The sequence below is a fragment of the Sardina pilchardus genome, chromosome 17 (genome assembly GCF_963854185.1).
Source record: "Sardina pilchardus chromosome 17, fSarPil1.1, whole genome shotgun sequence".
Taxonomy (NCBI): domain Eukaryota; kingdom Metazoa; phylum Chordata; class Actinopteri; order Clupeiformes; family Clupeidae; genus Sardina; species Sardina pilchardus.
This window is the reverse complement of record NC_085010.1, coordinates 3,112,974-3,185,062: the sequence shown is the minus strand read 5'-3', so window position 1 is coordinate 3,185,062 and position 72,089 is coordinate 3,112,974. Positions and strand designations below refer to the sequence as shown.

The window sequence follows — 72,089 nt, the reverse complement described above, 5'->3', positions numbered from 1 at the left end:
AGGGCTAGACTATCCCATTGTTGCCGCTCCATCATTCTTTATGTAGATCAGTGAGGAGCGAGAGAGGACGCGTAAACGCTATATGAGAGGCACCTTCTGTCTCAGGCTTTAAGCATACAATCTCATTAAGACTACAGATCCTGTTAAATGTTTCCTCTGTCCACAACTGTTTCAAAATAAAAGTCCTCACTGCAATAATACACTATTAAATCATTTGACCATTGAAACTACTCAACTATTTAACTGTTCAACCATTCCAACTGTCAGTTATCATCAACTATGCCTCCAGTCAACTACATGAAACCTCCATGTACCTAGCAACCAACATAGCAACCATTAAAATTAAGCGTTTATGACCGTTTCCATAGCAACCAACATGATTATACTGCAGTAACTTCTTGTTTCCTGATAGTGGCCACCATGGATACCCTAGCAACAAATGTTTCAAAATAAAAGTCCTCACTAGCAAGTTATCTAGTTAGCATGGTTAGCTTTGTTAGCATAGCTAGCATTTTTAGCATAACTGCAAAAAATCATCAACTAAGTTAGCTAATCAACCTGGTTAGCATTGTTAGCAAATCTAGCATTGTTAGCATAGTTAGCATTTTTAGCATTACTGCTAGAAATCATCGGTTAAGTTAGCTAATCAACCTGGTTAGCATTGTTAGTAAAGTTAGCATTGCTAACATAATTAGCATTTTTAGCACAACTGCTAGAAATCATTAGCTAAGTTAGCTAATCAACATTTTAACATGAATAGAAATCATTAGTTAACTTAGAACTGGAACGTTTCAGCTATAAACTGTCTACCTTCACACTATCAACTCTCTGTAAATGATGCAACCACCATGTTTACCCTAGCTACACCTTAGTAACCATATCTACATTATCTATCTTTTTTTTGCATTTTCATGCACTGGTAATTCCTTGGAATTGCATTTCTAGTTAAACTTCTTCTTCTAACGCTCGCAATTCAGCTTCAACCGTTTAACGTAGAAACTTCATTCAAACTTTGTTGCGTAGGTCTTGCTTATGCCATATGTGCTTTGTATTTTTCAACTTTGTAACTTTTATACTTTTTAAACTATTAGTTAAAAACTATCACCATTTCCCCCATAGACTTAACATTGCTCATTATGACATCACGGCAGCAATTAGAATGTTACCCCAGCTGGTCAGCCACCTGGGCACCAACTGTCAGTTTCTCTCAGGCTCCTCTCTGAAGACTACATATTCTGTTCCCCTGTATCCTCTGTGCACAACAGTATCAAAATAAGTCCTCCTAATTCCATCCAACTTTATATCCATTCATCTTCTTCAAACCATTCACTCATCCACCCATTCTAAACAGTCTGCCTATCAACAACATCAATTAGACGCTCTACATTGAACTTTTAAACAATCTACTCTGTCTCAGGCTGGCTCTCTTAAGACTAGCCAGTTAAATTGATTACACCTGTATCTGTATCCACTACTCTCAGTAGAGAGCTGTGTCTCTCCATTCTACAAGAATATAAGGCACATTCCATCCAACATTCTATCCATTCATCTTCTTCAGACCATTCACTCATCCACCCATTAAACTGTCTATCAACATCTATTAAACAATCTGTCTATCAACATCCATTAAACTCTCTGTCTATCAACATTAATTAGACTATCTACATTCAACTTTTAAATTATTTACTCTGTCTCAGGCTTTAAGAGTACTCTGGCTCTCTCAAGACTAGCCAGTTAAATTGATTACACCTGTGTCAACTACTCTCAGAGAGCTGTATCAGTGTCTCTCTTAACAAGAATATAAGGCACATTCCATCCAACCTTCTATCCATTCATCCTCCTCAGACCATTCACTCATCCACCCATTAAACTGTCAATCAATATAAAACAATCTGCCTATCAACATCCATTAAACATTCTATCTATCAACATTAATTAGACTATCTACATACAACTTTTAAAGTATTTACTGTGGGTCCCTCTCAAGCAGCGTTTATATGTCCTCCCTCGCTCCTCGATCCTCAATGATCTACATAAAGAAAGATAGAAGAAGGGCTAGACTATCCCATTGTTGCCGCTCCATCATTCTTTATGTAGATCAGTGAGGAGCGAGAGAGGACGCGTAAACGCTATGAGAGGCACCTTCTGTCTCAGGCTTTAAGCATACAATCTCATTAAGACTACAGATCCTGTTTCACTACTTCCTCTGTCCACAACTGTTTCAAAATAAAGGTCCTCACTGCAATAATACACTATTAAATCATTTAACCATTGAAACTACTCAACTATTGAACTGTTCAACCATTCCAACTGTCAGTTATCATCCACTATGCCTCCAGTCAACTACATGAAACCTCCATGTACCTAGCAACCAACATAGCAACCATTAAAATTAAGCGTTTATGACCGTTTCCATAGCAACCAACATGATTATACTGCAGTAACTTCTTGTTTCCTGATAGTGGCCACCATTGATACCCTAGCAACAAATGTTTCAAAATAAAAGTCCTCACTAGCAAGTTAGCTAGTTAGCATAGTTAGCATTGTTAACATAGTTAGCATTTTTAGCATAACTGCTAGAAATCATCGGTTAAGTTAGCTAATCAACCTGGTTAGCATTGTTAGTAAAGTTAGCATTGCTAGCATAATAAGCATTTTTAGCGTAACTGCTAGAAATCATTAGCTAAGTTAGCTAATCAACATTTTAACATGAATAGAAATCATTAGTTAAGTTAGAACTGGAATGTTTCATCTTTAAACTGTCTACCTTCACACTATCAACTCTCTGTAAACTATGCAACCACCATGTTTACCCTAGCTACACCTTAGTAACCATATCTACATTATCTATCTATTTTTGCATTTTCATGCACTGGTAATTCCTTGGAATTGCATTTCTAGTTATTATTAAACTTCTTCTTCTAACGCAGCCAATTCAGCTTCAACCGTTTAACGTAGAAACTTCATTCAAACGTTGTTGCGTAGCTCTTGCTTATGCCATGCCTGCTTTGTATTTTTTAACTTTGTAACTTTTATACTTTTTAAACTATTACTTAAAAACTATTACCATTTCCCCCATAGACTTAACATTGCTCATTATGACATCACGGCAGCAATTAGAATCTTACGCCAGGTGGCCGGCCACCTGGGCACCAACTGTCAGTTTCTCTGGCTTTAAGCATACAGTCTCTCAGAAGACTACATATCCTGTTAACTGTTTCCTCTGTCCACAACTGTTTCAAAATAAAAGTCCTCACTGCAATAATACACTATTAAATCATTTAACCATTGAAACTACTCAACTATTGAACTGTTCAACCATTCCAACTGTCAGTTATCATCCACTATGCCTCCAGTCAACTACATGAAACCTCATGTACCTAGCAACCAACATAGCAACCATTCAAATTAAGTGTTTATGACCGTTTCCATAGCAACCAACATGATTATACTGCAGTAACTTCTTGTTTCCTGATAGTGGCCACCATGGAAACCCTAGCAACAATTGTTTCAAAATAAAAGTCCTCACTAGCAAGTTAGCTAGTTAGCATGGTTAGCATAGTTAGCATTGTTAGCATTTTTAGCATAACTGCAAAAAATCATCAACTAAGTTAGCTAATCAACCTGGTTAGCATTGTTAGCAAATTTAGCATTGTTAGCATATTTAGCAATTTTAGCATTACTGCTAGAAATCATCGGTTAAGTTAGCTAATCAACCTGGTTAGCATTGTTAATAAAGTTAGCATTGCTAACATTATTAGCATTTTTAACGTAACTGCTAGAAATCATTAGCTAAGTTAGCTAATCAACATTTTAACATGAATAGAAATCATTAGTTAAGTTAGAACTGGAATGTTTCATCTTTTAACTGTCTACCTTCACACTATCAACTCTCTGTAAACTATGCAACCACCATGGTTACCCTAGCTACACATTAGTAACCATATCTACATTATCTATCTATTTTTGCATTTTCATGCACTGGTAATTCCTTGGAATTGCATTTCTAGTTATTATTATTCTCCTAACCAGGTCCTATTCAGCTTCAACCGTTTAACGTAGAAACTTGGTTCAAACTTTGTTACGTAGGTCTTGAAAATAAGACTAAGTCTATGTATATTTCAGTTCTGTAAACTTGATACTTTTTGAAATATTAGCAAAATATTTTTCCCCATTGACTTTTCATAGACCTCTGAAGCTGCCATGTTGGCCATATAAGGAGATCCGGGAGTTAATTGAAGCCAACTGCCCATATATGGCAAGCTTTTTTGTAGGCGAACTTCAGACGTCTATCACGCTGCACTGCTGATTAAGCTGATTTGCACCTGTGTCAAGAGCCAGCGGCTCAAGGCCCTATCAAGTTTAATTGACAGCCAGTTAAATTGAACCTACATTATCAGCTCTCTCTCTACCCATTCACTCATATACACACACACACACACACACACACACACACCTGACTGCAGCACTTCATATATACCACACTTCTCCATGCACTCCACAACATTCTCACCTTAACCTAACTCTCCCATTTCACTGCATCATAGAAAGCCATGCTCCTTACATCCACTTACATCCACTCACACACACACACGCACGCACGCACGCACACTCACACGCACTCACACTCAGAGGTGGAAAAGTCAAGCTTCAGAGAGTAAAAGTCCAATCACGTATTGGTTCTATCTGTGCACTTAAACACAGGTGATCTCACCAATTAGCTGCTCTGCCTGGCTGAAGAGTTACTACTGAGAATCAGCTGGTTGGTTGGACTTTTCCACCTCTGCCCCTAAGCCACATACATACAACACACTGCCCCCCCCCCCCCCCCTTCCCTCACCTTCCTCTGTCCACAACTGTTTGTAAATTTAAGTTTGTTTCACATTTTATCTTATGTCTTGCTTTTGCATGCACTGGTAATTTCCTCGAAATTACGTTTTCTAATTACAGTGCATGCAAATGCACTGTACTGTTCTTCCTAGACTTCTTCTTATTACAGTGCATATGCAAATGCACTGTACTGTTCTTCCTAGACTTCTTCTTATTACAGTGCATGCAAATGCACTGTACTGTTCTTCCTAGGCTTCTTATAGTTACAGTGCATGAAAATGCACTGTACTGTTCTTCCTAGTCTTCTTATTACAGTGCATGAAAATGCACTGTACTGTTCTTCCTAGTCTTCTTATTATTTTCTTTATTATTATTCCGCTGACAGCTTTTTCTAACCGCAATTTCTCTTCAACCGTTTAACTTAGAAACTTCATTCAAACTTTGTAACGTAGGTATTCTAATGGATCGGGTTGCTATGATTTTTCAACTTTGTAACTTTTATACTTTTTGAACTAAAAATTAAAAACTATTAAAAATTTCCCCATAGACTTAACATTGGCCTCTATGACATCACAATCAGGTCGTTGAGCAATTAGAATCTTATGCCAGGTGGCCAGCCCCACCTGCAGCAGCCCTCTCTCTCTCAGGCTTTAAGCATACAATCTCTCTGTGAAGACTACATATCCTGTTAACTGTTTCCTCTGTCCACAACTGTTTCAAAATAAAAGTCCTCACTGCAATAATACACTATTAAATCATTTAACCACTGAAACTACTCAACTATTTAACTGTTCAACCATTCCAACTGTCAGTTATCATCAACTATGCCTCCAGTCAACTAAATGAAACCTCCATGTACCTAGCAACCAACATAGCAACCATTTAAATTAAGTGTTTTTGACAGTTTCCATAGCAACCAACATGATAATACTACAGTAACTTCTTTATTCCTGATAGTGGGCACCATGGATACCCTAGCAACTACTGTTTCAAAATAAAAGTCCTCACTAGCAAGTTAGCATTGTTAGCATGGTTAGCATTGTTAACATAGTTAGCATTTTTAGCATAACTGCTAAAAATGATTAGCTAAGTTAGCTAATCAACCTGGTTAGCATTGTTAGCATAGTTAGCATTGTTAGCATTTTTAGCACAACTGCTAAAATGATTAGCTAAGTTAGCTAATCAACGTGGTTAGCATTGTTAACATAGTTAGCAATGTTAGCATAGTTAGCTGATGATTTCTAGCAGTAATGCTAAAAATGCTAAGTTAACTTATCAACCTGGTTAGCATTGTTAACATAGTTAACATTTTAGAATACCTGTTAGAAATTATTAGTTAAGTTAGAACAGGAATGTTTAAGCTTTAAAATGTCTACCTTAACACTATCAACTCTCTTTAAACTATGCAACCACCATGTTTACCCTAGCTACACCTTAGTAGCCATATCTAATTTTTTTTGCATTTTCATGCACTGGTAATTCCTTGGAATTGCATTTCTAGTTATTTTCTTTATTATTATTCCGCTGACAGCTTTTTCTAACCGCAATTTCTCTTCAACCGTTTAACTTAGAAACTTCATTCAAACTTTGTAACGTAGGTATTCTAATGGATCGGGTTGCTATGACTTTTCAACTTTGTAACTTTTATACTTTTTGAACTATAAATTAAAAACTATTAAAAATTTCCCCATAGACTTAACATTGGCCTCTATGACATCACAATCGGGTCGTTAAGCAATTAGAATCTTATGCCAGGTGGCCAGCCCCACCTGCAGCAGCCCTCTCTCTCTCAGGCTTTAAGCATACAATCTCTCTGTGAAGACTACATATCCTGTTAACTGTTTCCTCTGTCCACAACTGTTTCAAAATAAAAGTCCTCACTGCAATAATACACTATTAAATCATTTAACCACTGAAACTACTCAACTATTTAACTGTTCAACCATTCCAACTGTCATTTATCATCAACTATGCCTCCAGTCAACTAAATGAATCCTCCATGTACCTAGCAACCAACATAGCAACCATTAAAATTAAGCGTTTTTGACAGTTTCCATAGCAACCAACATGATTATACTACAGTAACTTCTTTATTCTTGATAGTGGGCACCATGGATACCCTAGCAACTACTGTTTCAAAATAAAAGTCCTCACTAGCAAGTTAGCATTGTTAGCATGGTTAGCACAGTTAGCATTGTTAACATAGTTAGCATTTTTAGCATAACTGCTAAAAATGATTAGCTAAGTTAGCTCATCAACCTGGTTAGCATTGTTAGCATAGTTAGCATTGTTAACATAGTTAGCATTTTTAGCACAACTGCTAAAATGATTAGCTAAGTTAGCTAATCAACGTGGTTAGCATAGTTAACATAGTTAGCAATGTTAGCATAGTTAACATTTTTTAGCATTACTGCTAGAAATCATCAGCTAAGTTAACTTATCAACCTGGTTAGCATTGTTAGCATAGTTAACATTTTAGAATACCTGTTAGAAATTATTAGTTAAGTTAGAACAGGAATGTTTAAGCTTTAAAATGTCTACCTTAACACTATCAACTCTCTTTAAACTATGCAACCACCATGTTTACCCTAGCTACACCTTAGTAGCCATATCTACATTTTTTTGCATTTTCATGCACTGGTAATTCCTTGGAATTGCATTTCTAGTTATTATTATTCCGCTGACCGATTTTTCTAACCGCAATTTCTCTTCAACCGTTTAACTTAGCAACTTCATTCAAACTTCGTAACGTAGGTATTCTAATGGATCGGGTTGCTATGACTTTTCAACTTTGTAACTTTTATACTTTTTGAACTATTAAATAAAAACTATTAAAAATTTCCCCATAGACTTAACATTGGCCTCTATGACATCACATTCGGGTCGTTGAGCAATTAGAATCTTATGCCAGGTGGCCAGCCCCACCTGCAGCAGCCCTCTCTCTCTCAGGCTTTAAGCATACAATCTCTCTTTGAAGACTACATATCCTGTTTCCTCTGTCCACAACTGTTTCAAAATAAAAGTCCTCACTGCAATAATACACTATTAAATCATTTAACCACTGAAACTACTCAACTATTTAACTGTTCAACCATTCCAACTGTCAGTTATCATCAACTATGCCTCCAGTCAACTAAATGAAACCTCCATGTACCTAGCAACTAACATAGCAAACATTAAAATTAAGCGTTTTTGACAGTTTCCATAGCAACCAACATGATTCTACTTCAGTAACTTCTTTATTCTTGATAGTGGGCACCATGGATACCCTAGCAACTACTGTTTCAAAATAAAACTAGCAAGTTAGCATTGTTAGCATGGTTAGCATAGTTAGCATTTTTAGCATAACTGCTAAAAATGTTTAGCTAAGTTAGCTAATCAACCTGGTTAGCATTGTTAGCATAGTTAGCATTGTTAGCATAGTAAGCATTTTTAACACAACTGCTAAAAATGATTAGCTAAGTTAGCTAATCAACGTGGTTAGCATTGTTAACATAGTTAGCATTGTTAGCATAGTTAGCATTTTTAGCATTACTGCTAGAAATCATTAGCCAAGTAAACCAGTCAACCTGGTTATCATTGTTAGCATAGTTAACATTTTAGAATACCTGTTAGAAATCATTAGTTAAGTTAGAACAGGAATGTTTAAGCTTTAAAATGTCTACCTTAACACTATCAACTCTCTTTAAACTATGTAACCACCATGTTTAAACCTAGCTACACCTTAATAACCATATCTACATTATCTATCTATAATTTTTTTTGCATTTTCATGCACTGGTAATTCCTTGGAATTGCATTTCTAGTTATTATTATTCCGCTGATCGATTTTTCTAACCGCAATTTCTCTTCAACCGTTTAACTTAGAAACTTCATTCAAACTCTGTAACGTAGGTCTTCTAATGGATCGGGTTGGTATGACTTTTCAACTTTGTAACTTTTATACTTTTTGAACTATTAAATAAAAACTATTAAAATTTCCCCATAGACTTAACATTGGCCTCTATGACATCACAATCGGGTCGTTGAGCAATTAGAATCTTATGCCAGGTGGCCAGCCCCACCTGCAGCAGCCCTCTCTCTCTCAGGCTTTAAGCATACAATCTCTCTGTGAAGACTACATATCCTGTTTACTGTTTCCTCTGTCCACAACTGTTTCAAAATAAAAGTCATCACTGCAATAATACACTATTAAATCATTTAACCACTGAAACTACTCAACTATTTAACTGTTCAACCATTCCAACTGTCAGTTATCATCAACTATGCCTCCAGTCAACTAAATGAAACCTCCATGTACCTAGCAACCAACATAGCAACCATTAAAATTAAGCGTTTTTGACAGTTTCCATAGCAACCAACATGATTATACTACAGTAACTTCTTCATTCCTGATAGTGGGCACCATGGATACCCTAGCAACTACTGTTTCAAAATAAAAGTCCTCACTAGCAAGTTAGCATTGTTAACATGGTTAGCATAGTTAACATTGTTAGCATAGTTAGCATTTTTAGCATAACTGCTAAAATAATTAGCCAAGTTAGCTAATCAACCTGGTTAGCATTGTTAGCATAGTTAGCATTTTTAACACAACTGCTAAAATGATTAGCTAAGTTAGCTAATCAATGTGGTTAGCATTGTTAGCATAGTTAGCAATGTTAACATAGTTAGCATTTTTAGTATTACTGCTAGAAATCATCAGCTAATCCATGTACCTAGCAACCAACATAGCAACCATTAAAATTAAGCGTTTTTGACAGTTTCCATAGCAACCAACATGATTATACTACAGTAACTTCTTCATTCCTGATAGTGGGCACCATGGATACCCTAGCAACTACTGTTTCAAAATAAAAGTCCTCACTAGCAAGTTAGCATTGTTAACATGGTTAGCATAGTTAGCATTGTTAGCATAGTTAGCATTTTTAGCATAACTGCTAAAATAATTAGCTAAGTTAGCTAATCAACCTGGTTAGCATTGTTAGCATAGTTAGCATTTTTAACACAACTGCTAAAATGATAAGCTAAGTTAGCTAATCAATGTGGTTAGCATTGTTAACATAGTTAGCAATGTTAGCATAGTTAGCATTTTTAGCATTACTGCTAGAAATCATCAGCTAAGTTAACTTATCAACCTGGTTAGCATTGTTAGCATAGTTAACATTTTAGAATACCTGTTAGAAAGTATTAGTTAAGTTAGAACAGGAATGTTTAAGCTTTAAAATGTCTACCTTAACACTATCAACTCTCTTTAACCCTCTAACCGCCCGGGTTTTTTTGGATTTTTGCATTAAAAAATTCAAAAGGCCATGGCTTGAAAGTGGTCAGAGATAAAGTCCTACTGTAAATGTGAAAATCATTGAGTATGAACTAAAGTTTATAAAGGTAGTACATTTACTCATCTAATTTGCATATTATGACGTCACAGGATGGCAATAGCGTCAAATTATGCACATTTCAGTAAATACTGATTGTTGAACACATTTGAGTAGTTTTACTTTGATTTTTGTAATTTCTCCGACATAACAACCAAACAGGACCACAGCCACATGTAAACCAACAATAGTAAACTATTAGTATTATCACAATCCCTATGTTAGTATATAATAAAGTAGCCTGATCAAATCAGTTCCTATCGCGGATGACTTTGTAGTTCTTCAGAGCCCTATTTTTACTAGACCTGCTGTCTGTACCATGTCAATTACAGACACTATCATCATGATTATCACTGGCACCAAGCACACCATGCTTATTTGAACCCTTTGGTCAACATTGCTGCAAGTAAACATTGACGTACACACGCAAAGACCCACCTCCATTCACAGACGCATCTTGACTGTCACTGCCAATGAACGACCGATCATAATCTCCAAAAGGCAGATATTCTCCTTCAGAATCAGAGTAGGTGAATGGCAGACCCAGGACTTCATAACACACGACTTTGTTTTTTAACATTTGCCGTTTTTCTGCTTCAATTTGTGCATAGCGATCGCGCATTTCACTTCCGCGTTATGAACAGGAAATGCGTCTTTTTTTTTTGCTTCTCGCGAGTAATACAGGCACTTCCTGAAAACTTTTTTACTCGAATTTGGGCTTGAATCGAAGCTCTGGATGTCTGCCAACTAGTGGTGGAGAGTACAAAGGCGATTTGTCACCCTACTCGGATCTACCGTCTGTTTTAATCAGTGATGTTGCTTGTCGCCGTACGGCGCCTTGGGCGGTTAGCAGAGGTGGAAAAAGTACTAAAATATTGTACTCAAGTAAAAGTACCAATACTTTGCTGAAATATTACTCAAGTACAAGTTACAATACCCATCTGAAAATATACTCAAGTAAAAGTAAAAAGTAGTTAACTAAAAATGTACTTTAAGTAAAAGTTACTTAGTTACTTTTTTTGTTTAGGGAGGCAGCTAAGGCAGATTCGAGTCCGGCCTGCGGTCATTTCCCAATCCCACCCCATCTCTCTCTCCCACTTGCTTCCTGTCTCACCCTTCGCTGTCCTATACAAATAAAGGCAAAAAAGCCAAACAAATATTTTTTTAAAAAACTAGAACGGTCACGCACATGAGGGTTAATACTAATTTGTTGTGAGAAAGTAGGTGCTATTTCTGCGTTTATATGCTTTCAACTGTATATTTTACCTGAATATTTCAATGTCCAAATTACAGTAAATGTCAAAATGAATGTCAGACAAAATGTAAAGTTTGCCTTTTTGTATATAAGTGGTATATAAAGCAAAATGGTAGGCCTATAGTCCACCTGCACAACAATTGATAAAGTAGGCTATCTTTTGTTGAATTTAGTTGAACATCCCTAGTGGACAGCTTCACGCCTTATTGGCTGACCATGACCATTGTCACCTTAGTAGTTCCGACGATTCACTTTTTTCCTCTTTTTTTTTTACTCAAGTAACTGATTGGATTTGTGATGTATCAAAGTACAATACTTCACTCAAAATGTAATCAAGTAAAATTTAAATACCGATTTTTAAAACTACTCAAAAAATCCAAAATACACAAAAAAGCTACTCAATACAGTATTTTGAGTAAATGTATTTAGTTACTTTCCACCTCTGGCGGTTAGAGGGTTAAACTATGCAACCACCATGTTTACCCTAGCTACACCTTAGTAGCCATATCTACATTTTTTTGCATTTTCATGCACTGGTAATTCCTTGGAATTGCATTTCTAGTTACAGTGCATGAAAATGCACTGTACTGTTCTTCCTAGTCTTCTTATTACAGTGCATGAAAATGCACTGTACTGTTCTTCCTAGGCTTCTTCTTCTTATTATTATTCTTCTTCTAACGCACGCAAATCAGCTAGAACCGTTTAACGTAGAAACTTCATTCAAACTGCGTTACGTAGGTCTTACTTAGGACATGTGTGCTATGACTTTTCAACTTTGTAACTTTTATACTTTTTAAACTATTAGTTAAAAACTATTACAATTTCCCCCATAGACTTAACATTGCTCATTATGACATCACGGCAGCAATTAGAATCTTACTCCAGCTGGCCAGCCACCTGGGCACCAACTGTCAGTTTCTCTCAGGCAATCTTTCTGAAGACTACATATTCTGTTCCCCTGTATCCTCTGTGCACAACAGTATCAAAATAAGTCCTCCTAATTCCATCCAACTTTATATCCATTCATCTTCTTCAAACCATTCACTCATCCACCCATTCTAAACAGTCTGCCTATCAACATCAATTAGACGTTCTACATTCAACTTTTAAACAATCTACTCTGTCTCAGGCTGGCTCTCTTAAGACTAGCCAGTTAAATTGATTACACCTGTATCTGTATCCACTACTCTCAGTAGAGAGCTGTGTCTCTCCATTCTACAAGAATATAAGGCACATTCCATCCAACATTCTATCCATTCATCTTCTTCAGACCATTCACTCATCCACCCATTAAACTGTCTATCAACATCTATTAAACAATCTGTCTATCAACATCCATTAAACTCTCTGTCTATCAACATTAATTAGACTATCTACATTCAACTTTTTAATTATTTACTCTGTCTCAGGCTTTAAGAGTACACTCTGGCTCTCTTAAGACTAGCCAGTTAAATTGATTACACCTGTGTCAACTACTCTCAGAGAGCTGTATCAGTGTCTCTCTTAACAAGAATATAAGGCACATTCCATCCAACCTTCTATCCATTCATCTTCTTCAGACCATTCACTCATCCACCATTAAACTGTCAATCAATATCTATTAAACAATCTGCCTATCAACATCCATTAAACATTCTGTCTATCAACATTAATTAGACTATCTACATACAACTTTTAAAGTATTTACTGTGGGTCCCTCTCAAGCAGCGTTTATATGTCCTCCCTCGCTCCTCGATCCTCAATGATCTACATAAAGAAAGATAGAAGAAGGGCTAGACTATCCCATTGTTGCCGCTCCATCATTCTTTATGTAGATCAGTGAGGAGCGAGAGAGGACGCGTAAACGCTATATGAGAGGCACCTTCTGTCTCAGGCTTTAAGCATACAATCTCATTAAGACTACAGATCCTGTTAACTGTTTCCTCTGTCCACAACTGTTTCAAAATAAAAGTCCTCACTGCAATAATACACTATTAAATCATTTGACCATTGAAACTACTCAACTATTTAACTGTTCAACCATTCCAACTGTCAGTTATCATCAACTATGCCTCCAGTCAACTACATGAAACCTCCATGTACCTAGCAACCAACATAGCAACCATTAAAATTAAGTGTTTATGACCGTTTCCATAGCAACCAACATGATTATACTGCAGTAACTTCTTGTTTCCTGATAGTGGCCACCATGGATACCCTAGCAACAAATGTTTCAAAATAAAAGTCCTCACTAGCAAGTTATCTAGTTAGCATGGTTAGCTTTGTTAGCATAGCTAGCATTTTTAGCATAACTGCAAAAAATCATCAACTAAGTTAGCTAATCAACCTGGTTAGCATTGTTAGCAAATCTAGCATTGTTAGCATAGTTAGCATTTTTAGCATTACTGCTAGAAATCATCGGTTAAGTTAGCTAATCAACCTGGTTAGCATTGTTAGTAAAGTTAGCATTGCTAACATAATTAGCATTTTTAGCACAACTGCTAGAAATCATTAGCTAAGTTAGCTAATCAACATTTTAACATGAATAGAAATCATTAGTTAAGTTAGAACTGGAATGTTTCAGCTTTAAACTGTCTACCTTCACACTATCAACTCTCTGTAAACGATGCAACCACCATGTTTACCCTAGCTACACCTTAGTAACCATATCTACATTATCTATCTTTTTTTGCATTTTCATGCACTGGTAATTCCTTGGAATTGCATTTCTAGTTATTACAGTGCATGAAAATGCACTGTACTGTTCTTCCTAGTCTTCTTATTATTATTTTCTTTATTATTATTCCGCTGACAGCTTTTTCTAACCGCAATTTCTCTTCAACCGTTTAACTTAGAAACTTCATTCAAACTTTGTAACGTAGGTATTCTAATGGATCGGGTTGCTATGACTTTTCAACTTTGTAACTTTTATACTTTTTGAACTATAAATTAAAAACTATTAAAAATTTCCCCATAGACTTAACATTGGCCTCTATGACATCACAATCGGGTCGTTGAGCAATTAGAATCTTATGCCAGGTGGCCAGCCCCACCTGCAGCAGCCCTCTCTCTCTCAGGCTTTAAGCATACAATCTCTCTGTGAAGACTACATATCCTGTTAACTGTTTCCTCTGTCCACAACTGTTTCAAAATAAAAGTCCTCACTACAATAATACACTATTAAATCATTTAACCACTGAAACTACTCAACTATTTAACTGTTCAACCATTCCAACTGTCATTTATCATCAACTATGCCTCCAGTCAACTAAATGAATCCTCCATGTACCTAGCAACCAACATAGCAACCATTAAAATTAAGCGTTTTTGACAGTTTCCATAGCAACCAACATGATTATACTACAGTAACTTCTTTATTGTTGATAGTGGGCACCATGGATACCCTAGCAACTACTGTTTCAAAATAAAAGTCCTCACTAGCAAGTTAGCATTGTTAGCATGGTTAGCACAGTTAGCATTGTTAACATAGTTAGCATTTTTAGCATAACTGCTAAAAATGATTAGCTAAGTTAGCTCATCAACCTGGTTAGCATTGTTAGCATAGTTAGCATTGTTAACATAGTTAGCATTTTTAGCACAACTGCTAAAATGATTAGCTAAGTTAGCTAATCAACGTGGTTAGCATAGTTAACATAGTTAGCAATGTTAACATAGTTAGCATTTTTTAGCATTACTGCTAGAAATCATCAGCTAAGTTAACTTATCAACCTGGTTAGCATTGTTAGCATAGTTAACATTTTAGAATACCTGTTAGAAATTATTAGTTAAGTTAGAACAGGAATGTTTAAGCTTTAAAATGTCTACCTTAACACTATCAACTCTCTTTAAACTATTCAACCACCATGTTTACCCTAGCTACACCTTAGTAGCCATATCTACATTTTTTTGCATTTTCATGCACTGGTAATTCCTTGGAATTGCATTTCTAGTTATTCTTCTTCTAACGCACGCAATTCAGCTTGAACCGTTTAACGTAGAAACTTCATTCAAACTGTGTTACGAAGGTCTTGCTTAGGACATCAGCGCAATGTATTTTTTAACTTTGTAACTTTTATACTTTTTAAACTATAAATTAAAAACTATTAACAATTTCCCCATAGACTTAACATTGCTCATTATGACATCACGGCAGCAATTAGAATGTTACCCCAGCTGGTCAGCCACCTGGGCACCAACTGTCAGTTTCTCTCAGGCTCCTCTCTGAAGACTACATATTCTGTTCCCCTGTATCCTCTGCACACAACAGTATCAAAATAAGTCCTCCTAATTCCATCCAACTTTATATCCATTCATCTTCTTCAAACCATTCACTCATCCACCCATTCTAAACAGTCTGCCTATCAACAACATCAATTAGACGCTCTACATTGAACTTTTAAACAATCTACTCTGTCTCAGGCTGGCTCTCTTAAGACTAGCCAGTTAAATTGATTACACCTGTATCTGTATCCACTACTCTCAGTAGAGAGCTGTGTCTCTCCATTCTACAAGAATATAAGGCACATTCCATCTAACATTCTATCCATTCATCTTCTTCAGACCATTCACTCATCCACCCATTAAACTGTCTATCAACATCTATTAAACAATCTGTCTATCAACATCCATTAAACTCTCTGTCTATCAACATTAATTAGACTACTGTATCTACATTCAACTTTTAAATTATTTACTCTGTCTCAGGCTTTAAGAGTACTCTGGCTCTCGTAAGACTAGCCAGTTAAATTGATTACACCTGTGTCAACTACTCTCAGAGAGCTGTATCAGTAGTCACGTTTACATGGACAGTTTTTTGTCATTCCGATTAAACTATTCCGATTGAACATTTTTGCGCCGTCTGTTTACATGGGCTACACTCTATTCCGATCAGACGTCTGTAAGCGCTTTAGAATCTTTGATCGGAATAGCCGTTGTTTGCTACTTTTCATTGGGAAGATATTACGGTCAATCCGAATGACCGTATACATGAGCGTTCATTCGGAATAGGAATGGACTACACCACCTCTTCTATTCCGATCACAATTCTGATCGGATCAGGATTTTCATTCCGATTGAGGTGTTTATATGACGATTTTTATTCCGATTGAGCTGTTTTTTCCGTTTCTAATCGGAATAGAAGTGTCCATGTAAACGGGGCTATTGTCTCTCTTAACAAGAATATAAGGCACATTCCATCCAACCTTCTATCCATTCATCTTCTTCAGACCATTCACTCATCCACCCATTAAACTGTCAATCAATATCTATTAAACAATCTGCCTATCAACATCCATTAAACATTCTGTCTATCAACATTAATTAGACTATCTACATACAACTTTTAAAGTATTTACTGTGGGTCCCTCTCAAGCAGCGTTTATATGTCCTCCCTCGCTCCTCGATCCTCAATGATCTACATAAAGAAAGATCGAAGAAGGGCTAGACTATCCCATTGTTGCCGCTCCATCATTCTTTATGTAGATCAGTGAGGAGCGAGAGAGGACGCGTAAACGCTATGACAGGCACCTTCTGTCTCAGGCTTTAAGCATACAATCTCATTAAGACTACAGATCCTGTTTCACTACTTCCTCTGTCCACAACTGTTTCAAAATAAAGGTCCTCACTGCAATAATACACTATTAAACCATTTAACCATTGAAACTACTCAACTATTGAACTGTTCAACCATTCCAACTGTCAGTTATCATCCACTATGCCTCCAGTCAACTACATGAAACCTCCATGTACCTAACAACCAACATAGCAACCATTAAAATTAAGTGTTTATGACTGTTTCCATAGCAACCAACATGATTATACTGCAGTAACTTCTTGTTTCCTGATAGTGGCCACTATGGATACCCTAGCAACAAATGTTTCAAAATAAAAGTCCTCACTAGCAAGTTAGCTAGTTAGCATGGTTAGCATAGTTAACATAGTTAGCATTTTCAGCATAACTGCAAAAAATCATCAACTAAGTTAGCTAATCAACCTGGTTAGCATTGTTAGCAAATTTAGCATTAGCATAGTTAGCATTTTTAGCATTACTGCTAGAAATCATCAGTTAAGTTAGCTAATCAACCTGGTTAGCATTGTTAGTAAAGTTAGCATTGCTAGCATAATTAGCATTGTTAACGTAACTGCTAGAAATCATTAGCTAAGTTAGCTAATCAACATTTTAACATGAATAGAAATCATTAGTTAAGTTAGAACTGGAATGTTTCATCTTTAAACTGTCTACCTTCACACTATCAACTCTCTGTAAACTATGCAACCACCATGTTTACCCTAGCTACACCTTAGTAACCATATCTACATTATCTATCTATTTTTGCATTTTCATGCACTGGTAATTCCTTGGAATTGCATTTCTAGTTTTCTTTATTATTATTCCGCTGACAGCTTTTTCTAACCGCAATTTCTCTTCAACCGTTTAACTTAGAAACTTCATTCAAACTTTGTAACGTGGGTATTCTAATGGATCGGGTTGCTATGACTTTTCAACTTTGTAACTTTTATACTTTTTGAACTATAAATTAAAAACTATTAAAAATTTCCCCATAGACTTAACATTGGCCTCTATGACATCACAATCGGGTCGTTGAGCAATTAGAATCTTATGCCAGGTGGCCAGCCCCACCTGCAGCAGCCCTCTCTCTCTCAGGCTTTAAGCATACAATCTCTCTGTGAAGACTACATATCCTGTTAACTGTTTCCTCTGTCCACAACCGTTTCAAAATAAAAGTCCTCACTGCAATAATACACTATTAAATCATTTAACCACTGAAACTACTCAACTATTTAACTGTTCAACCATTCCAACTGTCATTTATCATCAACTATGCCTCCAGTCAACTAAATGAATCCTCCATGTACCTAGCAACCAACATAGCAACCATTAAAATTAAGCGTTTTTGACAGTTTCCATAGCAACCAACATGATTATACTACAGTAACTTCTTTATTCTTGATAGTGGGCACCATGGATACCCTAGCAACTACTGTTTCAAAATAAAAGTCCTCACTAGCAAGTTAGCATTGTTAGCATGGTTAGCACAGTTAGCATTGTTAACATAGTTAGCAATTTTAGCATAACTGCTAAAAATGATTAGCTAAGTTAGCTCATCAACCTGGTTAGCATTGTTAGCATAGTTAGCATTGTTAACATAGTTAGCATTTTTAGCACAACTGCTAAAATGATTAGCTAAGTTAGCTAATCAACGTGGTTAGCATAGTTAACATAGTTAGCAATGTTAGCATAGTTAGCATTTTTTAGCATTACTGCTAGAAATCATCAGCTAAGTTAACTTATCAACCTGGTTAGCATTGTTAGCATAGTTAACATTTTAGAATACCTGTTAGAAATTATTAGTTAAGTTAGAACAGGAATGTTTAAGCTTTAAAATGTGTACCTTAACACTATCAACTCTCTTTAAACTATGCAACCACCATGTTTACCCTAGCTACACCTTAGTAGCCATATCTACATTTTTTTGCATTTTCATGCACTGGTAATTCCTTGGAATTGCATTTCTAGTTATTATTATTCCGCTGATCGATTTTTCTAACCGCAATTTCTCTTCAACCGTTTAACTTAGAAACTTCATTCAAACTCTGTAACGTAGGTCTTCTAATGGATCGGGTTGGTATGACTTTTCAATTTTGTAACTTTTATACTTTTTGAACTATTAAATAAAAACTATTAAAATTTCCCCATAGACTTAACATTGGCCTCTATGACATCACAATCGGGTCGTTGAGCAATTAGAATCTTATGCCAGGTGGCCAGCCCCACCTGCAGCAGCCCTCTCTCTCTCAGGCTTTAAGCATACAATCTCTCTCTGAAGACTACATATCCTGTTTACTGTTTCCTCTGTCCACAACTGTTTCAAAATAAAAGTCCTCACTGCAATAATACACTATTAAATCATTTAACCACTGAAACTACTCAACTATTTAACTGTTCAACCATTCCAACTGTCAGTTATCTTCAACTATGCCTCCAGTCAACTAAATTAAACCTCCATGTACCTAGCAACCAACATAGCAACCATTAAAATTAAGCGTTTTTGACAGTTTCCATAGCAACCAACATGATTATACTACAGTAACTTCTTTATTCCTGATAGTGGGCACCATGGATACCCTAGCAACTACTGTTTCAAAATAAAAGTCCTCACTAGCAAGTTAGCAATGTTAGCATGGTTAGCATAGTTAGCATTTTTAGCATAACTGCTAAAAATGATTAGCTAAGTTAGCTAATCAACCTGGTTAGCATTGTTAGCATAGTTAGCATTTTTAACACAACTGTTAAAATGATTAGCTAAGTTAGCTAATCAACATGGTTAGCATTGTTAACATAGTTAGCAATGTTAGCATAGTTAGCATTTTTAGCATTACTGTTAGAAATCATCAGCTAAGTTAACTTATCAACCTGGTTAGCATTGTTAGCATAGTTAACATTTTGGAATACCTGCTAGAAATTATTAGTTAAGTTAGAACAGGAATGTTTAAGCTTTAAAATGTCTACCTTAACACTATCAACTCTCTTTAAACTATGCAACCACCATGTTTACCCTAGCTACACCTTAGTAGCCATATCTAATTTTTTTTGCATTTTCATGCACTGGTAATTCCTTGGAATTGCATTTCTAGTTACAACTTATGTTGCAAAGGCCTTTGATGCTGTGGATCACACATCTGCAGTGCAGTGCCTCTTGAAGCTCAATGTGACGCCTGCCTTGATTCCATGGATCTGCAACTTCATGACTGACCGTCGTCAGAGAGTACGCTACCATGGGCATTTCTCTGAATGGGAATATCCAACATGTGGGGTTGCACAGGGAACTGTACTGGGGCCAATTATTTTCTTAGCACTGATAAACAGTGCCCTCAATGATGTAAAACACCACTGGAAATATGTGGACGACATGACCTTGGCCCAGTCTTGGACACCCCAGCAGCCCTGTAGTCTCCAAGAGACCCTAAATGACCTTGACATCTGGGTCAAAGACCACAAAATGAAACTCAACCCGAAGAAATGTAAAGTTGTCCATGTCACCCATATGAGAAACCCTCCTGCTCTGCCAGCTCTGCTCATTGATCAGAACACCCTAGACAGCTCTGAAACAGTTAAAGTCCTGGGGGTCACCATCCAACAGAACTTAAAGTGGGATAGTCAAGTGAACCATATGCTCACTTCAGCCAATAGGAAGCTCTTTGCCCTTCGACGTCTGAAGAAATTTGGAGTCCTGGACTCTGAATTGGTATCCATCTTTACAGGCTATGTGAGGCCTGTGCTGGAATATGCTGCCCCGGTATGGCACAGCTCACTGACAACAGCACAAGAAAAGGTACTAGAAAGTATCCAGAAACGGGCTTGTAAAATTATCCTTGGTCGGAGGTACTCGGGGTACCCAGAGGCCCTTACTACCCTTGGACTGTGCACATTAACAGAAAGGCGCACTCAACTATGTCTGGGCTTTGCCAAAAAGCTGATGAAGTCCAGCTACAGAGACTGGCTACCTCCCCTTAGAGAAACGCTAACTGATCGGAAAACAAGAAATTCAAATAAACTGTCCATTCCTACATGCAGAACCGAGAGATACAAAAAATCATCAATCCCCATACATGTGTGGACTCTTAAATGGACTCTAAAATGACAATGGATTGCAGATGTCGCCTATTTGACATATTTTAGCTTATGTATATAATGTTTTTTAATGAATGTATTTATTGTAACAGCATATTGTAATTCAGTGTTTATGATGACAGCTGTTTGTATGTCCTTATGAACCTGCAATAATGGCTGAAATTCAAATAAACTAAAAATCATTGATGATCATTGCAGACTTCCCCTCTCATTATAAACAATTGCCCATTTTGGATTTTCCTGAAAGAGAAACTAAATCATCAGCAGTCACAACTTTGTTTGGCCCCCTCAATGCTGCTTGCCAATTTTTTGTCAGAGATAACTATTTCAACACAAGATATATGTGTTTTAATTCTGACACAAAGCTGAGAATGACATTGATACAGAAGATACAAGAAGACAAAATTATCTATTTATGTATTCAATACTCTGAGTCTCTGGCCCTCAGAGCCAGGCATATAGCCTAGTGACCTGGCCCTCTGAGGAAAAAGTTTGGGGACCACTGGTCTGATTTTCTAATATCTATGAGTGCCAGCAGTGACTCTGGGCTTTTAGCTTGATTGCTAGCATGTTTAACTCCCGATCGGTGCTGCAGTTTGCGGGTCGAGTCTGGGGCTATGTCCAGAAGTCAAGCGTGCACACTGGATAGTACCCTCTTCCCAGTAGCGTCTTAGTTAGCTCGCTCCTCAGTATGCGTCCCTACCTACATTTGGACAGCACTAACTAGTTGGCGTCACCTGACTCGGGGAGAGGGGTGTGTTGACGATTTGCATGGCGTGTGGAGCTTGACCTGCGCTGCACAATGGATTATGGGATATCTGAGGCCAAAAAAGATGCATCGATGCACGCTTGGAAATTACGCCAAACGAAGTACCCAACTGTGAGAGCGCTTGACTTTCGGACAGTCTATTCCAGGGGTCGGCAATTAAGTTTGGCCTCGGGCCAGATATTTTCCAAGCCATCACATAGCGGGCCACAAGTTCACAACCAAAACGATGGCTAATTTAATTAATTAATATCGGAGGAGGTAAAAATTATACTGTAGGCGCTCTTGAAATGTCAGAGCAGAGACATCCAAGCAGGCTGATGTACAGTAGGTTAAATTTGTCGACTGGTCATTGGGGGCGCTATTATATCCTGTGTGTTTAAAAAATAATTAAAAAAAACCACCAGAAAAACACGCGTTGCTGTTAGCTGTCAAAACATGGCACTCTCTAAAAATCTGAAGAGAAAAGTTAACAGCGAAAACAGGATCTTTAATGATGAATGGACAGAGAACTATGCCTTCATCCTCCCTAATTTTATTAATGCAAAGCCCACATGCCTGATCTGTAACAACTAACGAGGGTGTCTCTGCATGCAAAGAGTAGGCTACAAGACGGCACCACGACACTTAAGCATGCTAATTTAAAGGTTGCGTTCCTAAATAACACGCACGCTATGTTTGAAACTCGTGTTTTAGCCTACTTTTCACAGTTCTATGTGCGTAAATTGCCTGTTTGATGTCAGGCCTGTGTAAAAGAAGTCATGTTTTAATTATCACCATAAGCTATGTCCGTTGTTTGAATGACAACATGTGTTTTAGGGACTAGCTTGGAATTTGAGAACCAGCGCTGTCCACTGACTTCATTTGTTTTTGCATGTTGTGCGTTCACGCTGCACCTCACTGTGTGCTTCTTCACTCGTATTCAGATGAAACAAATAGCTAAGCATTTAGATTGAAATTCTTCTGTTCTGGAAAGTTACGTTTCAAAATAAAGAGCATTTTTGAGACTGGCATTCCGATTTTTAAATTTTTTTTTTTTTTTTTTTTTTCATTCTCTGGTTCAAAAGATCTCACGGGCCAGATATTTTTGCTTGCGGGCCGCCTATTGCCGACCCCTGGTCTATTCTGACGTAACTTCCATAAAATGCACACTGCCCAGCGTGCACGCTTGACTTCTGGACATAGCCTGGGTGAATGCAGGGCTGAGCCTCATGGTCAACACAACATAGATTAGCCTACATCTAATCACAAATCACTAGGCTTCAACAGTACAGTGGCAATTCCAGAAAATTGTATGGAGTGGCCGGGTTGGGGCACAGGTGGCACAAACATAACAAAAGTAAAACAATACAATGCAATATTCATCACCGTTTATTTTATAACAATATTTTTTAAATCATCTGACTTGGCAGCCAGCTGGCATCCTGACGTCAATTTGACATCAACAAGTAGTCAAGATTTTGACCAACATGTATGACGTGCATAAATATGCATAATTTCATTATATTTTGTAATGATTTCCTTGTGGTTGTAAAGAGGCCCAACAAAGGTATCAATCTAACATGTTTTTTCTGGTCCCTACATCTCAGGTCTATATTATTGACATTAAATCAACGTTGATTTGATGTCAGGAAATAAGACGTCAAATTGATGTGAAATTTATGTCAAAACAACGTCTGTTAAAATTTCTGAAAAGGTATATTATTAGCCTACTCATTGTAAATCGACGCGAGTTTTTCAACATCCTGACCCACACAGAGGGTTCCAAAACGGACCCTCTGCAGTGGACTCCGTGCGGATACGCACATCGAACGCGCCCTTTCCAGTCCTAACGGCTCCTTCAGTTTTCAAATTTCTCGTTGATGAAGTGGAAGACGAAACAGCGGCGTCTGAAGGCTCACTGTAAGTATGCTCCTATATGCTTTATTTATGCAGCTACCGAGTCTATCCACTGAAAAAGTACTTCCATAACACAAGTAACCTACTTATCTAGCTTTATTTGCTGATATTATCCGAAGATTTGCTGGTCTGCAGATATTGCTCATATTTACACACCAGCTACGGTCTAGCTGCTAGCTTTCGCAAGCTAATTTAGCCCACTTTAGACAGGGCTAAATCCTGTCCAACTAGGGCTTTGTTACCCTTTTAATGAAAGCTAAACTCAGAACTGAGTTTAAAATGAGCAACGTTTAATTTGGTTTAACGCTAACTTTGTGTTTGTGAACAACAAAAGTTGGCTTGCGTTAGTTAGCGTTAGCTTGTTAGCTAACGATAGCATTAAAGTTAGCTACAGGAAAACTTAACGTTATGAAAGCTTAGATGTTGGACTCGGGAGTCTTTAAGAAAACGTAGGCCAATTCGGATGTGTCTCAACATCATTTCTTTCTGGGAGGGAGGCTGATTTCACATTGTTCACCAGTCCGGGATAACGTTAGCTGCTAGCTAATGGTTTTAAATTATGAATGACGTTAGCAGTAGCCTGCTAGTTCTAATAAGGTAGCGCTAACCAGCTGCTGCATGCTCAAACACATACGTCATAGCTCGACATTCTCTGCTGGCAGCAACAAATAGCTTTGGGACTCGTGCTTATATTTTGTACACGTTAGAAACCAGCAAACAGGCCTACTATTCAATCTAAAAAGTCCGGTTTCCAGACGTGTTTCCTGGTGACTTTTTAGATTGAACTGTAGCTGCTAGAGATTACTCTCTAACTTTTACGAAATATAAATGCACAAAGGGCACGAGGCTATTTGTTTTAAATTTTCATGTAGAAATACTGTCGTCTACGAGTTCATTTAATGACATTGAACGTTCCTTGGAGTAAGATTTAACTGAGAAGAGGCAAAATAGAAGAGGCAGTTGTTGACTTCATGTATGTCCTTGCTTTGCCTTGGCACAGACCAGACACTTCGTTGTGAATGTTTAGAATATATGAGAAGAGGAGCTAAAATGATCAGCACCATATTCTGTGGATCCCAATATAATGCATTTTTAATGGGGTGTATTATTGGTTATGATAAATATTTGGCCATTTCTTTCTGATGATAAAAGTAATGCATATTTATGTATCTGTGTTGCAGGTCATTCACAAGTGGCTCCAGTCTGGTTTGGGGGTTCTGCCATCCAAGTAAAGTAAGCTTTACAGTTTTACATTTGATTTATTTAACTTTTGGTCTAAACATTAATAATAAAAAATAACCATATGCCTCTGTAACTGGTGTTACTAGTTCAGGACGAAGTGAAGGTAAATGTCAACATGCTTAAATGCCTTTGTCTGCTGTAATAAAACCCACCCTCTACCTCAAAAGCTCTCTAATGAAATGTACATTTATATATCTACGTTACAGGTTATTCACAAGTGGCTCCAGTCTGGTTTGGGGGTCTACGCTTTCTCATCCTGTCCTGCCACCCAAGTGAAGTAAGCTATACAGTTTTACATTTGATTTATTTGACTTTTGGTCTAAACATCAATAATAAAAATAACCATATGCCTCTGTAACTGGTGTTACTAGTTCAGGACGAAGTGAAGGTAAATGTCAACATGCTTAAATGCCTTTGTCTGCTGTAATAAAACCTACCCTCTACCTCAAAAGCTCTCTAATGAAATGTACATTTATGTATCTGCGTTACAGGTTATTCACAAGTGGCTCCAGTCTGGTTTGGGGGTCTAAGCTTTCTCATCCTGTCCTGCCACCCAAGTGAAGTAAGCTATACAGTTTTACATTTGATTTATTTGACTTTTGGTCTAAACATCAATAATAAAAATAACCATATGCCTCTGTAACTGGTGTTACTAGTTCAGGACGAAGTGAAGGTAAATGTCAACATGCTTAAATGCCTTTGTCTGCTGTAATAAAACCTACCCTCTACCTCAAAAGCTCTCTAATGAAATGTACATTTATGTATCTGCGTTACAGGTTATTCACAAGTGGCTCCAGTCTGGTTTGGGGGTCTACGCTTTCTCATCCTGTCCTGCCACCCAAGTGAAGTAAGCTATACAGTTTTACATTTGATTTATTTGACTTTTGGTCTAAACATCAATAATAAAAATAACCATATGCCTCTGTAACTGGTGTTACTAGTTCAGGACGAAGTGAAGGTAAATGTCAACATGCTTAAATGCCTTTGTCTGCTGTAATAAAACCCACCCTCTACCTCAAAAGCTCTCTAATGAAATGTACATTTATGTATCTGCGTTACAGGTTATTCACAAGTGGCTCCAGTCTGTTTTGGGGGTCTAAGCTTTCTCATCCTGTCCTGCCACCCAAGTGAAGTAAGCTATACAGTTTTACATTTGATTTATTTGACTTTTGGTCTAAACATTAATAATAAAAAATAACCATATGCCTCTGTAACTGGTGTTACTAGTTCAGGACGAAGTGAAGGTAAATGTCAACATGCTTGAATGCCTTTGTCTGCTGTAATAAAACCTACCCTCTACCTCAAAGCTCTCTAATGAAATGTACATTTATGTATCTGCGTTACAGGTTATTCACAAGTGGCTCCAGTTTGGTTTGGGGGTCTACGCTTTCTCATCCTGTCCTGCCACCCAAGTGAAGTAAGCTATACAGTTTTACATTTGATTTATTTGACTTTTGGTCTAAACATTAATAATAAAAATAACCATATGCCTCTGTAACTGGTGTTACTAGTTCAGGACGAAGTGAAGGTAAATGTCAACATGCTTAAATGCCTTTGTCTGCTGTAATAAAACCTACCCTCTACCGAAAAGCTCTCTAATGAAATGTACATTTATGTATCTGTGTTACAGGTTATTCACAAGTGGCTCCAGTCTGGTTTGGGGGTCTACGCTTTCTCATCCTGATTCTTGACATTGAAATTATATAAAAATTTGTCAATAAATGTTCATACTTTTGTCATTAATGTTTGATTTCGGATTTATGTTGAATTGACAGCGAAGCTTGATATTGAATGATAGCAAAATAGCATTAAAACATTGTATTCCTATGCATCAACATCATGACATCTTGACATCAAATAAATGTTGAATTGACATCAAAGCCTGATATTGAATGATATCAAAATAGCATCAAAACGTAATCAACCATCATGACATCAAATACATGTTGAATTGACATCAAATCCCGACAAAACATGACATCAAAATAACATCAAAATGACATCAGCAGAGGTCAAAATCTTGACATCAAATTGACATCAGTACATTGACGTCAATATGACTTTCATTCTAGACCTATTTCGTGACGTAATTTTGACATCAATGTTCGATGTCATATTGATGTCAAATTGATATCAAATGCCCACTGGGGCTTTATGCATTTTGCTAGAAGTGACAAATGCCATGGAGACACCATCTTGCAACACAGATAGAGTGGAAGATCGAGTTACTGACTTTTTTCCCCCTCTGGTGTGGGAGTGGCCTAGATGTGCTCTATCTCATTACGTCTAGGGCACTGAGCTGTCAATCAAAAACGCACTAGCCAATGGGACACACCCCTGAATACACTGTCAGGCGTTTTGTTCAGAACTGCACACAACAGGTCAGACAGCAGCATAAAGAAAGCTGGGAGCATAACTGCAAAGCTGGCAGGCAAAAGTTTGCTCACATAGAAAGAACCGGAAGGATTTGTAAAGGACATAATTGCCAAGAAAGTCATACACTAATGTTTTATAAAAAGTGTGCGTAAGTGTGATTTTGAAAGAAAACAACACGGTGAGGCAATAGAAAATGCCACTTGCAGGTCGTTTGTTTAGAACAGGAAATCACGTCACAGGACAATGTGACACTTTCACTTAAGCACTCTATTGTTTGCATGTTTTAAGTTTTACTTTTGACATGCCTCCATCTCATCCTGGTTAAAATTGAAGCACCGTCTTTTTTTGTCCATGCATGCTGAAACGTTAATATGACTGTTTACCATTAGCCTAATGGCCGTGTTTCCCACATTCGTTAAGAAGCTCTTAAGTGCTTAGATCTTCTTAGGAGCACTTTTAAGAACAATGTCTGTTAATATGATAGCCTACATGATGTCTTGCGTACATTCTAGGATTTCTTAAGTTAAGACAAGAGGTCTGAGAGGACAACACCAGTTTCTACACCTAGTAAGAAAGGAAATATTGTGTGCACACACAGATAGACCTAAAAAAAACACTTTTCCAACAAAACCAGGTCTGACCCCATGGCTGCCTGACTATTGGCTGTCCCTTCACAAGGCCATCATACTGTATGCCTTGTGTAACCACCAAGCTCTTGCTAAATGCATGGACTCATCATGGCTCTGCCTTCAATGACTGCCCTACCATCGCCTGCTGTGGTTCCCTGCCCGAATCTTTGGTCCACGCATCCTAGCGACCCATCACTTTCCGAAATAACTAATGGATTACTGGACAATTTATTCCCTACACTGGACTATTTGAACTTACATTGTCATTGTAACTTTCAAACTACAAATTACTTTACTGTAACTGACCCCAGGCAGATGGGTTGGGCCCTTGAGTCGTGGGTCTGAGGTTTCTTCCTATATGTATCTCCAATTCTAGGGAGTTCCCTGTTCCCTGTTCCCTGTTACTCATGGGCTCTCTTTGAATGTTTAACACTCTGTAAAGCGCCATGAGACATCTGTCATGTTTTGGCGCTCTATAAGTGAAATTGAATTGAAAATTGAGATTGAAAATTGAAATTCAATAGGTTTATTTGTCAAATCTTTGCACTGGAAATCTCCTTGTAGCCTATCATCAGTCAATAAAGTTTCTGTCTTATTTAAAAACTTTAGACTCGATCAATAACTTCTTGTTATTCAAGAAGTGTTGAGGTTAAACACCTATGATCCTCTATTTGGGTTATAAAATCATGCACTGTGCACGGCCTTGGAACTCCAGGGTATTTCCACTTTGTTCAATTGTTTGGTTAACGGCCATTTCGACCTAGTCAAGATTAACCCAAAAAGTATGCCTTCCCCTGGCAACAAGATGGTTGAATTTTCTAATTGGCTGTGAATATTTGGATGGGAGGAGCGCTACAATTTGTTTATCAAACCCCAACATTGCTTTCGATTTAGATAAGTCAGAACTTGAGGCGCGTGAAGACGAGCTGTGTTGTGAACAATTCCAGGAATTAAAGAAAGACATTATTCTTTCCATCATGAAAGCAGCATTTGTTGCCCTGCTGTTTGCCTTTATTGCCGTTGTGGCACAGGGGAAAACATGTAAGTTCTGGCATTTTAGATTTGTGTCGTATTTCCTAACATATTAAATGTCTAACTAACTGTGAATGTTTAGTGCGGAAATTAGGTAAAATTGTCTATCCTCAAAGTTAGCCCACACGAAGAACATGTGATTTTCAGTCGTAGTTTAATATGAGACTGTTAACATCGAAGGATTATTTGCGTTTTAGTCTTGATTAGGCTTACTTTCGAAATCTTGTTCGTGTTAGGCCAACGTGCATGTGATGGTCTAATGCGTTGCGTTGGCCCAAATCACGTAACGATAACATGTCATTCAGCCCATTCAGCCATAGGTTTTTTTTTTTTTTTTTTTTATCCAATAATTAACAACACAGAGGTATTATAGAACCAAACATCCAGCACAGTGGTAGCCCATTCCCCGCCATGTTGTGTTTTTAGTTGTATTTCCTGCTTGGTGACTGCATTGATAATCAAGATCTTCAGTAGCCTATTTAGCTGTTGTATTGTTGTTAGGCTTGTCACTTTGGACAAAAGCGTCTACTAAATACCAACCATCTGCAGTCAGGGTGATATCACACAGTCTTTATATGTTTCGTCAATCAGGCCATCCTTAAAAAATATCTTTGTGTATTGAAGGTTGATGTACAGATCTATTTTTTTTTTGTCAAAACTACAAAAAAAAGAAATAAAAAAAAAACCAAGAACAATTTTGGTCATTCTGATTAGCCTACATAAGTATTAATGTAAACATATTTGCATGTTGTGACGTCACTGACTGGGTCTTGAACCCGTGCCTTATATAGACCACAAACAATTTCAAATCTTTGTAAAAAAAAACACATTTGATGTATTGCAATTGTACCTGAACCCAAATTACTTTGAACAATGACTGCAAACATTTTCTTAACTGCAGCCACAGCCATTTTATTTATTTGTTTATTTAAAAGGGACAATGCACATCAATTAACATTCTTTGTTTACACTCAAAATGTAAATGTGCCAGAGTTAGCAAAAGAGCTAGTTTTCATCTGTAGTCCCTTGGCAGGTCAACACATCATCATGTGATCTTGTTATAGACAAGCGTGAACCATTGACAGTGCATGAAACAAAGCGAACGTATAGGCCATGGGGTGACATGTCTAAACCAATGGCGTAAACATAGATAACGTTACAGGTTTTTATTTAAAATGAAGAACATAGCCTATATTTGCATGTAGGCAATTTATAGTCACAATACTTTAAAATGTTTTTTTACATAATATAATTAATATTCATTAACATTATTTTATTGCATTTGTATTAGTTATGCGAAGAGTAAAAAAAAGAATGGTCGGTCTTAATGCAAGTTTCAAAATTGGCAAGTTGGTAAGACTAGAAGGAAAAATATATATTTGGGACGGTCCTAAATTGACAGGGTCGGTCGGGTTATGGCAAAAATAAATATTTTCAAGGATGGCCTCATAACAATTGTGGGTCATGTTCTGGGCATTTTTGCCTCTTCTTGTTGCTGTAGAAGCTGACGTATCATCATACTCTTGTCATTTTTCTAGCCCCTCCAAAGGTGCAGGTTTATAGCCGTAACCCTGGCAAGCTGGATGATGACAAACAAAACACCCTGATTTGCCATGTCAGTGGCTTCCACCCTCCTGACATCACCATCACCCTTAAGAAGAATGGGGTCGAGATTCCAGGAGCCCAGCAAACTGACCTGGCCTTTGAGTCAGGCTGGCAGTTCCACCTCACCAAGTATGTTCCCTTTCAGCCAAAGAAAGGGGAATCATACACCTGCGAGGTCAGGCACATGACTAGCACCAAGCCATACACCTGGGGTGAGTTTTTTCTTATTCAATTCTTTTGACTTGCCTTTTATAATGTATTGCATACATTATTTTAAATTATAAAAATGATTTTAAATTATAATTTAAATTTGTTTTTAGAATGATCTCTAAACTGTTCTTTTTTTGCTTTTGACAGAGCCTGACATGTGAGCTGTGAAAAAGGCTACACACTGACTCTTGTCTATTGGTAAGTTTGTAATAACCTGGCACAAGTGTCTTATCATTGACCACTCAGTATAAATTGTAATTGGGAGGCACCACCAGGTCAAAAGCGATCTAGTTTTGTTGTTTGACAGTAAATACAAATGGCCTAAAATGGACCTTTATTCACTTACGCTGATCTACATTTGAAAGTTAACAGGTTAATGCGGAGCAATATTGCTTTAAAAACATACTTTTATTGATCTCTTTCGTAGAGGGTATTACAAATTCAATCTTCATCTAACACAACCTTTTCACATTCTTTCTCTTGGTATATTAGACAATGGACAAATCCAAAATAATTACAAACTATTTTAAACAAATCTCACTCCGTAGCATTTACCATAGTCACCAAAAAGTAAACCAGTAGTCAGCAACAACAAATACAGATATGTAACTGAAACAAGCAACAAAAAAAGCAACAGCTAATAATCTACAAACAAAATCAAATTGAAAGTAAGATTAGTTGTATTTTCTCCTGGGTTTGTACTGTGGTTCTTTTAACACTTTCTCCTGTTTTCTCTGCTCTTACCTTCCTTCAAGGAAAGATAGATGGAAACATAGTATAGTACAAATCAGAGATAACAATATGCCCTATGATGTAGTGGTATAATTAAAAAAAAAAAAAAAAACACTGTAATAGTGTAATAAAGTGTTTATTTAACTTGTGCTGTACTGTTAACAAATATTGAAATAGATGTAATAGAACCCTTATTGCCATCTTTGGATGAGATCATTAAAAACGAAATATTATAAATGATATTTTTTTCCCACAGGGATTCTGCATTTTGATATTTCCTTGGATACAATACAATCATCTTTTCTTGTATCAAGCATGGACTTCTCAATCTCCACCCATACCTACAGAAGAAAACAGTGCTACTTTTAAGGAAATATGCTTTTTCTTCTCATAAATTCTTTTCAGGAAACTTTGCCTGCACTCCAGACAATCAGTATAGTTTGGTCATTACTGAACCTTTTAATTCAAGATATGGTTTTTCAAACTCAGTTTTTTTTTCCCGCAGCTTGTACCACCATTGTTTTAAGTGTACAGTTATTGGCAAACGTTTCGATTTCTTTTATAGCTTAGTGTTGGACATTCCATGACTTTATATTTAATTTTGTCTGTTTTATAGCGAAAACCTACTGAAAGCACATTCCCTGATTGGTATATTACAGTGGTCAATGCAAAATCTCTCTAAATTAGTTCAGTTCAATTAAGTGCTTAAGACAAAGTAAGTAGACGAAAGGAAGACAAAAAAACAAAGGAAGTACTATTTTGGTTTTGATGACTGACTGTATTATTATGCACATAATTATTGTGTGAACTGCAATAAAATGTTTCTTCCTTTTTAATGTCTTGTAATCTGTCTTCTGGTAATGTTTTTGCGCAAGTGTGTGAATTATTTAGTCTGGTTTTCACCATACTAAACTCAATCTTTTAAGATTGAACATTAGACTGGCAAGGCTTCACTTTGTTTCTACTGCACTTTGTGTCACATAAGTTTCGTTTTCGGCGCGTCACCGGACAATAGCGCGCCAGGAGTATGGCCGTTTCTGATTGAAGCCAAAGGTTCTGGCAGTAAACAGCGAAAATAGATCCGCTGGTTTCCAGCCTGAGCTGTCGGGCTAAATTTAAATTCCCCGGAAGTTCAGGCACGGTTCACCCAGCCTATGAATTATTATCATTGTGTAGGACTCTATTTCTGGGGGGCAGCGTGTGGTGGGACCATAGACATATTATAAATATATTTTAGAAATTCTTTATTCACTAACCTGCCCTTGCTGTTGTACCTGAAATATATTTTAGAAATTTTGTTGTACCTAAATATATTTTAGAAATCCTTTGTTGTACATTTCAGATATATTTTATTCACTAACCTGCCCTTGCTGTTAAAACTGCTGCAGTTACACCCATTCTCAAAAAAACAAATTCTGACCCAGCTTCACTGATAAACTAGCGCCCTATCTCCAACCTACCCTTCCTGGCCAAGGTCATTGAAAGCGTGGTGGCCTCACAACACACCTTTCTCAACCACCACAACCTGTACAAGCCCTTCCAATCTGGCTGCCGCTCTTGTCACAGCAGAGAGACTGCCCTTCTTTGCATAGTTATTGACCTTGTGTTTGCTGACTCTGGTTCCCTTAAAGGAACACTTCACCATTTTTTCATATTAAACTACATTATTCCCCTAATTAAAATGAGTTGATACATACCTCTTACGTTTCAATGCGTGCACTCACTGGCTCTGGCGCGCGGCGCAACTTTGATAGCACTTAGCTAACCCAATGCATTCATTAGGATCCAAACAGAGATGAAGGTAGAAGCGACCAAACACCTCCATGTTTTCCCTTTTAAAAAACAGTTACACGAGTAGTCACACGACCAAGTATGGTGAGACGAAGGAAAACGTGGTGCATTTCTAAGCAGGTCATATAAGAGGGATAACTATATTGTGTGGTGCAGTAATATCCTCACTGTTGCACTTTCAGTTTCACTTTGGAGTGAGGATATTACTGTGCAGAGTCTAAGTGCTCCCAATATTATTCCGCCACACAATATAGTGGCAGGTCTTTCAGTGCCATGGCCCCCAAACTCTGGAACTCCCTCCCCCAACCTCTTTGCGACTGCTGGGCAATTGTGTGCTTCAGTGTTGTCAGTCTAGTATTGGTAGAGAGATAATTGTGTACAGAAATGTTCTCATAAAACATGAAATTGTGAACCTCATCAGTTTGCCGAAAACATGGATTTTCTATAGAGTTGTGACTCGACCCTTATCTGCAGACAAGAATAAGTACCAGGCTAGTAAGTAAGTATTTATTTATATAGCACATTGTTCATGCACAGAGTACAACACAAGGCGCTCCACATGCAAGACAAATGCCGTATACAGTATCACCAGTGTGCCCATGGCACCAAGACATGACAAACAGATTTTCAAATGACACAAGTTAAAAGATAGTCGGAGCAGTGTAAATGTCAGCCTACCCGTGACACCAAGACATGCAAGACAGACAACAAACAAATTAACAAACACTAAAAAGTTAAATAAATTGAATAAATAAAATTCAAGACAATAAGAAACATAGGCTTAGCAACACATGGGCATTGGAAAGTGACGATGACTCGTTGATGTGAAAACATAATGAAATATGTCAATAGATGTTGGTATCAGGGAAATAATAACAGATTGGAATCAAACCTGGGTCCCTCTGGAGACCTCAGCACTGAGGTCCCCAGGTTTGATTCCAATCCTGCTCAGCTGCTTAGGCCACAGCTCTCCCTTTGTAGGCCTAACGTGTTGACCTCTCAAGGGACCATGCCAGCTATATGGTCTCAATAATTTAAATCTGAATATTCTCATATCTTCAGATATTTTTTGTCTGTTCTAAACAAACGTCTTCACAGTGATTAGAAAACTGTCCTTACTAATATGGTTGAGAATGCCAAGAGTGTGTTAACCTTTGCTTTTCTATAAAAGGAATTTGTAATAAGGTCATTAGTTACTTTGTGATATCAGATATCAGCAGTCAAGGGGGTCCAGTAAGTCATTAAAAAAACACAATTATAGTAGTAGGCTACCAATAATAGCCTACATGTAGTTCATTGTTATCAAATCAAATATAAAGGTCTATTCGGAAAACAAACGTCCCGAAGAGAAATCTGCCCAGTTCCTTCTACATTGCCTGCCATTGGTCCAAAAAACACTAAGGCGTGTCTGGTGGAACATACAGGAACAGAATTGCCTACTTTCGCTTTCGTTGTGGCTGGCGTTGCGCGCGGACAAAGGCAGACGAGTTGAAGAAAATATTGTTTTGAGTCGATCTTCGACGGAAAAAGGATGAAATATTTTCTTTGCTTTGCTTTCCTGTTCTACCTGAGCAGCTGTGCTCTCGGGAAACAATGTAAGTCACTTCGAAAACATACACGTAGGGGCCTAGTGACGATTTGGCTTGAGTTGACCAAGGCGTTAATAACACATCAACGCAGAATGCGTTTTTTGTCATTCTTTTAACGTAGGCTATAAGCAATTACGTTTTGTAATTTTGTCTATAGTAGTAGTTTGTCTAGGCTATGCACAGTATAATACAGTACATGCGGGGTTACGTGATATTAATGTAGCCTACACATTAATCTAGCCTACACAATGTTACATTTTAGTTGTTACAACTAGGCAACTCCAACGTCACACTTTGGCGTTGGCTAGATTGTCGTGTCGATTGTCTGGCTATCTTCAGTTTCACGTTAAAGGAGCACGCCAATGGGGAAATGCTTAGGATACATAACCTTTAGTTTATCGCAAGTTTATTTATCTAAGAGTTGGCATGTTCCTTTAATTTAGGAAAGAGTGGCAGGAAACAAATTAGACTGGACAGTCACCTAAACAGATGAGGCAACATTATGCAAGATGTTGGCTATCCTACCTGTATGAGTTTTGACTGTTAAGTAGGCCTATTGGGACAGAAAAGTGTACGTTTCCATAGAATGGCACATTTAATACATGATTAAATATATTATACACTTAACACAGTATTAGCATAGTGTTGAATGTTTGTCTGCCTATGTTTGTCTCTGTTTAGCTCCACCTAAATTGTGTATCCCGGAAACTGGGGTGACGCCCTAAATTGACAGGGACAAATTATGGTGAACAAAAATGTTTTTGAGGATGTCCTCATAACAATTGTGGGTCATGCTCTGATTTTTTCCCCCACTCTTTTTTTTAGCTGTAGAAGCTGAGGTATCATCATACTCTGTCATTTTTTTTAGCCCCTCCAAAGGTGCAGGTTTATAGCCGTAACCCTGGCAAGCTGGATGATGCCAACCAAAACACCCTGATCTGTCATGTCAGTGGCTTCCACCCTCCTGACATCACCATCATCCTTGAGAAGAATGGGGTCGAGATTCCAGGAGCCCAGCAAACTGACCTGGCCTTTGAGTCAGGCTGGCAGTTCCACCTCACCAAGTATGTTCCCTTTCAACCAAAGAAAGGGGAAACATACACCTGCAAGGTCAGGCACATGACTACCACCAAGACATACACCTGGGGTGAGTTTCTTATTTTTCAATTCAATCATTGTTAGACATGGACAACCAAATGAGCTACACCTGGTGTATTGATATCTTTCATTTGTTTTATTTAGCATTCATTGAATGATGTCAATTTGCAAGCAGAATGAAACACTTATTTTTTTTGGTTATTTGAATGATTGCTCTTACTAGAAGAAAGGAAGAAGAAATTACAATTCTAAATAGGATCTCTCCATTGTCTAACCTTCTTGACATTACAAGACCAATCATACGATTTTGACCATTTTTTTATTCAAATTTTGTCTTGGCCCAAACCCAAGTTCAACTTAAGATCTTAAATATTCCTTTTCCCTCTTGATGTGTTATTTTGCTCCTTATTTCTCCTAAAAGGGGGTTCAGAAACGGGTCTAAATCAAGTTACAGTATTTCTCAATAAGAGGTTATATACTTCTGTGAGAAATCAAGAAACCCTTCTTTAGTCATGTTTAGAATTGTTTTAATGTACATAATTCACAGTTGTTTTGCATTCTTTCAGAACCCGATATGTAAGATTGAGAAAGCCGAGGGGAAAGAAAGGTATGAAACATTTACCCTTGGACTTGGTACCTTTTTAGCACCATAAAACCTGTGATTCCTCTTGCAATTTTTACAGGAAATGTTTTTAATACCACGTTTTCTGTATATGAAGACAGCTTGTTTTTGCTCACAGGATCCACTAGTTGAAGTGAATCTCGTCTCATCAAAGTGGAAATGACTACACAACTTAAAGCAATGACTGTCTTCTCAAATTTTGGCTTAGAAAAAGCGAGTTTCCTATGCATTGCTAAAGCTATTGCACAGTAATTGTTTGGTGGTGGGACATTGAATAGTAACCACTAGATGGAGGTGTTGTTTAATATGCCTGAGAGAAAGAGCATGGCCATTTGGGTAAAAATGGCATGAGGGTAATAAAATCTTTATTTAATTTTAGGTGATTGTGCTTGTGCTCTACTGTATGTTTCAAGGGATATTTCTTAGCTCTAAGCCAGATCTACTTATCTGATCACATTGTAATGAGGGGAAACACTATAAGCACTTTTGTACATGAGGTAGTTTCACACTATGTGCTAGTGAATATTTTCTAAAAATAATATGTTAGAAGCAAGGAATATAGGAACATGGGCCAGCTCTAGTTTGATCTTCATTGTGGCCAGGTGAAGTAAACAGATTATTTTGCACTTCCCATAGCAAGACAATTACTTGTAATTGTTATTCTCTTGCAAATAAACAATTGTAAAGAAATCATCCCTCTCTGATTGTGATATTTGATGAATGTGAACTTTTGAATTGGAGCTAACTATAGTTATGCTGTGACTGATGAAGAACAAGTACACAATTCAAACGCCCAATGATTAATAAAAAAAACATTGCACTGGTAAGGACACAAAGATGAAACAATGTTAGAGTGGAATATCTAAGCATAACAAAAGATGCATTACAGATTAATGGTAAGTAGATGCTAAGGTCCAGATGTCACTAAATTCCAATACTAGGCCTACTATACTAATATACTCTAAGTTTTAAAGTAAACTCCTGAAATGTTGAATGTGGATTCATTACAACATCTATGAGTTGCTTGACTCTTGTGGGCTATTTTCATAAATGTTTCACTTTATTGAGAATATGAGAGATTTCGGTACAAGTCAGTACATTTTGCAGCGTGCCAAATATCACTCTTACAGTAAGTCAAAATACCTTGTGTCCATTCTTTATTCAGACAATATAAAACACTTGTTTCAGCATGGATTCACTGCAGTCAATCCTAGAAATTAGGAACAGCTGTCAGGATTTCAATTTCTTTCTGAATTGGGCTAACACATTTTATTGTTGAATCAATTTCAAATGAAATGGTAAATTGTCTAAAAAGTAGCACCTATTTGTTGTCAACTGAAATGCATGGATGCTAACTTGCATGATTTTACATTTGAACTGCACCTTTGAGCCGTTTACAAAATAGAATGGCCAAGGCAGTCTAATCAGTATGGAAAAGGAGTGTTTTCCATGCTAATCATAACAATTTTATTGATTAGCCTACTGATCTATTTATTTCTGTCTCGAAATTCTAGCCAGTTTTCTGTAGGTTTGTAATAGACTGTCAGAGGTCAGTGTGTGATAGCCTAGTCTACAGGTGCTGGCTGTATAAATAGAATATCATCAAAAAGTTGATGTATGTCAGTAATTCCATTCAAAAAGGGAAACTTGTATATTATATTCATTCATTACACACAGACTGATATTTTTCAAATGTTTATTTCTGGTCAGGTGAGTTTGCTGGCCAATTAAGAACAGGGAAATCATTGTCCTTAAAACCAGGTACTAGCTTTGGCACTGTGAGCAGGTGCCAAGTCCTGATGGAAAATTAAATCTGCATCTCCATAAAGTTGGTCAGTAGCAGGAAGGATGAAATGCTCTAAAACTTCCTTGACAGCTGCATTGACCCTGGACCTCAGAAAACACATTGGACCAACACCAGCAGATCACATGGCACCCCAAACCATTACTGACTGGAAACATTACACTGGACTTCAAGCAACGTGGATTCTGTGCCTCTCCTCTCTTCCTCCAGACTCTGGGTCCTTGATTTCCAAAGGAAATGCAAAATTCACTTCCATCAGAGAACATAACTTTGGACCACTCAGCAGCAGTCCAGTCCTTCTTGTCTTTATCCCAGGGTGTATTCATGGGTTTCATCAGGTCCCTTTCCACAGGTGTATAACATCAAGCTTCTTGATTATCAGTGCAGACTGCATGGTGTTTGATTAATACACCTGTGGAAAGGGACCTGATGAAACCCATGAATAGCCTACAGAACTAGACTGAGAGACCATTTAAAGGCTTTTGCAGATATTTTGAGTTAATTAGAGTGTGGCACCAGGTGTCTTCAATATTTAACCTTTTCATGATATTCTAATTCTAAGATACTGAATTTGGGTTTTCATTAGTTGTCAGTTATAATCATCAAAATTAAAAGCAACAAACACTTTAAATATATCATTCTGTGTGGAATGAGTGTAGGCTACATTAGGCCCACAAGGATATAGGTTTATTTGTCACAATACAGAAATTAAGTCATTACAGGCCTAGGCTACAAGTTCCACTTTTTGAATGGAATTAGGCTACTGAAAAAAAAAAAAAAAAACTTACTCCATGATATTCTAATTATATGACCAGTCCAGCACCTGTACTCGCGGGCACTTCAATCAGTAACCTGCCGCCGGGGATTTTAGGGAGATGATACGCGCGGCCCCTTTAAGAACTCAGTCGCTGACATTGACGAAATTTCCTGGTCTCGCTTGTGTGCAGTGTGAAATCAACAAGAGAGGCTCGAGGTAGGGTAGCCCTCTCCCTGGTCAGTCTGGTATTTATTATAAAAGCAACTAAAGCCTCCGGAGACCAGACACCGTTTTAGTATTTCAAAAGATGGATCCGAAACGGTGGAGCTAAATGGTTTATGTATTGACACCTCCAGGTCGAACCTTTCCGTTATTCAACAGCAAGTACACAAAAGAATCAATCAAAGACAATATTGGTGTTAATGAAACTTCGCTACGAATTAAGAGCTGGGTAAGGAACTTTTTTATTATTATTGTTTGTCATTGGGTATTATTAGAAAAAGTTATCTGCCTTATTCATATTTGTATTTTATCCGTGGCATTGCAAGGTTATTCTCTAGTAGTCAATCGCCCAACAGGCGACACAGGCTATTCGCTCATTTGAGCATTAGGCTACGAATGTTGCAAGTAATTCAATATCTAGGCTACTTCACATCTGCGAATAGTTGTCTTCATACCTCACTGAAAGACTGTCCGTTACATTACCTGCGATCTGAAGATAATCGTGTAGGCTTTCAGACAACATGAAGACACTTCATACATTGAATTAAACACTGGCCAGTCAGTCAGTAACCTACGTTGCTACTGTTGCATCCAGCTTGCAACCTGCAAAAGCCTACTCCTGCCGCTGCTGGTGATAGCAGTGTTTGTGGGCTGTGACATAAATGTTATTAGAGGGCTATATGACAAGTTATGAGGAGCATCGCCAGATTGACTAGCTGTTCCGCTGTACCGCTTGCGTGATGAGTTTATTGATTTCATTGAACATGTGAGTGTAGCAAATCAGTGCTGTAGTGTAGACTAGAGGAGCAGTGTGGTTTGCTATCCAAGGACAGACATCTGCTTGTAGCGCTTAATGTCACCATGTGAAATTAAGTCCATTTGATGGTGAACTTACGATAGCTTTCACTGACAACGAGTCCTGTTTCATCACAAATGAAACGGCCTTATCTGTGTTAGCTGTCAGAAAGCTACTAGTCGTGGTTACTGATGGTTGATGAGTGATATTTTTCTGAGAGGTTCTGAAATCTTGCTTGGACTAGTGGACAGCACTCATCAGCCCGAATGACAAACCCCAACTGACCATGCGAAATTTGCGAATGGTAGAGCCTACTTGTAGCTCAAGCTATGCCTACTAGCTACGACTAGCTTTCTAGTCTACAGCACTGATTTGCTACACTCTTCAGTCCTGACTCCTATCTATTCATATTTTTTCTATTTCTTATTTTTTCCCTTTGGGCATTTAGTAGCCTATGGACTGTTGCTGAATTGTCTGAACAAGAACAGTGGAATCTGAGGCTAAAGTTTTCCATCCTTCTGAGTTGATTTGACAACAACTGACCTAGGCTACTGGGAAGAAGTCACTTTTATAGAGTCATAAAACCATGCTGATTCCAATCCTCTATTTGAGTCCGCTCATCGTGTTTGCTGGTGTAGCCCAGAGCCATATAGAGATTATGCTCATTTTGGTCTCCAGACAAATGTTGGAGAATACGGTCATTTTAAATACTCAGGGTTGTACTTGTGCGTAGCTGGGATGTCAGGTGGGAAGAGTTGTCCAGATTTCACTTCAGTTTCAAGGTTTTGTCTAGAGGCAAAATAACCTAAAGGGAAGCAGAGGGCATCATGACTGGAGCATTGAGAAAAATGTCAAGTGGAAATTGAAACATTCCATCAAATAGACTACATCCCTTTTGTCTGCCATTGTGTTTGTGAAAATCATTTCATTCATTTGTTTACAGAGAGACTAGTGCCCCTGCTTCCTTCTCTTGTCCTTCTCGTCATGTGACCCTGAGGAGTGTAAACCGTAGTGTAATCTGGGGATTAAAGAAGAGACACACATTTAATCCTGCCACAAATGTCAAATCATATCATTACAGTCAGGTCAAATCACCAAATCTAATGTGAATATTTTGGAGGAATATTGAGTTGTATACTGAGTCTGTCCTCCACGGCAATGAGACAATAATTCCTTCTGTTGTCTCACGGATGGGTGTTTTTGTAAATATATGGCCTTTAAATGTAAATTATTATTTTATACGTTCTAAATCAGTGACTGATGCATAACTAAAATGGTGATAATTGTCATTTCCTGTTAACAATAGCCGATCCAAATAATTTAAGTTTGCTTACATTAGCAGTGATGTTGTTTATGGATTATATGTGTTGAAAAGAAGTGCATTTCAGCACAACAGTGTTATCGCCGATTGCTACTTTTTGGGAAATTAGATTATTTGCGGTCTACCCCAGAATTAGATAAAAGGGTACAGTACATGCCCTTCTCTAACAACATAGGCTATTCAGACACCATTATCTTATCTTAGCATGACTCACTGGAAGTGGATTGCACCAGTCAATCCATAGCTCCCATTTTGGCTAATTTCTCAAATAAGTTGGCCCGTTCCTAGTAAAAAGGAATGCTCTTTGTCTTCTTCCCCCCTCATCTTTCTCTCCATCTCCCCTTTCCTTGCAGGGTTTCTATACACCATGTTGAGGTAAACCCAAAGATTTTTTTGTTGAACATGCTAAGGCGGTTGGATAAAATCCGATTTCGAGGCCAGAAGCGAGATGAGTTCCTGGATATAGTGGAGTCCCCCAACACATCGGACACTGAAGGCAGCGATGACTTCCTGGTGAAACCCAGATCTTCCAGCAAAGACATGGAGGACCTACGGGACACTGTGAGTATCAGTGTTGCACAGTTACTTTTTACATTGACATGTATTCATTTAGCAGACTGTTGCCCATAGGCAACTTACAGATGAGGAATAACATTCAGTTTAGGAGACCTTGGGTAGGAATAACACATATGACCATGTGCGCATGTCTGCATACAAAATTGAATGATGCAAGTTTGCAGTGATGAAATTCTCCCACATAGACATATTATTGTCTGTTATGAATGTAAATGTTATAGCAGCCATGGATAGTTTTAAAAGTTATGTTATTTAGACTTGTGAAAAATGACGTCATAGGTTATTGACCTACAAACAATCAAGTCAAATATGTCACTGAGCTGGAAGAAAGCTGTTGAAGACAGTGTTGGGTGTTTATTATACTGTACTGTAGGTGATGCAAGAAATGCCATTTCTACCTGTGTGACCTTAAAAGAGTAAAGACGAAGCTCACTGTGCTATACTTCTAGAATTAAGGTAACCCTGGACAGGATCAGTGCAAAGGGAAGCTCAAGGCATTCTGTGAGTGTCATCTGAGGATCTCAACTGACTCACTGGAGTCACACTTTCCATCCCTCCTTTACTATTAGATCATAGATTAGCATAGCAGTACTCAAAATGGAAGTGTCATTGTATGCACTGATGCTAACGTTTTGCCAACCTGCTTATTCTCTCGTCACTTTGAGAAATGAATCACACTCCTTGGCAACACTTTGGATGTAGCTCTAGATTGTTTAGTATGTTGATACACAGATGAGGGGGTGAAGCTGGTCTCAAGAGTTGAAGCCAAAGAGAGTGGTTTATGTGTCATTCAGGCTTTATATCTAATATGTTAAAGGGGCTGAATGGAGAGCTCTTTTGTGCTGTGTCTTTCATATCAGAGATGATCTTTATTTCACTTTGCCTTTAGCTATGTATTCAACACAATATTTCAAACCATTGCTTTCCCTAATGACCAACCAGAAGCTGTTGACGCGTGACTCATTTCAGCAAGTGAATTCATGTTTACTGTCTGAGGTTTTTTGAGAAAGGCTTTGGAACTCAACATTGGTGTTGATTATTCTGGACTTTTCCCAAAGACTGAAAGTCATTAGTCATGGCATAGCACTGTATAATTGATCTGAGACATCTCACATGAGCTGACACTCTGAAGCTAAGTAGTCCATGATTACGGTGAGCCAGGCCAGTGGGTAGGAGCGTGGCTTAGCGCAGTGCTTCAGAGTGGGCAGGCTGCTCCTCTCTCCTCTGGTTATGTAGGAAGCAGCTGTGTGAAGTTCACTGTGGAGGAGGAATTTTTGGAGAAACAATTCTCCAGCAGTTGCCGGTTCTCTCTCTCTCTCTCCGTCTCTCACACACATTCTCTCGTTCTCACGCTGGGTAGTTTGCTCAGCCCCGCAGCCCTCAGTGCTGAGCACTGACTCAAACAGGGGCACTGAAAAAAAGATGAGGAGGGATTTGCTCGGGACGGGAAGACACAGGAACATTGCTGGGGAATGTCTCTCTCAGTGTTTTCCATCACGTCACATGTGGTCATCCTCGCCTGAGGTAAAAAAGGAAAGCTTCCCAAAGTGGTACATATGGTCATCACTAGTAATCCAAACACAAGATCCAGAAAGTCCCTGGCGATTAAGGATTTACTGGCAGCAGCCGAGGCCTCCTACATTGGGTGTTTCCAGAATGCCCATGGCCTTTGTGAACGCTTGTGTGTTACATCACGACATTGCCTAGCCTTCAGTTCTCAAATTCTCCTCTTGAGAAAAGCTTTATCTAACTACAAAAATGCACAACATTATTAGAGATACCGACCTTACATTTTCTGCTGATGCAGTAAAAGGTATTCACACACAATTTATACGGTTTATTTTGACCTGAAGGTCTTGAAATGTGTCATTATACAGTAGTTAGGACATTCTTGTCATTTGATTGGTCTTCCCCGGTGACTGACTTATTGACATTGCAATCACGTAGCAGTTTAGTTGTATGGCATGCACCACACTGGGCCTATGTGTTGTCCTGTGCTGCCCCGCAGCTGTCCTCCTGTGCCAATCATTTGGATCAGAGCTGGATGATTGCTCTCCGTGGATGCTCTGATTTCCTGTGCTGCCGTGTTGCTACACTTTGACTGATTTCTGAGCAGCATCCTGCTGTTGAGACTGAGGGGAGTGATGAGTCATGCTCCCAAGCCTCTGGTAATAATTCCCCCTCTCTCCCTGCAGTGTGTGTCTACTATTGCCATAAGCACACACACACACACACACACACACACACACTGTAACATGCACAGTCACTAACAGGCTTTTAAATACACACACAAAATAACAAACATTGTCCGTCTGAAAGTTCTTGCGTGTTTCACTTCAGACTGAAGCTTAGGTTCTGGGCATAATGATGTCGCACGCACGGTATTATTAATGATGTCATGCCATCCCAGGAGCCCCTCTAATGAGACTGGTTTCCCCTCAATGCATTAATGTCATTAAACAGAGGGCTGACTTCTCCAGCTGCTTTGCTAACAGTCTTTCAGTCCCAGAATGCACTTCAGAAGTATCCATCACCTTTTCAGTTTTTTCTACAAGGGCTCCTACGCTTCAATAGGTCTTATTTGTGCCATGGGCTGGACAAACACATAATGTAGATGCACAGTCATTTATAATTGCTTACTGACCAAAATGCATTCATTGTTTTTAATGAATTTAAATCAGGTATTGATTTGTTGGGCTTCTTGTTTCAGTATTAAAGTATGAGCATAAGGTAAATAGATTGATATGAAACAGATGTTTAGATTGTGTGAACAGATCTTCATGATGCTTGACTTTATCATAGTGGTGTTTTTAAACATGGTAGATTTGTGAAATCTGTGAAATTGTATTTATGGAAGATCAAGTATCCTAGCCGCAGTAGGTACAGTATCTCTTCTTACTCTAAGACCTAGCTGATAGAATGTGTGTGTTTGTGTGTGTACTCCCTGGATTCTCAACACATTCAGCTTTTCGCCCTCGCCTCATTCACGATGCAGACATCACGCTGTCCCATTCTGCCTTGCACTGAACCCTGCCATGCCACAAAAATAGACAAGCGCTACTTTTGTCTTTCCTCACCCTTCCGCTTCAAACGCTCTCCCTGTGGTTGTGCCTCTGTATCGTAGAGAGAGGGGGGGATGGAGAGGGAATGTGTGAGTGTGGGGATCCTTCCTGGTGGCTCGACAGGAAACACAATGGTTTAAGATACACTGCAGAATGGGAGGCAGACGGGCGGCATCAGGGAGCGGCTACTGCAGTCTGTGTGTGTGTGTGTGTGTGTGTGTGTGTGTGTGTGTGTGTGTGTGTGTGTGTGCGCGCATGTGAGTGGCGGTGTGTGTGAAAGAGAGAGAGAGAGAGAGAGAAAAGAAGGAAGAAGGGAAGAGAGCGAGGGAGTAAGAGTGAATGAATGAGGTAGGGTATGCTGCTACCGTCAGTATGTGTCTCTTTAAGGCACGGCGGGTGCCGGTCTGGTGTCTCTGCAGTGCCACTCATTTGCAGTACTCTGCAGCGAGAGTGCTCACTCTCTCATCCACCCCTCTCTCTCTCTCTCACACACACACACACATACACACTCTCTTCCATCCCTGTTCTCCTCCACACCCTCTCGTTCTCATTGCCTCTCCCTTTCTTTCACCTGACCGTGGAACAGAAGCCAGAGAGCGGAGCTGCTTTAGCCAGATCCCTGAGTCAGAGGGGCTGAATTGTGTGTCTGCAGTCAAATGGGAGGGCAGGAGCATTAAGAATGGTTAGCCTTTGCTAACTCGACAGGAGGCAGAACAGAGCATTGTGTGTTTCAGAGAGGCTTTGAGTGAGTCAAGAATCTTTGGTGAGGCTTTCTGTGGGGGTAGTATTTCCTTCTTTTGTTTTCAAGTGACTTCAACCCATATCTTCCCGCTGTTTGTCCATCTGTGTGTGTGCGTTTGTGTGTGTATAGGTTGGCTCAGGGGCTGCCAACATGGCTGCTGCCATCCAGGACTATCAAAGGAGTGAGGTGGATCGCCTAAATGAGGTCAAGGGTCATCTGGAAATTGCCTTACTGGAGAAGCATTTCTTACGTGAGTAGTCTTTTTTTTCTTTCTTTAAATCCCTTCTTCTGAAGAGCTGTCTTATTTATGCATGTGCTTCACAGAGTGAGAGGGCAACAGAGTGGGGAAGCAGAACGACAACAGAAGTGTGTTCCTCTGTTGTATGCTAGAGGATGATGTTATTTTGGTTGTGGCTTGCGTCTAGCTTCTGATTGGTTCATGCAGACTTCCATTAGCAAACAAATTGGGGAGCGGTTGTTATGTTTCTAAAGGGGATGCTATTGGCCTCAAGAGCCAATCATCTCCAGCTTGTGCTGTCAGCGGCCCACTCTGTGCGATTGCTTGTTTGTACTGGAGTGTTTAATTGGCCCCCATCTCACATCAGACACTCCGAGGTTATGAGTGCACTTCCTGTTATAATCACTTTGGTGTTGAGTTCAATACCAGTGCATGGATCTACTCTCTGATGGTCTTCCTCTCTACCACAGATAAAATGTACCTGCACTGGCAATTGCCATAGATGTTCTGTTCTGTCATAGATTTTTTTTGTTTTGTGTTTTTGCACTCTGTGGTTTTTAAACTGCTTGTTGTTTGGAAGTCCTGATGGAATGTTGACAGCCACCGAGTCTGAGTGAGTTGAAATGAGCCAGAGACTTGGATTCTCCGCTGCCGATTGGACTGTTAAGCAGAATTCATCCTTTTCTGACGCAAGCAGTGCAACCCCCCTCTCCGTCGCCATTATGTAACACGAACCACTCTCCAGCGCTCTCTCTCTCTCTCTCTTTCTCTCTGCCTCCGAGGCTTCTGGGGCTCCAAGAGGCGTCTTCTGCAGTGTGGGGTAAAGCGCGTTCATTAGAGGGCTGCTGCCGCCTCACAGGAGTGGCCGTCTCGCTCTCTCCGCCGCGCTGGCTCGGCAGCTGGACTAAGCCGGCGCATTGTCCGAGTGCAGCCCTGCAGCGCCCCGTGGCTGGCCGTCTGCTCTGGGCCTCCGCGCCGTCTTTAGACAAGCAGCCTGTGGGAAAGATGGGAAAGATGGGAAAGATGGGAAAGATGCTCGGTGGCGCACTGATACCAAAACATGATAGTATGGGCTGTGGACTTCCTCTCAGGCTGTGTTTTTACACAAGCGGTGTCGCTCTCACTGGTTTGTCTCTCTCTTTGTCTCTCTCTCTCACTCTCACTCTCTCTCTCTTTGTCTGTCTCTCTCTCTCCCCCCTACATACACACACACACCTACAACCACTATTTCTTTCTCGTGTGTGACATCGTGTCTACCTTTCACTCTCGATGGCTCATTCATTTTCTCAGTCCTCCTTCTTTTGATGTCTCCAGAGGCCTGTTCAGCACTTGAGTTGAGAGCCTAATGGAATATCTGCTCCATACACCCTGATGCTATCTTTAGGATGTAGTAGCTCTAATTATCGGCGCTCTAGCACGTCACTCCCAGCCTTGGAAGCTTTAATTGTATGCTGACCTACTTAGACTGTGTAGTAGCATGACAGCCCAATGCTATTTCCGTGTGTTGTGATTATATGTGTGTCTCTCGTCAGAGGCATTCCCACATACCCAGCAGCAATGGAGCACCTCTCCAGGTTTCCCCATGCGAGCTCCTGCTCAGTGGTGCTGATGCTCTTTTGTTTATGTGGCCAGTGGTGCATCTGGAGAGAGAGCTACCTCTCTTACAAAAGGTTTCTACTTTGGCTATTGGTGAATTGAAACAACTGCTTCTCTGCACCATGTTGGAAAAGTCCTAAGCAGATATTCACTCGGGCTTCCCTTATCTGTCAGGTGTAATTGGACTTTGGGGTAGGGAGGGGAGTACGCTCTGAGGCATGTGATTCCATTAGCTGCTAGTAGCGCTACATTGTGTGTGTGTGTGTGTGTGTGTGTGTGTGTGTGTGTGTGTGTGGAGGCACTGATACAGTCCAGATAAAGAGGATGCATGAGAGTGGACAGTGAGTGGACAGTGGAGACGCAGCTGCTAGTGTCCTGTGCTGCTGCTGCTTCTGCTGAGACTCAGGAGCCCTGATACTGCAGAAACCTTCCAACCCTTCTGCCATGTTGTGGAAGAATATGGTGGAAGAAGTCCATCGATTGTGTAATGGCATGCAAACAACAACAAAGTGAAGTCATGCTAACAACTAAATGGACTGAGATTAATGGGATTAGAAGAAATGATTTTGCGTTTATCAAAACATGAATAATTGGTGATTGGTCAATTGGTCAGAAGCATCAATAATTGTTCATATTTGAATGTTTATAAACAAAATAGGCACACAATTGTGCACAATAATTCTTATGCCCTGTTATTCTACTGCTTGGTTGAATTTCCCATTGTCCTGTTATTTTTAGCATTTTAACATACCTCTGAAGTAGCTCCAATTTTTTGGCCATATCATACTTGTATATTAATTAACTGAACTTTTGGCCTAAGTTTAATAAACTGTCATGTTGCATCCGAGCTAGAAAATAGACGTTCATATCATAACAATGTTGTAGCATATGATGGAGGTGGCTTTTAGCTAGTTACATGCCAGTGGGCTTATAAAAATAGCGATGTTTCAAAACTAAGGTCCATCAGAATCCTGGGAAATGCCCGCTTTACAACAGGAGTGATGGAACTAACGACTGGCCTATGGCCATAGCAACCATCCATTTAGAACTAGTGACAGCAGTTTGTCCTTCAAGTTGCGATGAGTCGATATGTGGCGGAAAGAAGTAGTTCTACAAACAAGACTGTTTTAGTGATTAAAACATTCAAATAAACACAACGCAAGTGGCAACAGTGGAATAAGCGGGATAATGGACTCCATGCCGTTCGATTCACGGAAAGAAATGCACTTACGAGGTGTAACGGCCCTTTGCGGTCATGCTGGGGCCGTTTTCCCACCTCTACCATTCATTTCATTCTGTGAACCCAATGCCGTGTCGCCCATTATCCCTTATATCAGTTATATTTTATGTAACTGTTGTGTTCCCTACAACACCGCATATCTATCAGAAATGGTGTGAAATTCTTCATACAGTAAGACGTGCAGGGGGGGATCACTGGCAATGCTCAGCATTCTTTGGCCAGCAGTGCAGCATGCTGTGTCAGGCACCGAGCGAGCGTCCTACTAGAATAGATCATGCATGAAGTGGCATTTAGTCAAACACGGTTTATCTCATCGCTCAATGTGGGTGTCAAGTCTGGAATAGCCTACTCGTAATGACCACTGTATTTCTGTGAGTTATTTCTCGTGTGTGTGTGTGTGTGTGTGTGTGTGTGTGTGTGTGTGTGTGTGTGTGTGTGTGTGTGTGTGTGTGTGTGTGTGTGTGTGTGTGTGTGTGTGTGTGTGTGTGTGTGTGTGTGTGTGTGTGTGTGTGTGTGTGTGTGTGTGTGTGTGTGTGTGTGTGTGTGTGTGTGTGTGTGTACACAGTGCGATAATAACAGTAAGCCTTGTGGCCCCACTCCCCATGGCATAAAAGTAAAGGTTTCATAGACGTGTCTCATTAATGGATTACTCCACTGGGCAAGCACTCTTCAAAGCTGACTCTTTCCATACCTGCCCACTCAACTCCGTCTCAGGCCTGCAGGTCAACTGCCGCGCTCATTAAAATGAAATGTTTATGTGTGGGTTCTCACCATGTGTGTGCTGGCTCATTTTTTTCTGTTGAAGAACTGCTCGCATTGAATAGTGTTAAGTTGCAGAAGGATTATAAAATGTTCCTGCTCACATTTATGAATATCATGCTTATAGGGTGTGAATGACAGAAAAGCTGACAGACGGGATGCTAAATGTCTGCTGTTATTTGAAAGAGAAATGTATGCCATCACATTCATTTGTGATTCATTGCCTGTGTGAAAATGTCCTCAAGCTTTAGATTAGCTGAATAGTTGGCTAATAATTCTGGTAACAAGGTTCTATCTTGAGTCTGATGTGTGTATTCCATGAAATAATGTCTTTATTTGAGCCATAAATGAGATTAAGTTGCGTAACTTTGGGCAGTTAATTTGGTCTAGTGCATGATGTAGCGTATTGTCCAGCTATGTTGCCAAGTAAGGATTTCCTTTATTATAGTGTGTTCCTTCCTGGTCAGTGGTCCTAAATTCGTTGCACTTGACATTCATTCCTGTCAGAAAGTTCTACAGGCCTTGAGCAAAACTGATGAATCTTAGAGGTGCTGTCGTCCTAGAACAGGTTCCCCTCACCAGCAGTCTTTTACAGACTAAACTGGGCCTTGTAGAGGTGAACAAGGTGATGAAGAGGTCTGTAAAGGTGATGGGCAAATGTTCAGTATGTAAACATTATTATATGGGAGCATATTTGGGTCTTAGCTATGGCTTTTCATATAGTTTTTTCTTCTCAGACTGCCCCCTCAAACGTGTTCCCAAAATAGGCTTACTTTCAAAGTTGACAGAGAGACAAAAGCTACCAGACTGAGAGGAGTGGGCGTGAGGCTCTTACAGGCTGTGAGTTTCACCAGAAGTCCATGTGTTGTATTCCAAGTGTCTCTGACACATGAGGGTTGTTTCGAGGCTCTGTTACGGAGAATGGAAACAAGTCAACACGGGTAACAGTGGGTTTGTTTCACCAGAAGCATCTGTAAAGCGATGTGGAGCTGGCGTGCCGTGCTATTTAAAGATGGGCTAATTAGCCCTTTTCATGGTGATGTCAGACGAAGCATTGCTGGGTATCCTCCGGCATGTCCAGCCGCCAAATACTACAGAAGAAGAAGAAGAAGTATTCATGGGTTTCATCAGGTCCCTTTCCACAGGTGTATACAATCAAGCACCATGCAGTCTGCATTGATAATCAAGGTGCTTGATTGTATACACCTGTGGAAAGGGACCTGATGAAACCCATGAATACTTCTTCTTCTTCTGTAGTATTTGGCGGCTGGACATGCCGGAGGATACCCAGCAACGCTTCGTCTGACATCACGTGAAAAGGGTTAATTGGGTGGCATGTCGTAGCGCTGTCCAGTGTGCGATATAAGAAGGGAAATACTCCTTACAGGCTCTGCAGGCGCACTGCCAGGCTTCAGGGCTAAGAGCGTGGCCACCCACTCACTTACTTATATAGTGGCGTGCCACTCAGTGCGTGTGTGCGTGTGCATGGGTGTGTGTGTATGTGAGTGGTGTGTGTGTGTGTGTGTGGCCCAAGGTCCAAGGTCTTGCTGTGTCATTCAGGCTCTTGGCAACAAGTACTGACTTACTGTAACTGCTAAATACCCTTCCCCCTGCCACACACACATTTGTTCATCAGAGTATCCGTATAGTAACGCCATGCCCTTATCAAGTTGTTTGGATACAAATTGCCCACTGTAAACTAGGTTAGTTTGTGTAGAAATTCATTGCCTTGTTAAAAGGCTTAATCTACAGTAACCATCCCACCTGTGAAACGTTGCTGCCCCAGTAGGAGGAGAAGTAAATATCAGATGACTGTTGTTGATATTGATCATATCAATAGTCTGCTGTATTTCCATACCATATACCAGATGCATAATCTAGCACATTCCACAATGTATTTTCCCCCTTATGTAACTGCTCCCTCGTGGAGAGCAGAAAACAAATAGCACACTGTTGTCTAGCTAAAGCTGGTTCTCACGAGTCATTAGACCACTAGCATACCCCCTCAATGTGCAGACATCATATGCGCCAGTCGAGGGTTAAATGGCACCTCATGGTGAGATGCACCCTTTGGTGCCAGCCTGCCCTTAAGCAGGAGCAGGCCATCAGAACAGATGTGTTTTTATCTGTGTGATGTGTTTGATTTAAATGCTTGCCTTTTAATCATTCAAGTTCAAATAAACATTTATGAAGGGCATCATTGACTTTCTATTTGCTTATAAAATGAATTACCCCAAAGCCATCCAGTAGTCCTAAATCTCAGGGCAGTAGTTGGAGCTTGTGATGTTGTAATGTGTAATGAGCCACTATTAAACTGTTTCATGGAAGGAAGGTTAAACAGTTACTGTATGTCCTCTTGCTCAGTAAAGCTGGACTGCCTCTATTCTTTCTGTTCTTTCTTTCTTTCTTTCTTTCTTTCTTTCTATTCTTTCTGGTGGATCAAGCCCTACCAATCCATGTATTGCACCACTTTTACCAATATAACCTAGCCTGGCTAACGCCTCCCACTTCTCAAATGAGACGTGGTCTGGCAACCAGACGTTCATTTTCTCGTATTTGAAAAAATGCCCAGATCCGTTCATTGGGCGCCACGGATGTCTATCAAATGCGCATAGCTCACCCAACTCGTTCGTATGCAACGCTAAGGGCTGCCGTAAATCCTTTGGCGTCGAATGTAGACGCAAGAGGGCAACGGAAACTTCTCAGATGTTCTCTGATTGGTTCGCCAACATCAGGCGAACATTAGGGCGTTAGTTTCCAGACTGGCTTAGCAGCGGGATTGAAATCACCGCGCAAGGCAGTATGGGAAAACCCAGGCTAAATATAACCATAAATAATAAAGTTAATTAAGCTTTAATATGATGGGGATGGGTTTTTTGTTTAATTCACTGCCTCTGTTTACACAGTGCTACTTTGTGCTTTAATTTATTCTTCATTCAGCTCTCTATATTTTAGAGCTTTTGGGCTGAAATAAGGGTATTTGGTGACCTAATAATCAATCCTTATTTACTAGCTAGCAAAATAACCCTAGGTCACTGTATGTATACTCTAGCAAGAATAATCATCGATCAATATGATAATCATATTGTGCCATAATGGTAGAATAGTTTTGTGTAACCACCGTATAAAACTCTGTGTGAAAGGAGGATGGAGGCAGGTGGATATTGATCCTGCACTGAGCACAGTCTCCTCCTTGCTCCACAGAGGATTGACCTTCATCTCACCCGGTTGACACCAGATCTCTGTTGTAATGTGCCAATAAAAGATCTCTCAGTTCATAGTTAGGAATGTCACTTTGCTCAAAGCACTGCTGCTCAGCTTGCTGTAACCACAGTTATCACCCTCCAGACCCATGTCCTGAGTGCATGAAGGCAACGTGCTTTTCTTTTGGCGCCGGGTAAACCCTCCCTGCCTTCCATCCCTGTTACCACGCAACCCAGTCTTTCAGTGGCGGAGCCAAAGACTTGTGCTGGCTTTTGTGGGCTTTAGCTTTGTGAAACTCGGGCCTTTGTGAGTCTCTGCGGGTTGGCAGAGTGTCAGAGAGAGAGAGAGAGAGAGCGGAGTTTTGTCCCAGTTGAAATGGTTGTGTGCTGGCAGACTTGACCACCTGAGGTCAAAGAGTCTGCAGTCAGAAGGGTAGTGTTGTGTTTTATTGTTCCCGTCTAATGATGAAATTGCTCTGAACATTAGGAGAAGAAAGGGATTATGAAATTATTAGAATTATTATGTAAACGATGTTCTTAGTTATTCGTATGACCATCATGTTCTCTCAACAGCCTAGTCTGGCAGGAAATGTAATTATATGCTGTATATGCTCTCTGTCAAATGAGATTTCAGGGCGGATGCGCTCTGTGTTAACAGGATGTGCCTGTGTCATAGGTCTGTTGTTTTGTTTGGTGACCCTTGAGATGGTCAAGCCTTTAAATCATCCACATATCCTCCCCCGCCCTAGGCCACTCTGGAATATGAGATGTGTCATAACTGTGTGCACTGTGATGTCCAGATCAGAGCTCCGATTCCCTGACCTGAGCTGAGAACGAACCTGCTGCAGCATCTTACGGCACATTCAACCTTTGCGCACGTGTGTGGAAACAGTACTGCATGTTCAGCATGGCTGAGGACCTTCTGTGTTCTGTGACTGACTAGCTGTCCACCCTCACTACAGCTGTAGTGACATTCATACTGTAAATCTCTCCAAAGCTCTTGTGTACACAACTCAGTTGTGAAGCCGCAGAGTGGTCAGGGGTCACATAATTCCATAAGCGTGGTGGTGACTTCATGGTCATAGAAAACTGCAGCGGTAAACACATGGCCTTTATGTCCCTGACATCTCCTGTGTCAAATGCTGCCCTACGCCACAGCGTCAACAGCTCTGTGATGTTGTGGTCACTCTGTGATGTTGTGGTCACTCTGCGGTGTGGACATATGGTGTGACAGCCATGTCTGCCTACTGTGTCCTCACAGCCCTCCGTGTCTGGAGTCGATGTGTGCATGGCACCATCACATACAAGGCCTGGTGTTCACTGTGCCGGGTTTGGTGTTCAGAGTGAAACAAAGCATTCACAGTAAAGTGCAGGTCTCGGTGGCTTTGAATGGAGCCTTTGTTCCGCCGTGTTGGAGCAAATCTCACGCAGTAATTTTCCCCAGAGTCTTTAGTCCTTAAGCAACTGGAGGATTTATATCCCCTCCGCCTGCATCACTAGGGGTTCAGCTGGGACACTCTGGCTGCGAGTCGCACTCTGTTGTTGAGATTCCAGGCCGACTTACAGTACACGGCTCCACCCCTCATTTCCTCAAAACACCCCGTTCTTAGTTGTTTAACAGAGCAGCTCATAGCCACTGATGCCAGTCTGGGTTTTTTGCGGATACTGTTACTTCCTGTCATCGACCACATTTGCCCGAATTTGATGCAGAGCCAGCGGATCGTGTCGACTGGAGATTATTGGCTGCGGTGGAACCGCCCGGTGCTATTGGATATTGTGAACAGTGGCAAGAGGTTTCATGCTAGTGGTTGGGCATCACTCCGTCACCTGGGCAGAGCCTGGGTCATTGATGTGCTGATGTGTGCCCACCATGGAGGGCACTAGCATGCACCTGGAGCTGCTGTACGAGGGATTTGCTGAAAGGATTAAGTGTCACAAGAGCAACCTCAACATCAGTAAGTCTGAACCTCATCCCACTGTTGTGGCTCATTTGTTTAGGTTTGACTGAAGCACTTGCCTTAATCAATTATGTGTGTCTAGACGACACAACCCTGTGTTTGTGTCTGGTTTTGAGAGATAATTTGGGGTTAGGTTTTTGTTTTAGTCTACAAAGGAGTTCTTTCCTATTTTTCTGTGATGGATAAAAGATGAAAACTCTAAAATGTGTCTTCTCGATCCAAGTACTTTATCAACTGTTATTGGTAAGATCAGATAAGATTTCTCTCCAGCTAGCTGTGAATTTGCAGTGTTTCTAAAGACAGCCTGACATGTGAGCTTATTTACTTCAATGGTACATGTGACTACGCAACATATGCAACATGTGATCACATCACCATGGGTGTTTTCGTGGTTAAAGATAGTTCACTCACTTGTGTGTTTGGTGTATTAACGCACAGGCTCGCTCTCTCTCTCTCTTTCTCTCTCTCTCTTTCTCTCTCTCTCTCTCTTTACACACACATACACACACACACACCTACACACTAAATGACTGCAAGGTCTGGCCTGCCCTATCTGTGACAGTGACACAGATACACATGCGTGCACACCCACCCGGCGGCGGTGTCCAGAATATCCATGTGTGCTGATGGGATGTGCAGTGACAGGAGAGTGGCCGGCCCTGGCTCATTACTCTGCCTCATTCGATTGCAATTACACCAGGGCAGGGGGTCCACCAGCACGGCTCCACAGCAGGCCTCAGGAAAGGAGTGGGGGTGGGGGGCAGGCTACAGACACCACCACCCGCTCCACCCCTGCCTGGGCCTGGGCCTGCGCCTTCCCTCCCCTCACCCATGTGACGGCCAGGCCCTCTGTCCCTAATAGGTTTATATGCATTCTTCAGCATGAGGGGTTAGTGAGGGGACACCTAAGCTACTTAAGGCTGAAGACCTATAGTGCAAAAAGACAACCTTTGCCCTCCATACAAACCGGGGGACTGACGCAACTGGTTGTTGTTGTTGTCGTCACTGGGAGCGGTGGTGTCGCCATGGCCTCAGTTTCAGTTCCATAGCAGGCTGTGGGAGTGTGCGTGTGATTAGCAGAAGGAGGCTGGAGTCTGTGCTGGTGGTGGTGGTGGTGGTGGGGGTGGGAGCCCCCACTCCTCTCCCTCTGTCAGCAGGCAGCTGTCGTGTGACTGGCGTGGATCACATGGCTCCCTGACCTGATTTGATGACACAGATCGCCGGCTGTTTGGGGTTACCTGGAGACAGTGGCTGTTAGTGACCTCGAGTACTGAAGGGTCATCATATGAGCACCAGGCAGGGAATAGGGAAGGCCTCAGCAGGCCAGCCAGCACGTGTTGCACTGACCACAGAGGCAACTCCAGACAGACCATTGTAGACATCAAACTGGAGATGTCTGCAGAATGTAGTAGAGCTATCTGACCACTGGTCAAAATGGAGGAAGAACAAGGTTTTATATTCATTGCACAATTAAATCCTTAGTCCTTATAGACTCTGCTATATCAACAAGTATGTTTGTTTCCTTGTATATTTTGACATGGTGTGTATGTTGGTCTTATTCACGGCACTGAACACTATTAGGACAGTTTAAAAACTGTGGTTGGTGATGTGTATGATTAAACAGTTAATCAGGTTAAAAGCCCCCTGTCCAACACTAGGCCTGAAGTCTGTGCAAGCTGCCTGCCTGCCTGCCTGCCTGCCTACCTGCCTAACTTCATATGAAGGCACACATTTATTGTGTTGGAATTGGGTGATGGTGCTTTTTGAAAGCTCTGTTTTGGGAGTAGTTTAAGCCCTTAGGCTAGGTTATTCTTTGGACTTGAAGATAAATGTGAGTCCTGTAAATAAACTGCAGTGCACTGCTTTTGATTCTACACAAGACACAGGTGAGCGGTGCAAGGCTTGTGTGTGTGCAAGGGCTGTGTGTGTTTGGGTGTGTGTGGTCAGTTCCGAGTGTAATATGAGGCCTAGATAATTTAGCTGATAATTGGAAACTTCAGCCCTCTGCTTTAGTCGTGCCTTAGTGTGTGTATGTGTCACAGGCCTGATGCACGAGGCTGATGGGCCAGGGCTGGGGAACCTTTATGGCCATTAAAAACAAATGTTGGTTTTTAGGGCCATGCTAAAATGTTGACACAGCTCAACACACACTTTGGAACAATTCTACTCAGACTGATGCGAGCAGTTCTGCGGTAGCAACTTTATGCATGCTTAACCTCCCTTGCAACTCGTTGAGTTTCACTTGTGTTCACACACTAAACTTTTTCATCACAGCAAGCGCTTCTCCACACAAAAGGTACACTTGGCTTTGCTCACATCAACACTAGAGTAATCCTCTATCCGTTTCTCTTCAAACACTCGACCCTCCGCATCCAACGTTTCTCTTATTTACAGTCACCATGTTGGCTACCTGTTAGCGATGTCACCCTTGCATGTGTGTGAGAAGTAGCATGTTCTCTGTGATGTGTTCATGCGACCGTGACCTGGGCAAACATACAGTACTAGGAAGTGAAAATGCTTATTGAATATTTTTTGAGCCATTTCCTTTAGTTCCATGCAAAAAAATATTGCTGATCTGCTATTTTATTTTAATGTTTCTTAACGTTTTATTTTCTTGATTTCTTTTGTTGTATTAGCCAATTTGCTTTAGGGGCTGGATCTAACTTCCTTATGGGCTGTACAGTACTGTATGTAGTCCATTGGCCAGAGCAATGAAACATTGATGGAGAAACTCGCCATACTAGTGGTAGCATAGTGTTTAAGACGTTTGGCTAGCATGCAGTAGCTGGAAAAATTGTGGATTCAATTTCTGGCTCCAGGAACACTATAGTCCCTTGTAATAGAATTGACATACGTAAGTCAATTTGGATGAAAAGGGCCTGATCAATGAATAAATGTTAATGTACTATGTCCAGGAGTCTATTCATAGCTTTCAGGTAGTGTGTGTGTGTGTGTGTGTCTGTGCGTGTGTGTGTCTGTGCGTGTGTGCGTGTGTGCGTGTGTGCATGTGTGTGTGTGTGTGTGTGACGAGGGGGGGCCCTGACAAGGTAAATTTTTGATGAGGGCTAACAGGTGGAAATGAAATGAGCTTGTCTGAGGTTGCATTAATCTCCTGCTGCCCCTCTGTGAGTGTGCATCTAATTAGCAGAGAGATGGGACGAGCAGCCCCTGTAAATGATCCAGCAGCACCGGTGCTCTGGAGCCTGTCAACAGTCAGCCAGGACCCAGCAGGGCAAATACTGTGGGCTAACACTGTGTGTGTTCAAGAGTATCTCACACGGTTCTGTACAGTCATTGCCTTCTCTCAGTGTTGGTGTGCTGATAGCCGGGCACTCAGTGTGAGAGCTAGCTGAATCCTCCCCTCTGCTGCTGTTGGCTGACGGCTCATTCTCACATGCTGGCCTTGTGTGTGGACTGCGGTGGCTCCGAGGGCGAAGGCATTAAAAGGGCCATCTCGGGTGACTGGGCACCGGGGCAGCACATGGGCTTGATTGGATGAGTAGTGAGAGCTGCTCACTCCAGCTGACGTGAGTGTGGACAAGAGCCATGGCTTCAGGTCTGAGGCAGCACCAGAGTGATGCTGAATGGGCCTGAGATATGGAGCAGCCGTCTGCAAACTGACAAGCACTAATTCTACTGTTCCCCGACACTCCATTAGCTCTAGTAAGTGTTTGCAGAAAGCTACAATGCTAGTGCTTGGCAATAAATCCTACTGATTATGTGACATGAAAATGCCTCCGCCATGTCATGTTGTGTAACGCACATAAAAGGGGCTGTGAAAATCCTCATGAAACCAAAGACACAGGGAGCACTGGCAGACCTTTCAAACCTGCCAGAGTGCTCTTTATAAAGACATCAGTCTCCAAGGATGCACAGGTCTTGGCACTGTGCCTACTACCGTACCTCGTCAAAGATCCAGGCCCTTTGTAACGTTGAAAGTTCACGTTCCCCTTCACTCCCAGGGCTGTCAGTGATCACACTCCTCAGGAATCTCCCTTAGAGTGACGCTATTGATGTGTCAGTTCCCCATGCAGCTGGCATTCTGTTGAATTAACCTCTCCTGCACCTCCTACACCCAACAGTTGATCTTGATTATGCAGCTAAGTGACGAGGCCTTGTAATATATGCGTCGTGTAGTCATTACATGTCCGAAAAGCGAATGGCACTGTGGCTGCATGATGAGCAGATAGTGGACGTTGTGGACGTGCTGCAGGGGTGCCTGGGCGGAGGTCGAGTGGCCCGTGTGGACGATGGCTCGCTTTTCCTCCACCGGCCTTTGTGTGCGTTTGATTGGGTGCTGACGCCAGGCCTCCATTATTAATAGCCCTCAGAGGAAGCAACAAAAGGGCGCTGAGAAATCCCTGGGCCTCCTCTGGCCGTGAGCGCCGGGGGCCCGCGGCCGGGATCACCCGACACCCAGAGTGATGTCGGAGCCAGCGAGCCGCGGCCGCCGGCCGTTTGATAAAGTGAGGAGGCGCGCGGCGGCGGAGAACACCGCCGAGACAATTACCCACGTTTATCCATCTGTCCAGGGGAGACTGATCATCGCCCCCCCTGAGCTGCTGCCTCCGCCGCCGCTGGAGGTCTCTGGGCTGCCAAGCATGAACAGCTCTCCCTGCCCTGAACCGTCTACGGTGTAAAAATGCTGTGAAATGATTACTGTCATATTTTAAAGCAGTGAAGGCCAGGTGAATAGCCTTTGCAAGGCCCTCGCTGAGAATACCTAATATGATGCATTGAGTTTTTGTAAGAGGAGAGATGAAGACATTGTGAAGGGCTTTTTTTGTGCCGGGCTGACGTGCTGTGCTGTGCTGTGCTGTGTGCCCACAGAGGAGGAGCTGAGGAAGCTGCGAGAGGAGACCAATGTGGACGTGCTGAAGCAGGAGCTGGAGAAGGAACGGGGCAAGCGGCAGGACCTCGAGCAGAGGATGACCGAAGTGCTCAAGACCAGGTGAGCCCTGAGCTCGCAGCTGAGCATAGCCTTCTCCCACTGTGTCTCTCTATCTCTGTCTCTATCTCTATCTCTCTCTATCTATCTCTATCTCTTTCTCACTCTCACTCTCTCCCCTACACATTCTCAAACACAGTCTCTCTTCTCTCTCTCTGTCTCTCTCTCTTTCACACACACATGCTCTCAAACACATTTTCTTTCTCTCTCACTTACTTTCTCTCACACACACACATACACATTCACACTCAAACACATTCTCTCTTCACTCTCTATCTGTCTCTCTCTCTCTCTCTCACTCACTCACTCACACACACACACACACACACTCAAACCCATTCTTTCTCTCTCTGACTGGCTGGCTTTAGAGGTTGTCTTGTGTGTGATAGTTGTCCACTGAAAGCGCCTCCTGTGTTCTGACCCGCACCACGCAGTAGGCCAGCCGCAGTGGGCTGCCCTTCAGAGGGTGACCCGCGAGCGAGCGAGCGCGCGCTGGGTTATAAATAACCCGCCCGCACGGCGCGGCCCTGCTGTCACACGCTGGGAGTTTCTCAAGGAAGCCAGTGCGCAAGTGTGCCATCCGCCCGTCCCCCCCCACTCCCCTGCAGACGCCATCCCTCTGTGGGCTCTGCAGCAGATGCACAGATGGAGAACCAGAGCTGGACACTCACATATACCATACACACAGGGCACTGTGCACACCTACCAGCTCACAGCCCTACTCACTGGGGCTCTAATGCAGAGATGGCCTCCATCTAGTCATTATAGGAACATGTCCGTCTGACTGTCTGTCTGTGTTTGTGACAGCCTAAACAATATAGAATGCCTCTGTTTGGGGTTTGCTTGCAGCAACACGTCAACCCACACGGCAGGTAGCCTATGCAGTGGCTCAAAACAGCATCAGAAACAATTTGTGCTAAACTAACACTTTGAATAGTCCAAGCTATTTTGGACAGACTTTGAATAAATAAGCAACTGTTCTGACTGCAAGGTCTCCAACTTCAAACGAGTGATAATTGTCCCGAATTTAAAGACGTTTGAAGTTTCAGAATGCTACACATGAAAAGCATGACCAGCTAGACAACGAGTGGCAGACAGAGCGTGATGTCCCTTAAAGGCTACCAGAGGCTGTTTTTTAGTCACATTGTTGTACTTGTACATTTCATTAGATGATTCATCATTCCACAAAATGGTTTGTCTTCTCCATCGTCAAGCTATTCAGTTGGCTAAACACATAGCCTTAACTCAAAGTTATCCAGTGGAGTATAAGCTGTAAGGCTTATGTCATTTTTATTTGAATGCACATTTATTAAAATGTGTTATAATATAATAATAATATATATTGTATATTGAATGCGTAGCTGTCATGAATGCGTAACTATCATCTAATTTTTAAAGCAGGCCTATCTGCAGACATGTAATTGGGAGGTTTTCTATGGGAATAGCATGTTTGAACGGCCACTGTGCTAGTCAGCGGTAATGTCAGACTAACAGCACAGTCCTTGTGTGTTTTATGTGCTGTATGTGTTTGTGTTGTGTTGCCAGACTGATTTAAATGTGAAGACCATAACGTTCTCTTATTGTGTCTCTGCATTAGCAACACGGCTAGTCCTTGTTGGTTAGCGTGTGTTGTTTATTAGTCAGTGTTGATGCTGTGGGATGAGCCGTACTCATCAGGGGGCACTGTGTGGTGTCCTGTTGCTTTGCTGGAGCTCCACTGCCAGGAAATCATGTTACTGTAATGTGACTGATAGTTGAATCTGGGCAGCGCCTCCAGGGATCATGTTGATGCAGGAATTTCACTGCTGCCGCTGCCGACTCCCATTAACTGTTTAGTGTTTGTGAAGCCGGCTGTATGTCAAAGCTGTCCAACAGATTTCTTTCAGATGTTGATCTGGCATAGTGTCTCAGACTGATTGTGTTGTCTTTGACCAGGTTGGAAGATTCGCCTCCTCAGCCTCCACGTAGGCAGCAGTCACCCTCCACCAGCGAAACAACAGGTAACGAGTGCAAGAGTGGAGTCCCTCCAATGTACCACTGAAATACCACAAAAAACACAACTGAATTCTGAATAGGTGTTGACTTCATGAATGAGTTGAAGTCAGTCAGCTTTCCTCTAGTCTAGAGAGCTAGCTTATTTGTGTGGGTGGTTAATTCTCTGTTCCGGGAGAATGACAAAATGTCCTGGTTTCGATAGATCCTCTGGTTCAAAAGGAACAAGATTGTGCTGATATGTGTCTTATTGCCCAAAATATACGGAGGGTTCTTTTTCTAGCCAAAGTTGCCAGCCCAGTGAAGCTGTTATTTTAGGCCTTCAACTCCGTTTGTGGAGCACCTTAACTAGGCCAGTTGGCCCCTTTGTGTTTAGAGTCGTGAGCTTCCTCTCTGAATGTGGAACGTTGATGCCTCTGTCCTCTGACTTTGAGAGGAGAGGCAAAGAGGAGAGGAACAGCAGACAGATGAAGTTAGGGAGCTTAGCTGCATCGAGTACACCTCTGTAAACAGAATAGTGTCAATAATTTAAGGTTATATGCCTCTCACTGTCATCTCTAAAACCTAACCAACATTTTAATCATCTTCATCTTTCAGAGAAACAGAAAGAGACCGTCTGCACAAGAATGCAGAGGTGGCTGTATGACCGGTTTGGTGTCTACATCGAGGACTTTCGCTTTCAGCCTGAGGAGACAACCGTGGAGGCCGAAGAACCACTAAGTGCTAAAAGGTGAGATAATGGGTTTGGAAATGGCTATGTGCAAAGTCCCGTTCACTGGTTCATGTCGATGGCTGCACTAATACTACTGAAATATATGGATCCACTACAACTGTAGTCAGTGTAGCATGATTCAATCACAATGCCTCACATTTGACCTCTAGAGGACAGGCAACTTCTGAATGGAGATACTGCTGCAGGAGTGATGGTGACTGCTGACCTCTTGTGGCTGTTAGGTGCTACTACACTGCAGGTGTTTTCTTCCGAGGTCACCTTGTTTAGCTGCTGTCTTAGCCCTTGAGGTTGAGTGACTCATAGCTTGATTGACAGGACAGGCCTTCTACGCCTCAGTATCCCTAGCTGCCGCCATGTCAGATTAGTATAATCATCTTTTCATTGGTAATCCTGCGTGATGACCTCATCATTGTTTCTTTTCCAGGTTAACAGAAAATATGAGGCGCCTCAGTAAGTATTACTACTATATAAAGCTAGCGCTACTTTCATATATTCTTACTATTCATAGTGCTATCCTATACATGTTCACATATGATATTAAAAAATATTAGAAAATATGGTGAGTATAATCAATGATACCAAGACCAAAACCCTTATAGTTTGTATGTTTTGTGTAATTGGTTCTGAATATCAATGTGCTGTGTGTCTTGTTTTCTCCAGAACGAGGTGCAAGACCTGTCACAAATTTTATGAAGAACCTCTCCGCCTTATCCAACTGGCATTCTGTCTACACATCAGCGATTGCCTTCATTGTGAGTACTACCTCTATTAAGAAATTACCTCCATGAAGACTGAAGTAGATGAAGTTGAAGTAGATGATTCAGCTCACAAATTTGGTTGAGAGGTTTGTGATGCATAAAGTTTTCATGTAAAATGTCTAGACATTGGGGAAGCGTTGCTTCTGCAGTTCTGAAATGAAATAACTTTATTTTCCTCCATCTCTCCCAGATCTACATGAATGCTGCATGGCATGGCTGGGCCATTCCCATGTTTCTGTTTTTAGCCATTCTGAGGTTGTCCTTGAATTACCTCATCGCAAGGTAAAACACAAAACACTGCTACACAAAGACCATTGTAGCACTATATCAGTTGTTAAATGCAATAGTTTCTGATACAAAAGGTGCATGCCAAACGATATACCTCGAAGATTGGGAACTGTTTTTCTTCTTTTTGTCACATGACAAATGACATGTGTTTAACTAAGGCCATAGTTTTATCATCATACTGTTTAAATGCAGTATAATGTGTATTGTTAACATAAATGGGGAGGTGTGTGTGTGTGTGTGTGTGTGTGTGTGTGTGTGTGTGTGTGTGTGTGTGTGTGTGTGTGTGTGTGTGTGTGTGTGTGTGTGTGTGTGTGTGTGTGTGTGTGTGTGTGTGTGTGTGTGTGTGTGTGTGTGTGTTTATGGTGGTGGGTTGATGGTTGGTGTAGGCTGAGCTGAGTATGGCTGCCAGTGTGGGAGTGAGAGGGGGGATGGAGATGAGGAAGCTGCATTCTCTGCCACCCACAGACTGTGCACACAAGACATGCTCCAGTTTCTGCACAATTCTAACGTTTGGTGAATCCTGTGCTTAACCTACAGAGGCTGGAGGATCCAGTGGAGTATCGTGCCTGAAGTCACAGAGCCTGAGGTAACACAAGTCTTCACTTTATCTGTCTCTCCATTCATTTATAGGATGCAAGGAATGCTCTTGCATTGTGTTGGCTGATTTAATTGTCCCTTCCTCCTTATAGGAGCCTCTAAAGGAAGACTTAACTGTGTCGGAAAAATTCCAGTTAGTTCTTGATGTTGCACAAAAAGCACAGGTATTTGCCCATGTGATGATTTTTCTTTTTTTCCAAAGGTGTTCCGGGTAAGTTCCCCATGAATAATTCTTACTTCTTCCTTTTCAGAACCTTTTTGGTAAAATGGCAGATGTTTTAGAGAAGATTAAGAAGTAAGTAGTACGATAAGTCATATGATTTCATTTATGTACACACTGACGTTCATCATGCACTTTTGCGTATAGCTGAATCATGCTGTGTGTGTGTGTGTGTGTGTGTGTGTGTGTGTGTGTGTGTGTGTGTGTGTTGCAGTTTGTTCATGTGGGTGCAGCCCGAGATCACTCAGAAGCTGTACATCGCTCTGTGGGTGGCCTTCATCTCCTCCTGTGTCCTTCCCTACAAACTCGTGGGCTTTCTTTTAGGTAACGCTGCTCACAACTAACATTGCATAAGCCAGCCTCGCAAACATCAAGCACATTTCTCCTCCTCTCTCTCTCTCTCTCTCTCTCTCTCTCTCTCTCTCTCTCTCTCTCTCTCTCTCTCTCTCTCTCTCTCTCTCTCTCTCTCTCTCTCTCTCTCTTCTCGCACACACAAACGCACATAAAACCTCAGGTAGCCACAGGCTTTGATGGCCAATGTTATTGTAGAGGCAAATTGGCTTCTTAGGAAAACAACTAGGCTGACTGTAAAGGACTGTTCCCGATTGTCTCTTGTTAAAGCAGCTGCAAATGTCAGAGCTGTAATATTCACAGAAATGTGAAATTGCTAAAATAAAAAAAAACAAAGCAACCAGTGACAAAAACATGTCAGTGTAATTAGTGCAACTGTGCACCTTCCTTCATGTAAAGGCTCCAAATTAAAGCTGATGTTTTTTTCATGCCTGTTGCTATCCTTCATCAGCTTCATCATTTCTCCGTACAGGGTTGTACGCAGGCATCAAGTTCTTCATCATCGACTTCCTTTTCAAGAGCTGCCCCAAACTGCGGGACAAGTATGACACGCCGCGCATCGTGTGGAACAACCTCCCCACGGACCCCCAGCTGAAGGAGCGCAGCAACGCCACCGTGTCCAGACGGGTGAGTCTCCTCCTGGGCCAGAGGAGCCACGTGCTCAGCCTGGGGCCTCTAGGAAAGACCCATCACTTCTGTATCTCCTGGGCCCCCATCAGCACCTCCTCACCGTGTTCTGAATATGATATGATATGATATATGATATGATACAGGATATGATGTGATATGATATATGATATGGTATGATATGGTATGATATGATATGATATGAAGGATAGATTATTAACAGTTTTGCAGTTCATCCTGAATTCTCAGGGACTACTGATGCTAATGATGCTAATGGCTAATTACTATAGTCTCTTACCTGATCCTTCTGCAGTGAAGATGGCCTGGACGTTCCTCTTACTGAATGTGTGTTGGTGTATGTGTTTGTATGTGTCGATGTGTTGCAATGCCTTTGTAATTGTTGTTTGTGTGTGTGTGTGCATGTGTGTATACGTGTGTGTGTGTGTGTGTGTGTGTGTGAAGTCAGGTTTCTCTCTCTGGTAACACCCTACTAAATGATCTCCCCACCCCCCTATAGACCAGGGCCCGTTCGCTCGAGTGACTGTCACACGTGTGTTCTGTTGTTTCTCTTTCTCAGCTGTCTAATGCGGAAAAGGTAGGGATTCAGGTGTGCCTCTGTTCAGTCAAGTAGTGCCTGTGTGTGCCACCAGCTGACCTAACCTTATGTGTGTGTGTGTGTGTGTGTGTGTGTGTGTGAACATGTACATGTGACTGGATAGAGACACACCCCTGTGACATGAACCGTGTATGTGTGTGCAAACGGATCAAAACATCCCACCTTTGCTGGTTACATGTTGCATATTAGTTCTGTAGAGAGTTTCCAAATAGACTGAATCATTCGCAACAACGATAAGGCCTACACTTGGTCTATGTACAATTGTTATAACTGACCGTTTTAACTCTGCAAATGTGGGATGTTTGTATCCATTGTCACAGACAAACGCTTGGAGTACCTCCACAGTGAACTGTGTCACAGATCTGGCACATTAGACAGAGCTTTAGATGTAGACAAAGTAAATCAAAGTGCATTAGTGATGTGATGTGTTTTTTATCCCCCTCTAGCTAAGGTCAACTATTTAGCTTTCCCTTAGTATAGGCTATAGCTGTACCTACAGATTAGATACAGTCCACAGGAGTCTGTTGACCATAGGGTGGACATCAACACAACTGGAAATAAACAGGCAAATGAGCTTGAGCATGAGAATCTAGCACTGAAAGGCATGGCCACCTATTTGCACTGTCCAAATGTAAGCTTACTAACAGTCATTTCGTATGTGTATAGAGCACATTAAACTGACGTGTTAAACACTGAAACACAGAATTGACCCTGATCTTCCTCTTTATCTCTGTTTCATGCTCTCTTGCTCTGGCTCATACATCTCCACACACACACACACACACACACACACACACACACACACACAAACACACACACACACACAGGATTTGGGTCAGATGTGACACACACACACACACACACACACACACACACACACACACACACAAACATACCAAACACATACATACCAAACATAGATGCTCACACACAAACTCACAGTTTGTACCTAATTCACTGGTACTAAAGAAACTAACATATTTTGTTCACACTATTATCCGACGTGGAGATTTCTGCTGGAGGGCTGGCTTCTTTTGGCTTTTGAGCTTATCCATTTTTGAGAGCACCATGTATAAAGGTTTGGAGTACCTGTCTGAGTGATTTTGTTCAGCTCTAATTTGCTAAGAGTGAGTCTGTTTGCTTCCAGGTCCAACCGGTTGTGTCACGAAGTAGCCTAGCAACAGCCCCCTGTGGTGTCAGCCGTGAAGAGGAAAGTAGCCGAGCGCACAACCTCAAGAAAGGGGCCTTCCATGAGGTCTTCAATCTATCGGAGACTGAGCGGCCCTTACCAGGTGCCTGATTAAAATACATGGACTCCACACATTGTCCTTGCCATACAGTATATGTAAATCCCAGTCATGCTTTCAAGCTATTTCAGCATGGCCCTTCACACTGTTTTAAAATGGAATCACGTTGTCACTCCTTGTTACATTGGGTCTCTGTATTAAATGATGGTGCTGTATTTGCAGTGTGTGAGAATGGCTGGAGATGCTGCTTAATCAACAGAGACAGGAAGATGCCCACAGACTACATCCGAAATGGAGTCCTCTATGTCACAGAAAAGTGTGTATCCTGTCTTATTTCTGTCAAAATATCTCGCTACATAACACAGAGGTGCATTTATGCTAGTTGAATCATTCTTTTAAGATAAAAAAAATACCAAGAATATTGTCAAGAACAGGAAACCATAGCAATAGTACTAGGAAATCAAAAGCACAAACCTTGTTGCCATTGACAGCGGTCATTATATACTTTGTAGCAGTCATTATATAGTTTTAACAGACCACATGAATCGGTCTTCCCAACATTCAGTGAATGGAACTTTCTGCCGCACTCTGAAGATGTATGTAATAAATGAATAGAGAGTTAAAATGAGCAACTTGCACATTGTAAGTCGGTCAAAATGAGAAGTCCAATTTGAAGTACCCTTAGTACACTATTAGATATGATGGAATAGCACTCAGACAAAGTCTGTACCGCATATCCAGTAATTGGTGCTCTATCAGTTCATGTATTTTCAGTGGGTTGGTTCAATCATTAAGGCCATCTTTTGTCTGGTCTCCATTTGCTGTAGCTACCTGTGCTTTGAGAGCTCGAGTTCCCGGTCAGGCTCTTCAAAGAAGAACAAAGTCATCAAGCTTGTTGATATCACAGACATACAGAAGGTAGGTAGCCACAGGCTCAGCCTAGACACATTATGGTCATGTTCTTGGACTTTTAGTGTCTTTCAATTCCTTGTTTTCCCCTATAGTCCCCTATATATTAGTTCTTGTTTGTATCACCCCCTTTAGCAAAAACAATACCCATTGTTTGGTGTCTCTGTATTGTTAGTCATGAAGACATTTTATTTGTTCCACATGTTCCACTAGTTATCCAGATGTAAACATTATCATATTCATGTACATGTACATCATTTTACCACACATTTATAAAAATGTTTTTCCCTCGCCATAAAAATGTTTGACTGAATTGCAGCTGTTATGAGTTTCGGGAGTGAGTCACTGAGTTCTGGTTTATTGTCTGATGTGCTATTTTCAGTACAAAGTCCTGTCTGTTCTACCTGGCTCTGGAATGGGGATTTCCATAGCCACTCCCTCTACTCAGAAGGTGAGATAGACAAGATAAGCGAAACTGAAATATGATCTTGTTTATTGGCTGTAAATATTGCCTTTCCTCTTTGTAATACTATCTACCGCTCTCTCTCTCTTGTTCTTGTCTGTCCCCCTCAGCCCCTGGTGTTTGGTGCCATGATCCACAGAGACGAGGCCTTTGAGGCGATCTTCACCCAGTACATGAAGATTATGACCACAGCCACTCCTGAGACCTAGCGTCCACCTTAGATGGCAGCCGGGTGGCCGCTAGCACTGCTGCACCGCTGGGCCGTGGGACTGGCCGATGTCTTGTCCACTCCCCCCGTCTCACACTGCTGATCTGGGCTCAGGGCCACGGCACACTGTCTCACTGTCTCTCCCTCTCTCTCGCTTAGTCTCAGCCTGGCCGGGCCCACTTGCCATCCCTGTCATGGACGGAGGGACGCCAGGCTCCATGTGACATGGGTCATGGGAGCACATTCCTGTTCCGAGTTTGGTGTGTGTGTGTGTGTGCGTGTGCGTGTGCGTGTGTGTGTGTGTGCGCGCGCGTGTGTGTGTGTGTGTGTGTGTTGTCTCTGTCTACAGGACTGGACAGGCCGATTCTTTTTAAACACGTGACATTTCATCCTGGAGGGAGGCTGGATCTCCTTGCCTGCCAGATTTTGTGTCTCTTTCACTTTCAAGTGTGTGTGTGTGACTCACAGAGAACTGTGGGTTTGTGTGAGTGTGTTCATTTTGCTGTCTAATATCTGTGGTTACAGTATGTTCGAGTGTGATTATCACTGCTGGTATTGCACGGGGGTTATGGGTTATTACATAGGGGGACACAGACAATTGTGCAAATGACAAAAACAAAGTGAAGCCTTTTTGTAAGTTGACATTGTTGCTGTGTGTGTGTATGATATCTCACAGTGCAGCAGCAGTGTGCTTCAGGTGTCTTTTTATGTCAAAATACTACAGACTTATTCAGCTGTGAGGGTCTGTGTAGTTACTTACAGGTATGAAGTTATTTAAATGCCTTTCTTTTGAGCCATCAGTATTTTTTGTTGTTGTCGTTGGAGCACTTGGAACGAATGCTGTGAGCAGATTGAATGAACTTGTCAGAGACTGAAGCACATGTGTAGGAAGTGGTTACTTCTAGTAACATACAGTAACAGGTCACCCACATTTTAGTGTTTCTGCTATGAATGACCGATAATTTCAACCTGCCAACATTACAAATACAGTAGGATAGGGTTTCCTCAGTGAGGTTAGGAGAAAATGTTTCATATGAACTAAGTATTTACTGTAGCTGTACCTTAGCTGGATATAAGGAGTTATGACTGAAATTGAGCTATATGTGCACTATGATTTTTGTTGAATTTCTCTTTCTTTATTGCATTGTGTTCGTCTCAAAAGGTCAGAAAGAATGAACAATGACTTTCTGACCACAAATGAACTGAAGTGTAATACATTATTTAAATTGTTTCTTAATTGGACAGGTTAACACTGTTTTGGAGGATGAGTAAAAATGCGCACCACCAAACACATCAGTTATTATGTCATCTGCACAACATATTTATCTCGTTAAATTCACAGAGATAATGAATAGAACTGAAAGACGTATTGTAAACTGTGACATGCCGTCAACCAAATACTGTATTAGTGTCAGCTTCCTAATTAAAAGTTAGCCACGCACACATTTAGTGGTCTGATTTAAGGCTATTTGTGCTAAAGCAATCCTGAGATCACTGTATTGGCCACTGTTACGATAATTTACCTGCCACAAAGTTATGGTAGCTCATTGGAGATGTAACATAGGGAAATCTATCACATAAATTCTTAGGAGATGCTAATCAAGTTTGGGTAATTAATATTCAAAATATTAACATTAGGTAGAGCTCTCAATCTTTTCTATTTAGATCTGTGTAAAGGTTTCAAGCATTTTAACCGTCTTATGTATACATTAGGTAAACATAATATAAATCCATATGTGAAAAGGGCACCGACCTTATCAAAGGCATTAAATACATAAATTATGTAGTGTGATATTCTGGAGTAAGCTCCAGATTCTCGATGGGTAGGACCTTTGCAGTCTCGGTAGGATTGTTGTGGTATTGACATGCACTGAAGACCATTACTCTCCATAATATAATTTATGATAAACAAATAAAGGTAGAACGTATACCTAACTGATACAGAAAAAACACTTAATGTGGATCTTGTCATTGTTGAGACATACAGTACAAATGTACCCACAGTTTGTTATAATTATTCCACTAAAATGGTCCCATTGAATCGTAAATATATCAAAATTAAAGCACTTCTCAATGTCTGGGGAGGATCTGGACACAAGGTTAGGCCCTTGATCACAGGCATAGAAGCACAGAATGTATTGTGTGAGCAATAGTTTTGCCAAATTTTGTTTTCTTCTGCGTTTTCACTGGCCATTTTTTGCCTAACTGTGATGTTTACGATGGGCTGGGAGCCATAAGCCCAGATTGTGTAGAAGTCTGTCTGAACCCTCCGCACTGGACAAGGGTCATGAAGACTGGACAAATATCTCTCAGAAAGATGGGGACATTTCCATGACCACTCAGTATAGCTCTATGGCAGCCCTGTGGTCATCGTTGAATAACAACAGGCCTTTCCTCTGATGTTGAATTTCAAAATCTCATTAAAATATACAGTCATTGTGCAGGCAACATGACTTGATTAGTTGTGCTCTAGTTGAGAGATTTCTTTTGAATGGTAATCAGAGTATAGCCAGGCCATTACCAGCCCCATCTGGAGATGATCACAGCTTGTGCTAGAGACTCATAGTGCTTCATGACCACTCAACACTGGTGTATTTGTGTGTGGCTCTCTATGTTAACAAAAGTATTTGTTCTGTGTGTAAATGTTCTCCCAAGTATTTTCATAATAGTCTCATACGGTATCACTGTAAAGCTTCATTTACTAATGTCATCTGAGAGATGTGAATTATTATTTGTCATCAGTGTCATCGGTGTCCGAAGACAAATGACTATGAAGTTTATAATAAAACAAATCTGTAATAAAGATGTTCGGTTTTTAAATGACACATTGTGTTCTGTGATGTATTTTTATATTAGTAAATGAATTGAAAGTAGTGTTTGTCTCCCTTAATGGATTGTTTATAATGGGTAGAAACATACACACAACATTCTTATCTCCACCAGCAGGCGTTGCCATTTGAATAGCAGGAAATGGGCCACACAACATCATAACTGTAATTATGCGCTGGTTGGTGAGCTTGATGTGTGCTGAGCTGAACCGGTATTTCAGCCTTTAGGAATGCAGGGCAGTTCAGGTGAGGACACTGGTGTTTGATTGGTGAATGGACCCAGTTCAGAGGAGCACTTCCCTTACAAAAGAGAAAAGCTTAGCAAAGATTAGCAAACTTGTGGGTGAT

The 72,089-nt window shown here is 40.7% G+C and overlaps 3 protein-coding genes and 1 long non-coding RNA gene across 6 annotated transcripts; all 4 read left to right on the top strand.

Annotated features, from left to right (window-relative positions):
• The first annotated feature begins 23,658 nt into the window (after nt 1-23,658).
• Nucleotides 23,659-25,264, top strand: LOC134062344 (uncharacterized). The gene is made up of 3 exons (XR_009935440.1): nt 23,659-23,759; nt 24,938-24,989; nt 25,205-25,264. It is a non-coding gene; the product is annotated as an uncharacterized LOC134062344 (long non-coding RNA).
• Nucleotides 25,265-28,883: 3,619 nt separating this feature from the next.
• LOC134061889 (beta-2-microglobulin-like) lies at nt 28,884-32,418 on the top strand. Its single transcript, XM_062517708.1, has 4 exons — nt 28,884-29,044; nt 30,574-30,852; nt 30,998-31,048; nt 31,839-32,418. Exons 1-3 carry the CDS (start codon nt 28,981-28,983, stop codon nt 31,009-31,011), a joined length of 357 nt encoding a protein of 118 aa, XP_062373692.1. The 5' UTR covers nt 28,884-28,980; the 3' UTR covers nt 31,012-31,048; nt 31,839-32,418.
• A 2,384-nt stretch (nt 32,419-34,802) lies between these two features.
• Nucleotides 34,803-37,375, top strand: LOC134061951 (beta-2-microglobulin-like). 2 transcript variants are annotated; one of them, XM_062517798.1, is made up of 4 exons: nt 34,803-34,968; nt 35,831-36,109; nt 36,627-36,667; nt 36,780-37,375. In XM_062517798.1, the coding sequence occupies exons 1-3, from the start codon at nt 34,905-34,907 to the stop codon at nt 36,638-36,640; spliced, it is 357 nt and encodes a 118-aa protein (XP_062373782.1). In that variant the 5' UTR covers nt 34,803-34,904; the 3' UTR covers nt 36,641-36,667; nt 36,780-37,375. The 2 variants fall into 2 exon arrangements, with proteins under 2 accessions (XP_062373782.1, XP_062373781.1); XM_062517797.1 differs by having other exon boundaries at nt 34,805-34,968; nt 36,801-37,375.
• Nucleotides 37,376-39,384: 2,009 nt separating this feature from the next.
• On the top strand, nt 39,385-71,738 carry gramd4a (GRAM domain containing 4a). 2 transcript variants are annotated; one of them, XM_062518104.1, is made up of 19 exons: nt 39,385-39,694; nt 41,936-42,143; nt 46,092-46,212; nt 59,787-59,907; nt 61,840-61,904; nt 62,494-62,626; nt 63,054-63,079; nt 63,290-63,381; nt 63,578-63,669; nt 64,213-64,261; nt 64,365-64,436; nt 64,524-64,567; nt 64,707-64,816; nt 65,316-65,470; nt 67,234-67,378; nt 67,556-67,649; nt 68,161-68,251; nt 68,625-68,693; nt 68,816-71,738. In XM_062518104.1, the coding sequence occupies exons 1-19, from the start codon at nt 39,666-39,668 to the stop codon at nt 68,912-68,914; spliced, it is 1,815 nt and encodes a 604-aa protein (XP_062374088.1). In that variant the 5' UTR covers nt 39,385-39,665; the 3' UTR covers nt 68,915-71,738. The 2 variants fall into 2 exon arrangements, with proteins under 2 accessions (XP_062374088.1, XP_062374089.1); XM_062518105.1 differs by lacking the exons at nt 39,385-39,694; nt 41,936-42,143; nt 46,092-46,212 and adding an exon at nt 54,613-54,953.
• Nucleotides 71,739-72,089: the final 351 nt, after the last annotated feature.

Bases quoted from the DNA above. Each gene is read 5' to 3' on its own strand.
- LOC134061889 (XM_062517708.1), top strand. From the start codon at position 28,981: ATGAAAGCAGCATTTGTTGCCCTGCTGTTTGCCTTTATTGCCGTTGTG. The intron at 29,045-30,573 runs GTAAGTTCTGGC...TCATTTTTCTAG, and splicing joins TGTGGCACAGGGGAAAACAT to CCCCTCCAAAGGTGCAGGTT.
- gramd4a (XM_062518104.1), top strand. From the start codon at position 39,666: ATGAAACTTCGCTACGAATTAAGAGCTGG. The intron at 64,437-64,523 runs GTATTTGCCCAT...CTTCCTTTTCAG, and splicing joins ATGTTGCACAAAAAGCACAG to AACCTTTTTGGTAAAATGGC. The intron at 64,817-65,315 runs GTAACGCTGCTC...TTCTCCGTACAG, and splicing joins ACTCGTGGGCTTTCTTTTAG to GGTTGTACGCAGGCATCAAG.
- LOC134061951 (XM_062517798.1), top strand. From the start codon at position 34,905: ATGAAATATTTTCTTTGCTTTGCTTTCCTGTTCTACCTGAGCAGCTGT. The intron at 34,969-35,830 runs GTAAGTCACTTC...CATTTTTTTTAG, and splicing joins CTGTGCTCTCGGGAAACAAT to CCCCTCCAAAGGTGCAGGTT.